Raw genomic sequence first — 61,840 nt, forward strand, 5'->3', positions numbered from 1 at the left:
TCAATTTCTAAACAAAGACGAAACCGATTTTTAAATCAAATTTAAAGTAGTCTAATAAATTTCTGCAACCATGTTTTACGATCATAGAAGTCCAGTGGTTTTAAAAATATGAAACATGCCACATTCCTCTTAACAGAAAAAATAATCGAGAAATATTGAAAAAAGTGATAAATCTTACCCCGTTTTACGGTACGTCATTTTTGTAGATCTGCATCTCCATCATTTTCTTCTGAATTGGAATGAAAACATCTCAAGTTAATGAACAAATACTTTTATCATTTTTCTTAAGCTTTTTGACTCTCCAAAAGAAAAAAGCTATAATCCAGCATCTTTCGAATCTATTCCTAGAATAGTGATCGTCTGCACCTGTACTGATGATATTGAAAAAAAAAACACAGAGGTGGAAATTGTTTCATGTACACTCCTGAGCGGCGTGCAACTATTTTTGCAATACCCGGGTCAAAGCTCAAAGATAAAGACTATCCTTTTCGAACAAATTTCCTCATCCAATGATAGTCTTGATCCCGATTCAAGACGAGAGAAGAAAAAAACTGGCAATGAAAAAGAGAAAATTGATTCCGATAGCCGGCAAAAAACAACCCCAGCCTCAGTAGAAAAGAAACATTCCAAAGTTGAGCCAGGACACGAATTTTCTTTTTGCCATATTTTTTTCTTCGAAACTGTTTCCATCTTTCTTGCCAACTTTTTTTTCCACTTTTTCATTTTCCGCCAGCTCAGCTGTTTGATGGAGCTGGTTGCTGCAGATTTTTTTTTCTTCCAAGAAGATAAAGTTCCACAGTTTCGTTTCTTCTTTTTCTGTTGTTGTTGATTAATATGAAGTACGTCGCGAAAGATTCCTGCGACATCTGCACCCACTCTCTATCTCGCTTTCTTTAACTTCGTTTGTCGTTAATCAAAGGGAGAGAATGAAAGAGGAAATATTAAGAGAGAAAAGAAATCCAATTAAACGCATCACTTTGCGTCGGTCGGGAAATGCGAAACGATTTTCATAAATTTAGAGCCCAACCGAGAAAGTGGAGACATTTGTGTAATATAGTATCGAAGTAAGAAAGCTCCTTTTTGTCGAGCATAAAATGTAGACGCATCAAATTCGTAGGTTGTGTGCGTGTGTGTGGTTAGTAAAATGACTTCATGATTGTTGGCCTTCCCGAAAACGGATGACTGAAATTGGAGAAAGCAAGACAAATAACCATCTTTGACCGCAGGCTATATTTCGCAAGTATATTATGGACCATTATAGGAGCCTTGGGACACAAGATCGGTGGAAAGGAAAATTTCCTTAATGAATAAATTGGTAGTTTTGACTGTGTCTGTATGTAGGCTAATGTAGCTCAAATTATTTGTCCTCGAAAATATCTTATTGGTTGAAAAGCTTCCTAAAATCGGCATTTTTCGGAAGACTGTTCAGGAGACTGTTTTCTTTGGTTTAATGCAGCTACCTGAAAATTTTATTGGTGATAGTATTTTTGAACTGTTCAAATAACTTATCCAATCCATGTTTTTTTCGAGAGAAATTTTTATTTATTGAACAAACGAGGAGCAGACTAATAATATTTGGGATTTCTTAACATTGACTATACAGGATTTTAACCTACTTTATCATTCGTTCTCTATGCCACAATTATTGTTGAGAAATCAGAACAAATACATCAACCTAAGACTCAAAAAAGTTTACTGACACAATGTTACAAACAAGAACTCAATATTTTTAATTATTTTTCGAAACCAATTTTTTTGTCAATGTTTCCTTCTTTTCTATTGGCGAACATATGTATGTAAAATATGCTACCGGATGAGGGCGTTTTACAGCATCCATTCCTCCCTTGCCATCATTGCTAGCAGAGACCAAAACTCCCACGACGACGGACGGTCTGTGTTGGTATACCTGAGTAATTTGATGAAAGGTAAACATCGGCGCCTCGATATGTGTGCGATGCCGAGGTCTCTAATCTAATGTGAGCTCCGTGGAGTGGAAATGGGAGTTTTTCGTAGGGCATCGAGGTTCTAGCCAGACCGTAGAGGATCCTTTTCCCATATGGTGGAATTCAGGATTTACACCTTCTACTTAGACTGCTAGAGAGTGAGATGATTGGGCTACAAGAAAACCGTGACCGTTCGGGCTTAGTACGTGGGCCCCACACGTAAAGAGCGTACCTAATTTCTACAATTTGCTTCGGAAAGCGAAAATCCCATCCTTAGATCTGCGATGGGGAAAAGGTAACATGTATTTTGAAATTTATTGGAAACCAACAGCTTCAAGCGACCGCATTGAGTGGCGGATTTGATAAGGATGGTTTACTTTGGCTGCTGAATGCTTAGGTATCAACAAAAAAAAAAAAGACTTCCGCTCCTGTCACTATCGCATTCTTCTACTTTTGCCTCGTAACATTTCTTCTCATCAGAATTATTTTTTAAAGAAATAAATCTGGCAATGCAAAAGTTGCATTTATCGATCAAGCCCTCCCAAGTAACAATTTTAGCTTTATTATGGTCAGCAAAATTTCGTTTGGACTATAGCATTAATCTTCATAAAAAGCTAAAGTGCATTCTATAACATCACCTGGACTCTAATAAATCCAAAATTAGGCTATTTGGCCCTACCCTAGAAACGTCATCATGTTGGTCATCAACATGACCATTGTTGGTCATCAATGTTGGTCACCAAAGCTTTTAAAAAGCTATTATTAAACATGTTAGAAATTTTTGTTTTTTTTTTCAATTCTGTGAGTTCTCGGAGTTCTATTTTTATTTTTTCCAGCAACCACAATGGTTGATGAATGATGATTGCATTATTGAGATATTTATGATCTGGTAAAATTAACAGCCAAAATACCAATGTTTTAACCATATTATGAGCCTCTTTTGTACTGCCAGTCAAGATTTTAGGTAAAATGTGTATGAAATAGTATCTTAAAATAAATGCACCTCGTCAAATCTGATGGTCAATCATGATGGAATTGATGGAAAAAAGGCCAATGCTTGCATTGTGAATCCATCAACATGGCGTCGTTTTGTGCCCTTCGATTTTGCAACCAAAATGGCGTGAGTCAATTCATAGTTTTATTATGGTTTAATGATGACCCCAAAAAAAGCTACGATTTGACGTTTTTCTCGCAAGCCAACCAATTACACGCTAAGGATGAGTTCCTCATTTCTGAGTTGTTAATCATTAGTACAGTAAATGAGGACAGATTTTTTGAATGAAAAGGGATTGGTTGTGAATGACCCGTGGAATAAACCATGAGTTGAAGTCAAATTTCGTTGTCTGACGCCATCTTGAAATCCAAGATGGCGGCTTCCGCTGAACTTTAAAACGGTGTAAATGACTTGAAATCGCATGAAACCCCAACAAAATGGGTACCGGGTGAAAGGGCTAAACGAGTAGAAGTCGAATTTCGCTATCAGATGCCATATTGAAATTCATAGCGATCAACGACTAGAAGTCGAATTTAACTATCTGAGCATCTGAACCATCTTAAATGCGAAGATTTCGGTTTCCGCTGAACTTTAAAATGCTGTAGATGACTTAAAATCTTTACAATATTGGTATTGGGTAAAGGGGTGGAACCAAGAGAAGACAAATTTCGCTACCAAACTTCATCTTGAAATACATTATGGCGACTTCCACTTAGCTGTTAAATTCTGTTAATCGCTAAAAATCGCATGAAACGCCCACAATATTTTTTTTTTTTTTTTGATTCAAGGGCGAAACCAGTAGTAGTTGAATTCCTCTTTTTTACTTTATCTTGAAATTCAAGATGGCGGCTTCCACTGAACTGTAAATGACTAAAAATCGCTCGAAAGCTTTACAATAATGGTATTGAGTGAAAGGGCTAAACAAGAAGAACCAGACCCTGTTTGTTTTTGTCAACATGCCCGAACTTTTTGTGTTGCCAAAATCGAACCATTTTTTTTATCAACCCTTTTTTCAACTTAAAACTACATTAAAACTACTAATTTTAGACAATTTAGATCATTTTAAATCACTTTTATTATTTTTCATTATGTTTCTAATGCATTTAAAACTTTTCTTGTTTTGTTTACAGTTTTTGATTTTTTTTGCCATATTTATGTCATTCTATTATTCATGCTATTATGTCCAAATTGTATTGGTCTTATTCTCGCGAAAACTATAAGGTTATGTTGTTTCTGTTAACCGTCTGATTTAGGCCCATGTGCCAAATTCGATGTTGCCAAGATCGAATGTTGCCAAAACGAACGGGGTCTGTATTGTGGTTTTTTTTTTAACAGAATCGAGAAAAATCCAGAAAAGTTCCTGTGGGAGACCCAAGAACAGCTGGAAATCTACTATTATCCGACCAAAATTCACATGGCAAATTGTTTAAGAAGTCATAATGGGTCCAATAGTAAGCTGAAATTCGTATAAAAGTGAAGATGATCAATTCCATTAAGTGAAAGGAATGTGATAGGTTATTACAAGCTCATTTCGAAAATATGAATAGAAGGGATTATAAAGTTAAATTGACTGGTTCGTCCAGCTGACTTACAGATAGGCCTAACTTCATTTCTACAAAGGAGAAAAGCTGCCCACCGGTAAAATAAACAAAAAAATGGTAGTCAAATCGTGCGCAAAATATATGGATTGCTTGTGGGGAGATGTTTTGTAAAATTTCGGAATAGACAGTAAAACGAATTGTTTAGCGGTCGCCTGGCAGGATTCCAACCAGGAATTTTTCGTTGACAAGCCCCGCCTGTATTTCTCGGAGATAAACAAGGAGAAAAAATTGAATAATTTAATGTCTAGTACTTGAGTAGACTAACGATCCGTGGAAACTGCAATTTACTCATCTTTCATAACGATTGAAACGATGATGGCTAAAAATACAAAAAATGCCTTCAAATACGACCGTTTTCTCGGAAAAGCATTTCAATAGGCCCCATAAAGTTTATACTCTGTTTAAGTTGGATCTGGAATCGCAAAAACGGTGGTGGCGTGATAAAAAGTCAAATATATTACTTTTGTGTCGAAAGAGGACAATCGGATAAATTTGTTATAACTCGACCAAATTCAAAATTTTGAGTGATTTTGAATTTTTGTAACATAATCAAAAATAGCCTTGATTTGATAAAAGTCTGGTTCATAGTATGCATTATAAAAGGCACACGTGTTGCCTAAAAATTAAAGTCGAAAAATTTCTTCAATATACGCTATTGCATTTTTTTCGAATACACTGCTTATTTTGGTGATAATTATCAGGAAATGATCATATTTTAGCTAAAGTTTTAACGAAGTAATTCTTTGAAATTATTGCAACTAAATAGCCACAAAGAAAGCTCAACTCATTAGCTTCCAAATCAGCTTAGCAAATCAAAACGTTGTTTGATAACAGAGATACGAGTAAAATAAAATTAAATGTTTTAGAACTGATTTGAAACTTTTGGCCGATACATCATACTGCGAGGTGATACCAAACTTTTGGACGATAACTTAAGTAGTTATTTTATATATTTAAAAAAACATTGCAATTTTTTGCATTAAATTCAACAACTTTGTTTTGATAAGTAAGGAATAAGGACTCGAGTGCAACTTGAATTTTCAAAATTGGTCCCCCACATCCTGAGATGATCTGGTTTGAATTTTCAGTACAGTTTTTGGAAAATGTTCTAACTTTAAGTCATATAAAGTTAACATATATGAAAATTTTGTCAAAAATATACGTAAATAGTTTTGCTTACGATCTTTCGAATGAGATCCAAAAAAATGCAATGTGTCATAAGATGGCTGAGATATGGCCATTCAAAATTTTAATGTTTTTGAGGGGTTGATCCCACAGAGAACAGAGTTCGGGCTGGAGCTCAAAACGGGTGTGAGAATACCAACCTAAGTTTCAAACCAAATTCGTAAGTGGACTAACATCCAGAAGAATTCGCTACCAGTACACCTATTTGTTGCTTTTCTAACACGCTTAGAATTTAATACTCACCGCTCATCTCAAAGGAGGCCACAACACAATTTATCAATCACACTTTAATCGCTATGCATATGCCCCTTATTGTTCAATCAATATTGGCGCTGAATTGAAAGAGTTGAATTCCTAGTTTTAAAGTATGGGCTGAGATTTTACTATCAGTAAACAGCTGTCTAGAACAGAACATGTGAACATAAATATTATAATTGTAAATTATGGGTCGATACTCTGGTTGATGTTACCTGAGATCAATACATGAGGACTTGTAACTTATGATGAAAAAACTCCACCTAAAAAGTATTCGGAATGGTCTGTATCACCACCTTCACTTCTGAGTTGGGAATTCATCCGGACCTGAAATTTCTTAAAAAATAACCACAAGTTCCTCGTACGATGGTAACTGGTTAGATTTTATGGACTTCCTCGTCGTTTCGCAATCTTGCACCAAACCTTGTTCATACAACTCAATAGGCATGGTCGTTGACGGTAAACGGTACCTGTTGTTTTTCTATCAATTTTCGCTCGTAAAAATCGTCTTCTAGCTGTCAGGAAAATGACACTAAGCTTTCGCTCCTGGACCGCAGCCTGCATTGCGACCCAGAGATTCTAGCCTCCTACGCTATAGTCTGGTGATCGCAGAGCGTGTACAGTTTATTGCAGCTTTCAACAATGGACTTGAGAATGTAATATCAATCAGTGACGACCGTGTTGGTATTCCATGGTTCTGATAGGTGTTAATGGCTCTAACGTGGCTCGATCTTTAAGAGATCTCCTCCTTTCAAGTTCGTATCGTGTCGAACTCCACGATCGACCAAACGCAGCAGCTGAAAAAATAGGTAACACTAATCTCAAATCTCAAACTATCTCAACCAACAAATGTCCATCTACAACTTCCGAATGATTGATCGCTCAACATTCAAACATTTGAAATACTGCTGCACCTGTCCTAATATCTTGAAACGATTCTGAAGCTCCGCACTGAACATCCAACTTTGACATTCCAGGTCGTCAATAGAGTGTTTGTTAGCGGCTCGTGCCATTCATATCGGAAAGCGGTTTCTCGAACTTCTCGGCAGGTTTAAACTCATCTTGATCCTTGCGCTCGCTCTTTTGTTTTTGATATTTACGATCAGGATTGAGATCTGTCATCGTCATGCGACGTGAAGCTGTGACTGGTAAGCCTTTTGGTTCGTCACACTCAATTAACTGTTCCTCGAATGGGTTCCACTTCGTTTGCCGGTCACTCATCCCACAGTCGATTTTCACAGTCAAGCATTCACCAATTACATTCAAACGACCGAAAACGAACAAGAAACGCATTTATTGTTATTGTTACGGATCAAATCCGATGCATGAATATTGATAACATCACTCAATTTTGAAAGTCTGTAAAATCTGGGCACTCTCAGCAAAAATCTGAGCAAAATCTGTGTATGACCAATATCTGGAAGAAGGGTCAAAAGTCTTGGTTTTACAGACAAATCTGGGTACCTGGCAACCCAGCTTCCTCCTTCGTCCGAAGCAGCATTGCCAGATTTCAAACCGCTCAAATCCGTAGGTTTGACAAAACGAAAAATGTATTGATTTTGGCAAAATGGAACTTGATGACCTTTTTTTTATTCGTCAGAATCCCCATAACTTTTTCGATAATTCGTAGTAAATCCGAAGGAAATACAGAAAATCAAAAATGCAGATTTTGAGCATCGATCCGTAGATCCGTAGAATTGCATAAAATACGTTGTATAACATAAAAATCCGTTGCCTCTTACAGCCTCCAGTCACCATGCTCTGTGTATATAGCAGAGTTAGCTGCTATTCATTGGGCCTTGGATAGTATTGCCACCAGACCTGTTGAACACTACTTTATTATAACTGATAGTCTTAGCTCTGTTGAAGCGATCCGCTCTATAAGACCAGGAAATCTCATGCCGTATTTCCTCAAAAAGATACGAGATATAATGACCACTTTATCAAGACGTTGCTTTTCCATCACCTTTGTTTGGGTCCCCTCACATTGCTCGATATTAGGCAATGAGAGGGCAGATTCCCTTGCAAAGGTGGGTGCGATGGAAGGCAACATTTACCAGCGTGAAATCGTCTTCAACGAATTCTACTTCTTGGCTCGGAAAAACTCTATTGTCAACTGGCAGCGCAGATGGGACGGGGATGAGTGGGGTCGGTGGCTCCACTCGATTATCCCAAGAGTAAGTCTTAAGCCCTGGTTTAATAGATTGGACCTGAGTCGAGAATTTATTCGTATATTTTCCCGTCTCATGTCCAATCATTGTTCCTTGAACGCGGTACTCTATCGGATAAATATTGCTGGCAGCAATTTGTGTGACTGTGGCCAAGGTTACCACGACATCGAACATATCGTCTGGTCATGTGAGGCCCACCTGGCCGCCAGAGCGAATTTAATAGACTCCCTTAGGGCCCGAGGAAAACCACCCTGCACCCCAGTAAGAGATGTACTAGCTGCGATAGACATTGATTACATGTTCGAAATATACCTTTTTCTAAAAGCAATTGATCTTCGTCTATAATTCTTTTCATTTTCATATTTCCCTATCTATTTTCTGTTCTCTTCTAAAAGTGAAAAAAAGTGATAAAGTGATGTAGACCTAAGAAAACAATTGTAAGCATACAAACGAGTTTGGCTCCTTAAAGCCTCAAGGTATGAGCCGTTTCAAATAAAGAAATTATAAAAAAAAAAATAAAAATCCGTTGATCTGGCAACGCTGATTCGAACGAGAGCTTCGCCAGTCACAAGCAGGAGAAATGTGGGCTATAGTCGTGCTTTTTTCGTCATGTGAATAGTGAGGTTCCGTCAATTGAGTACGGAGTCGTGATGTTGAGGAAAAATTGCTAGTATGCTTATTTACGATAGAGCTGGGTTAATTTTCAGCTCTAAAGCAGCTCGCTTACTTTGTGGATTGTTGGTGACTTTTACCCAGGGAAGATACTTTGAGTGACGAGAGCAGTTACTGACTTAACCTGCGTACGTTGTGCCTTCACGCTTTTCCACATTAATGACTGTGAATATGTTTGCATATATGTAGATACAACTTGTTGGCCTTTTTTAACCCTTTAATGCATGACTTTTTTTAAATGAGAATTGCAGTTATTGATTCAGTGAAATAATAACATTTTAATTCGAATAACATAACTCAACAGGTTTGAAGTCGTTCTTTTGAGCATTAGAATAGTTATGGCCCATCAAAGTTGAAAAATATTTTTTGAAATTGTTAATTCATTTCAATACGATTTTGCAAATTTCATCCAAACTTTGTCAATTGGGTATAGGAAGGAGTTTGTGATTGATTGAGGTTAAAAAATATGATAGAATTTGCAAATCTGAAGAAATATCAGCATTTTTCCAGAATCTACTTTTTTTCGAAAAAATAAATACATTTGGATTTTGCATTTTTTCTGCATACTTTGTTTGATATCTCACGAAAACATTGATATCTATATATATAAAAATTGATTTCTGTCTGTCTGTCTGTCTGTCTGTCTTTCTGTCTGTCTGTCTGTTCCCTATAGACTCGAAAACTACTGAAGCGAATTGCGTGAAAGTTGGCAGGGTGGGATATTGGAGGCCGGGGAAGGTTCCTATTATGGTCTGAGACCCCTCCCTTTCTCATGAAGGAGGGGAGGGGCCTCCCAAATAAAAAACAATTTTAGGCATAACTCGAAAACCAATCGAGCAAATGGTATCAAAATTGGCATGGGAGGATATTTGGGTACGACGAATGTTTCTAAGAATATTTGGTGCCCGTCCCTCCTTCCAGTGAGGAGATGGGAAGGAGGGAGGGGGCCTACCTTACAATTTTTTACATAACTTTAGAACTAATCAAGCTAATGGAACCAAATTTGGCGTGGGAGGGTTGGGGAATACGAGGAATGGTTCTACGATTATTTCAGACCCCTCCCTCCTTCCAGTGAAGATACACAAATGAAGGGGGGGGCTTTCATACGTTTTTAATTACATAACTTAAAAACTATTTGATCAAATGAAACCAAATTTGGCTTGGAAGTTTATTTGGGTACGATAAATAGTTCTATGAATATTTGCTACCCTTTCCTTCTTCCAGTGAGGAGATAGAAAGTGGGGGGGGGGGGGCTCCTTTACAATTTTCTGCATAATTGGATAGCTAATCAAGCAAATGGAACAAAATTTGGTGTGGGAAGGTATTAGATTACGAGAAATGTTTCTATGATATTTTGAGAAACCTCCATTCTTCAAGTTTCGAGATCTTAGGGGAGAAGGGTGCTTCCATACAATTCTTACATCACTCGGGAACTTACCCAGCAAATGAAACGAAATTTGGTTTGTAACAAATGGAACCAAATATGACATGGGAACAATCTAACAATCGAGCAAATGGATCAGAATTGGGCATGGGAATGTATTTGAATACACGTTTTTTTTTTATCTTGGTCCCCTCCTTCCAGGTAGGGAATGAAAGGCAGCAAGAGGGGCTCCAATACTAATATTATGGCACAACACGACAGTTAATAAAGCAAACGAAACCAAATTTGGCATGGGTGCGTATTCGAGTACAAGAAATGTTTTTTCGGTGGTTTAGCACCCCTCTCTTCATTCAGCGGAACGGTATTATGGGAAGAGGGTCACTCATACATTTTTTTTAAATTTTGATAACTTATCGAGAAAATGGAACCAAATTCGCATGGAAGCATATTTGTGTATTTACGGGTGATGTTGCTTCGATGGTTTGAGACCCCTTTCTCCTGCCAGAGGGGAGATATAAAGTGGGGAGAGGATCACCTATTTTTTTAATAGCTCGAGAGCTTATCGAGAATGACGCCATATATGATATAGAATCGTATTGGTATACAAGAAGTGTTTTTCTGATGCTATGAGACTCCATTCCTTCCATTAGGGTTAAAGGAATGATGGAGGGGTTACTCTCACAATTTGTATAATAATTCGAGAACGAATAGGTAAAATGAGTGTCCAATGGTGTTACTTTATTATAGAAAATTTGTCTAGGATAGTTTGAGACCCTCTCTACAAATAGAGGGACAGCGAAGGATTAAAACACGGATTAATAAAGTTAATAAAGATTTCAAAATAAAAAAGGTTGCAATTTTCTTCTGAAAAAAAAAACATTTTAATGATATTGAAATTGAATTTAGAATTTTGTGCAAATAAATGAAAAGTTCAATATCTAGGAACCACAAATTTCAATAATTTTTAGAAGGTGTAGCAAAGCACACCGGGTCAGCTAGTACCGTAATAAAAATACCATGAGCTAATTCCTTTAAATCTCTAGAACATTTTTTGGCCATACACCTTTAAAAAATATCCACGCGTTTCCAAGATATTTGGATTTAGATTAGTGTTGTATTAAAACAACACTATGCATTAAAGGGTTAATCAATTATCAAGACGATCAGCAATCAAACAAAGTTTACTATCTTGAAGAACTTAAGAATTTCTTATTAATTATAAGCATTTCAGTTACATTTTAATCTAAACTTTTAAAATTATATGGATAAAATATTTCAAATAACTGTGGTCTCAATTCAGATGAGAAAAGCAAGTAATCCTCTTGAATTTGCACATACCCCCCTTCAGTAGTAAATTTATCGATTTCGCACTCGCCTCCAGTTAGATGCGGAACAAGATTGTATCAGTAAGTAACTCGGTAAAATGGAACCGCATGAATTTCGTTCTCCGTACGCCAATCGTTCACAGTTTCCCCAAGGACTCCCCAGAGAGCTCCAGTTGACAGTTGATTGACGCTGAATAATTTTCATTGGCAACGACATCGACATTGGCTGCCGAGTCACCGACAGACGAAAACAGTAATTTAATCTCCGCATAATTAGTTTCACCGTTTGCGTTTGCCACCGCCACGAAACGAGCGTCGTCGATTTGTCACGGTAGAAGGTTATATTTGGAGGCAAATATTGATAAATGGATTAATATTCATCGGTACTTGGTGGTTCGGAAGACCGGAAAACGAATAAATTAATTGCTGAGGGAGCGAATATGCTACTTGGCTCGGGCGATAATGCCTCAAGAAATTGGGACCTGGAATGATCTTAACTAAATAAAGTCTGTATTTTTCACATTGATGATTACTGCCTAAGAACTATTTGGCAAAAAGAATATCCCTTTAAGGTCTGAAGTTGAATACTAACGTCGAAAGCCATACCCCTATTTGTACTGTTTACTTTTTTATGAAAAAGTCTTCCAAAAACAAGGAATTCAACTTTTAGCTGTTTAGCTCTTCATTGGATAGGTAAACATTGATACTGTTTAGGGGAAAACTAGTTAAGCGTGTGTTGGATAAAATGTTGATGCTTTCACTTGTGCTTATTTGTTATCTTAACTGGAGAGGAAAAGCCTGTATGAAATAGATTGTATCCGTCTCACATGCGCGTAAAAATCCGCATCATTTGCATCAACAGGTTACAATTTAAATCTTAATGGTTCATCAAGTACTTAAAATTATCGCACAATTCAATTAACACTATTTTCTTTTGAATCTAAAATAATAAAAGTGCACTGCGGAATTTACATTTTAGTGTGTTTCGATAGATGTGAAAATAAAATTTGATGAAACGCGGTTGAATGTTCGGATTGTTCTTATGAGAGATGCATTAACTTAAATATTATTTTAAAGGAAACAACAAATTGTACATTTATAAACTTTAACAATTTTAGGCCTTAAGATTTAAATCAGTTCTGAATTCTGCCTGATGAAAAGAAAAAAACGAGTCCCTTTACACCGAAATTCTACTGATTACCAATTGGAAGTAGCATTTATGACCCTGTATTCATGAAACAAAAAAACAACAAACCTCTACAAAAACAAACTTTTGAAAGCAGGAAAGAAACGTGTTTACCTTTTCCGACAACCTGACCCAAATCAATCAAACCTGAGCATTATACATCCGGCGCCGGTGCCGGAACGTGCATCACGGTGAAAGGTCGAAAACTCTTATCAAATTATTTGCTAATTTCCGCCCCGGGTTCATATTCAACTGACTTGGCTTGGCTTGGCGGAAATCTTTCTGAAACTATCCCAACGGAAACTTTCCTCCCGGATGGTCAGTTTTTATATACCTCAGGATTTACCTTTATGATGAGACATATCCTGTCCTCAGGACAGAATGAGACTTAGGCCGGGTTGAACCCGACAGTGATGAAGCGTTCCGAAATCTTTTTCACGCACTTTCACCCACCCGGACTACTGGTTTCGGTCGGATGGAAAATTTCGGACCTCTTCGCAGAAGCCCCGGGTCATAATTCGATTTTCCTGTTCACCCTCTTGAATCCTTCCTCTTGGATCAGCGCTTTTTTTTCGTCCAGTCATTTTGAGATGAGAGTGGTTCAAAACATTTAAGGAAAGCATGATATAGCTGCTATTTTTGATGTTTATACTGTGTTTATCGGAGAAACATTCAGGCATTGAGAAGGGGGAATTTTATTTAAAAAAATAATAAAACAGCGCAATTCAAGTATGAACGCACAATTTCCAACGCAAATCATGATCTACATATGTGAAAAAACGGGGAATCGAATGGTCCAGGGTTTTAAAGGCAAAAGTGGCTCCAGAGACAGTTCTCTGGAGCCATTGTGTATTCCTCAGATTTGATACTTTTTACACAGCTATTAAAGGTTTCCTGTGGAATCCGTGGTCGGTGAAATGTTTTTCAATGAATTTATCTAATTTTCCAGTTGCGTAGTTGTCTCGAAATTCTTCCGCTTTACACTTTCGAATTATCAATCGACATAGCAGTAGAACGAGGTTGGGAAGGTTTTTGACCATCACACAAGATGTGCTGTTTAGTACAGAAATGTCTAAGACTTTAAATATTGACTCTGAACTTAAATATGAAACGTTGAAATCATATCACTGATGCAAAATTGCAATTTATTTATGAATTGGAAATATGAACTTTACTAAAAATACTGGTTCAGATTTAATTTTAAAACGGATTTTCAGAACTTATTTACGAATTTGCATACACATTCAAATTTTTTATTCTAATTTTGTGTCCCTATCTTGCTTGATCCAGATGGGATGCTATCTTAATTCTCAGTAAAGTAATGTTAATATGTGCACAATTTGGCGACAATCTGTCAAGTGGTTTTCGAGCTAGCTTCTCAACAAGACGAATATAAAAATCGAATTTTGCTCACTAATGTCCCATTAGTCTCATTAACAGTATAACAAATTTCTCCCAAACCCCGAGCATTTTAAAAGACTTTTCTCATTTCCTGGAGCTTTCCTTTCAAAATAACTTTAAAAAAATCCTTCTGAATGTAGTTCAAACGGGTTTAGAAGGTTTTCCTCCTTTGGTGAAAAAATAACATTTTTGGCACCTCAACACTGTTTCACAATTCGCGTAGTTGCATGATACATAAAGTAGGTATTTAATCATTACAAAATATCAACTTCGTGGAACCTATGAAAGGTAACCAAGTATGAATTAAGCTTTCTGCTAGATGAAAATATGAATGCGGCTCAAAACGTTTGTTAGTAGAAAATGCGAAGGCGGATTGAAATTTCTGATGGTAGGAAATGTTGAAACAAATGAGGACTTTATTCAGGCTAGCTTTAAAATCGTTATCTTGGATTGAGACTTCTATTGGTTGAAAATGGGAAAGAGAATCGAATCCACAGAAGAAACAAAAATGATGTTGATTTGTCAGTACAAAATATTCAATTTTTCCATACAAACATAAAACTTCAAATTTACTAATGTAAACGTTACTTAAAAATTCTGCAAAAAGACATGGATGAGTTTCGAACCAATACGAAGCTATTTAGACCCCCGGGTTTGAGAAATTCAAAAATGACTCCAAATCAACTCAGTCTATTGTGTCAATCATTATGAAACACTGACTGATATGCAGCTTCCACAGATCCTCAGCTTTCTAAAGTACTAGCTTTCTTAATTTTACCTAGTTTATTTCCGGAACATCCAGACCAAACTTGCCAACGAAAAGTTTCTGGCTGGAAATCTACCCGTTCGTTTTTCTGTCCAATACGATTTTTTTCAAAATATCTCTCTGCTATCGGCTCAAATACGCACGATTTGACCACCGTATTTTGTTGGTTTAGCAAGTAGGCAGCTTTTTTACTTTGTAAAAATGAAGCTAGGCCAGTTTATTTTTAAGCTAGATGAACCAGTCAAAAAATGTATGTTTTTAGAACTTCCACTATTTATATTTTCAGATTGCGCATTATAAAACCTCTCACACTCCTTAACTTCATGGAATCAATCATCTTCACCTTTATTCAAATTTCAGCCCACTATTTGATCCTCTAGGATCCCTTAAGCTATTCACCACATGAATTTTGGTCGAATTGTTGATTTCCAGTTGTTTTTGGGTCTCCCACTGATACATTCCTAAATTTTTCTCGATCATGTCCAAAAATTTTTGGCTTTAAGCTTTTGTATTGGACGCTATTTCAAAAACCACTTGACAGATTGTCACCTAATAAGGACCTTGACACAACGTTCATAACCAAAGAGCGATTGATCGTCAATCGGATGCACAATCACGACCATATCTCAAAAATATTTTATATTTTTTTATATGGACGACCTTTTTCCTGGCTTTCAGCATGTAATTTAAAAATTAAAAATAATTATTGGTTGCCCAACAATATCACAAAAAAATAAAATAATTGTACGGACGACCCCTTTTAAAAGAGATTTCCTTATATCTCGAATAAATGTACTAATAATTATACTAATGAGTGTGTAAATACAATCAAAAAGCGGGTCTTTGGATGAACTTTTTCACTAAGCTTATAATTTGATTCATTTACATCTGACGCATACGCCCTTTTCGAAAACCGATACCGAAATCGAGTTATCAGAGAATTAGATAATCAGAAAAAATAAATTCAAAACAACTTTCTAAGCTCTTGTTGCCAGTTGAACCACTTTGACATGTTTAATTTCGTAGTTTTGCTTCCTTGGCCAGTAGTTTTTTCCGTCCTCTTTTTTATTTTGTGATGTGATAAGGAGAAAAAAAAGATTTAAAAACATTTGCAAATATCGTGCCAATGTGTGCCAAAATTATTAAAGTAGATCCAGTTTTTTGTGCCCATTTTGATTTTAAAAAGCTGCCTGGAGCTGTAAAACTTTTAAGGGGGGGGTAGGGTCTAACACTTTCAAAAAATCGATTTTTTTATTTTTTTATTTTCTTATTGTAAAACATTTCAAGAATGTTGTGTCAAATTTTCAAGTCAATTAAAGCAAAACTGTAGAAGTTATAGGCCTTTATCTCCTCCTATCTAATACTGCAAGAAAGCAAGAGCAGAAACTTCAAACGCGTTTTTCTCGAAAGCACATTTTTAAAGTCCGTGGACATCGTCATTTGAAAACTACTTATCCGATTCTTTTCAAATTTGGAACATAGTTTCTACATATAAAATACCAGACCCCAACGTTTTTCTTTTTTGATTTTTTTTACTTTGGGGAGATTTTATAGGTGAAAAATGGCGGATTTTTAAGTGAAAAATCGTAGTTTTAACTTCAAACAGCCACAAAAATTTCATAAAAATATTTTTAAGTTAAATAAAAACGTTGGGGTCCAGAAAAACATCTATTTAAAATATTTTGCTCTGATTTTTTGAATTCAGATGATTCTGTGCTGAGATACAGTGTCCACCGCAAATCCTGTTTTCTAAAAGGCATCCTCGAAAATGCTCCGTCACCGGCTCATTTTTCAATATTTTTCTACGAAAAAATTACTAAATGTTCTTTTAACAATGCTTTGTATAATGCAAAAAATTTGAATACATTTGTTTGAACGATAGCTTTAGAAAAAAATCGTGAAAATGGTGTTTTTTTTATACCCGTTAGACCCTACCCCCCCCCCCCCCCTTAATGCGTTTACCTCGAAAAACGGCTAGTTGGCCCATTTTCCGTTAACGAAATTCGACAAAAAACACATTTTTTTAAGCGGCAACTTAAAAATCTCAAAACAATCTTTTTAGTAAACGCCTGACCAAAGATTCGTTTGGATTCTGAACCATAAAAAGGAATGATTCATTATGTCTTAGCACGATTCAAAATGAACAGTACAAACACAATTTAGGCACAAATCCAATAATTGTTTCACTTTTATCACAGATGAACAGATGTTCAAGTACAAATAATAAAAATATCCAGAAATCTGTGTAAAATTTCAAATGCTTTCATTTAAACAAGCCGTAAAATTGACGAGAAACAGTACCTTCTTTTGCACTGTTGAAAGGTTACGAGTTAACTTTTGAAGTACCGCATTCTCGAAAGGGCGAAATTGTATATGTTCTCAAAAATAAATAAACCAACTCCTTAGATGAATGGACGGCTCCAATTTGTTCCTAGATTTGAAAAACAATAACATGCTACTTGTGAATTGGTAAACTTGGAAAATTTAACTGGTTCCATTTTTTTTTGCAAAAAAAAGCTTACTAACAACTTTGGACAAGTCAGTTATGGTAATGAGTGTAAAATTTACAGTCATACGCAGCGATTCTAGGCGTCTCTAAGCGGGCATTTTCACGTATATTTGTTTTTACAGTACAAAATTTAGTAATTCATGCTAGTTTGATGCAGTGATCAAAACAGCTTTAAACTAAAAATTATCAATAAACAATATAAAAAATGTCTTACGAAACTACTACATCGATTTGTTCGAATAGTTATTGAATCTGAATGAAGAATTTTCGATGAGCTTTCTGAGGACATCGCAAGTGCAGAAAACAAGAGAACAAATTTGAAAGCATGGCAGCTGGAATGAACCTCTTAAAATCCTTGTCTTGAACTTTTCAAAGTAGAGGATAATATCTCTAAACCGAACGTTTCTCTTATTCCTTCCATCACCTAAGAAAATGTAATAAAAAGTGTTTACTAGGCTGAGAATCGGACATAGTCGTTAAACTCATAAATTTTTTTTTCCAGCCCCTCTTCTGATCCCCCTCTTGCAAAACTTGTAAAACTCGTTTGACTATTCATAATATTTTCCTCGAATATTCCATGCTACTCAGTAAAATTCCAAATTTTTATTTTGGAAAATTCTATAGAGGACATGAAGCTTAGTTCTTTTAGAAATGAGACACTTTCTTTTGCTAATAGCTCATTTACTATTAATCGGACATTCAAAATTTTGACAGCATTTTGCTGCCAGTGAAAAGTACTTTCCGTCCTATTTTTTCAAAATTTGAAATTTACGTGTTATTGAAATATATACGATGTAAGAAGAAAAAAGCAAGAAAAAATTTGCACAGTTTCCTTCAAAATCCGTCATTATCAAATTGATAGTTGACAAAACCGTTGATTATTCAAAGAATCACTGTGTATGAGTGGTAGAAAAGTATGCAAACACTGTTAAAAATCTCCGCAAAGTTCAAATCATGGAGTGAAGTATATGATTGGCAACCACGGTTAAGGGTCATCAGGGAAGTCAAGGCTCATACCAGCATTTTTAACTTCGAATAAGCGAAAACCTGAGTGTAGATCGCCGAAATGTCCAAAAAAATTCTCTGATAAGCTGAAAGTGTTGCCTAGTGATGAGTCATTCAAACCTTACCTCAAACACCTTTTTTTGCTAGTTCCAGAGCTCGTAAGCTGGCTCGTACCGGGGCTAAGGGACAGATGATTTCTGCTGAACGACAAAACTTATTAAATAAAGCTTAGTTCTTTTAGAAATGGGACACTTTCATTTGCTAATAGCTCGTTAACTAGTTATTGGATATTGAAAATTTTGACAGCATTTTGTTGCCTGTAAAAAGTACTATTCGACCTATTTTTTTCAAAATTTAAAATTTACGCGTTTTTGAGATATGTACGATGCAAGAGAAAAAGAAAAAAATAATTTTGCACAGTTTCCTTGAAAATACGTCATTATCAAATTGATAGCTGACAAAACCGTTAATTATGCAAAGAATTACTGAGTTTTTGTGGTAGATAAGTATGCAAACACTGTCAATAATGTCCACAAAGTTGAAATCAAGCATTGGAGAGAAGCACATGATCGGCAACAACGGTTAAGGATCATCAAGGAAGTCAAGTCTCATACCAGCATTTTTAATTTTCAATAAACGAAAAACTAAGGGTAGATCGCTGAAATGTCCAAAACAATTTTCTCCGATAAGCTGAAAGTGTTGCCTAGTCAACCTCAAACAACCATTTTTTGATAGTTTCAAAGCTCTTAAGCTGTAAAACCGGTACCGAAAAAAAACGTTCAAAAATGTGGTCAAAAATAATCAAACTTGTTCATTTCGAAACAACTATATCCACTAAAATGCTTCCAGTTTCCAGTTTCCAGAGAAGTATTGGACCAAAAAGTATCAGAAATTGAAGAAAGAGGGTGAAGCCACCTAAAATATAGACTCTACGAAGCATAAGTTGGAGAAACTGATCAATACCATGACTGAAAAAAGTGTGCGCCGGCCAATGGGAGATACCAAGAATAAAGTAGAAATTTCTTTAACAAAAAACGGTAAATATTTTTTTTCAAATTTTTTCATGAAAGATCATAACATTACCTTCTTTTTCTTCATACAAAGTATTTCGTTAAAACGGATAGTTTTTTAGATACAGGCATTCGTAACTGTCCCATTTCTAAAAGAACTAAGCTTTACCCTATTTCAATCAAATTCAAGCGTTTGAATCATATACCATGTCTGCTCGTGGCAAAGTCTCGAGCATATTTATTTATTTATTTACGTAGTATACTCTCTCGAGCATATTAGAGTATGTATTTGCTGGTTGATTGAAATAAAAAAAAAACAATAATTTGCTAAAATTCTGCCTTTGTCGAAAAATAAACAATTTTCGAAACGAAAACTTCGATTTTCGCTGTTTTTAAAAGCCTAAAAAGAGTAAACTTGTATGTACCCTCCGCAACCTACGATCTCTACTAACCGAATATATTTTAAGTTCAATCTCATGATAGTTTAACTTCGTTATTGTCAGATTTTGCCAGCAGAAAGTGCATTAAAAACGCTTTAAAGTGGCTCAGAAATAATCAAGTTTTTTCAATTTCGAAACAGCTGTAACCACCAAATTGGCCTCAGTTTCTTTTAAAAGAGAAGTATTGGACCAAAAAGTAGCAGAAATTGAAGGAGAAGGATGTAGCCACCTAAAGGACAGATAAGACTATCAGATAAGACAGATAAGATAAGTTTGAAAACTTATCAATATCATGACTGAAAAAGTGTGCGCCGGCCTATGGGAGGTACCAAGAATAAAGTAGACATTTTTTTACAAATAACGATGAATATTTTATTTCAAATTTTTTCATGAATTATCATAAGATTACCTTCATTTCCTTCATAGAAAGTATTTAGATGAATTGAATGGTTTTTGAGATACACGCATTTGTAACTGTCCCATTTCTAAAAGAACTAAGCTTTATCAGCGAATTAGGATCGTAAAGAAAAATTATTTATCAATTTTGAAAAATATAAATTTATTAATACTTTTATGGAATTTAGTTTTGTAAAAATTGTGAAACTCTGAGGTTCAAGCGTCAATAAACTCTTCAAAAAAAATGATTGAAAACTCGTCAAATAGTAATACTCTTGTGTCCTTGGTGGCACAATCAAAAACCCGATTTTATACACTTAACAGTGTATTGGAGGCTTTCTTACAGAGTGTAAATTATCTTTGGAAACATATGACACAATAATGGATTCTTTATTTCTGAATTACATGATTAATCTATAAAATAGATTATGATTAAAGAAAATCGAAAGCAAAAATAACTAAACTAAATATAAAAAAAAGATGCCCAGTACGTTTATGAAGGATAAGCGACCTGATATTCAAGGAGTTCATTTACTATCAAAATATTTCAAACTGTTTAAGTTTGAGAGCCACATTTCTCGACGCTCACTAGTGGTCAAGGGATTAGCCTCCTGATGAACTTTTTGTCAAATTTTCGATCGCTTCTGTAATTAATTTAGCGATTGCTGGCTACTGCTGCTGAGCAAATGGCTACCTTTTTTGAAGCCAACGTAAGCATGATATGATCTATGGAATAGAACAATTTTAAACAATTTTGTTTTTTTTTTGGTTTTGAGATATGACCTACAGCAGGATAAAAAATCCAATTTGTTGATACTAAATTCATCAAAATCGTAAAACCTAGAATAGGTGTTAATGTGGTAAGAACGTTTCAATAGAACATACAAATTCAAGGACATCATCGTAGCTCATCGAGCTGAGTCGATTGGTATATATAAAGTGGGGTCTTGAACCCTTAAGGGGGGGGTAGGGTCTAACGCTTTCAAAAAATAGATTTTTTTATTTTTTTATTTTCTTATTGTGAAACATTTCAAGAATGTTGTGTCAAATTTTCAAGTCAATTGAAGCAAAACTGTAGAAGTTATAGGCATTTTTCTCCTGCTATCTAATACAGCAAGAAAGCAAGAGCAGAAACTTCAAACGCGTTTTTCTCGAAAGCACATTTTTAAAGTCCGTGGACATCGTCATTTGAAAACTACTTATCCGATTCTTTTCAAATTTCGAACATATTTTCTACATATAAAATACCAGACCCCAACGTTTTTCTTTTTTGATTTTTTTTTACTTTGGGGAGATTTTACAGGTGAAAAATGGCGAATTTTTAAGTGAAAAATCGTAGTTTTTACTTCAAACAGCCACAAAAATTTCATAAAAATATTTTTATGTTAAATAAAAACGTTGGGGTCCAGAAAAACATCTAGGTATTAAAAATATTTTGCTCTGGTTTTTTGACTTCAGATGAATTTGTGCTGAGATACAGTGTCCACCGCAAATCCTGTTTTCTAAAAGGCATCCTCGAAAGTGCTCCGTCACCGGCTCATTTTTCAATATTTTTCTACGAAAAAATAACTAAATGTTCTTTTAACAATGGTTTGTATAATGCAAAAATTTTGAATACATTTGTTTGAACGATAGCTCTAGAAAAAATCGAGAAAATGGTGTTTTTTTTTTTATACCCGTTAGACCCTACCCCCTCCTCCTTAATTAATGATATCCCCAACTGACCGTTCGCTATGCCTTTCTGTAAGAAAGCCAAAAACATCAAATTGATTCAAAACGATCGTTGGAACTTCACACACGTTTTCTTCATCTGTGCTTTTAATTTTCTATAACCTTCTTTTACAGTGAATCAATTTAAAATTAGATTCCAGTCATTCGTATGGCGGATTCATGAAGACTGCTCATTAACTTCAGCACAGTGTGATTTGCGATGATTTTGACTACTTTTATCCAGTCTTTTCCAAAGTTTTCGATAGAATCTAAAGGCTTCACGTGTTTTTTTTTTCAAATACGATTTGGACCAAAAGGTAAGGGCTCAAAAAGTTAACGTAGTTTACTACGACTTTTAGGTAAATTTCGCCTGATTTTAGGTGAAATTGGGGTGATTGGGGTCAACTTAACGCTAAGCGGTGTACATTATTCGATTCGACAATGAATTTTACACCTGTGTCATTAATTTTTGTGCATTTTCTGATGCATTGTTACTTGGTATGATGATTTTGTCCAGCATATCGCTCCATTCTCGGAGAAATAGGGGTAAATGCGGCTATTCTCGTAAACTGAGCATTAAGCAGTGTACACCATTCGATTCAGCAATATATTTTGCACTAAATCACTTGGTTTTTGGGAAAGTTGATGATATTTAGTTGATTCTATTCATTCTAATGCAAAAAAGCAACACGACTAGCTTGAGGATGAATAAATCTATCTAAAATGATCATTCATGATGAGAAATTGTTGGAAAACACTTTGTTTGACTGCATTTCTTTAAAAAAAAAATCCTTAAGTTAAGGGAAAAAGAAGCCAAATGTGTTTTTCACATAAAGAATGATTGTATTTTCAAGCGAGACGTTCTTGCCTGAATTGGGTTCCTTTTTTGGCTCGAAAACCGTATCCTTTGAGTAGAGAACTGATGCCAAACCCGGCAAAATTAGTACTGGCTGTTCATGCTTGCGGATCAGAGGCAGCAGGCACGGTTCATGCGCTCTCGGACGTAAACAAGACGTAAATTCATTGCCGTCTCGAACCGCTCGGAGTGTGCCAATCTATTGCCTTTTTCATCGAATTTTTTGGTTAAAAATGGATGTCTCCGTCAACACTTGGGCCATCCCGAACAGTGTACTACTGGTCTCTCGGAAGAGTTTTGTAATCAAACTTGCAATATCATCGTCGATGATAACACACACCAATTTTCCACACAGCAGTTGATCATATAACTTACGAGCTGTTGGTTTGACGCAGCTTGATTTTGACTCCGTTTCGGTTTCTTCTGCTTTTTTATGTCTTTTTGGCCACATCCCGAACTAAGGCAGTCTTCTTACTGGGGTAAGCACGCATGTCTTTCCGGTCCAAAAATTTGTCCACCGGAGTCGGTTTTCGTCCAGATTTGTTCGTTTACGAGGTTGCTTTCCTCTTCATACTTCCGAATCACTTTAGGATCGCTCCAGTGCTTACTTCTTCCTTTTTCGCCAACTGACTAAGCGAAATGTTGGGGATAGTACACCATTTTTGCACGATATTTTTGCGCTTTTCCTGGAAAATGTTTTTCATGTCACGAAAATTATGAAAACTGGAGCTCACTTTTTTTTTTTTTTTGTTTTTGATAGGAGTTTAACCCATTTAGGTCATTCTTCCTCGATGAAAATGGTGTTTAACCCATTAGGGTCATTGGGGTGGTTTTTAGTTCAGACTTTATGCAAAAGTTTGGCTTTCCGAAGGAAAGCCAGAACCTTGGTCTCTTCTTCCGGGCAGTTACTTAAAATTTCCCTTAGGCTTGTTGCAAGACGGCAGGTCTGTCTGATAAGATGGTATTGAGGACATGTAACCAAGATGTGTTTGATGGTGATTTCTGTGTCGCAGCATGGGCAGATTGGAGGGTGGCTTTTAGTTAAAAGATGTTCGTGTGTGAGGCGAGTGTGGCCGATACGGAGGCGGGTAAGAGCCCTTCTTTCATTTTGGGTCGGTCTGTCTGTCCATTTGACCGTGGAGTTTTTTATTTCACGCAACTTTGCATGGAGATTGGAGTTCCATTCGATGTCCCAGGATTCTTGTAGAGATCTTCTTATGAAGTTGAGGGCATCTTGTTGAGGAATGGCTATCGGCGGGGGATCCGAAAGCGTGGCTGCAGCTGCAAGTCGATCGGCGGCTTCGTTACCGGGGATTCCGGCATGCCCCGGTACCCAGCAAAGGGTGATTTGCTTTTGGAGAGCTATTTTGGTGATGGTTGGTAGCCAAGGGTGTTTAATGTTGCCGTGTGACAAGGCGGAGAGCACACTGGCCGAATCGCTGAAGATGACAGTTTTTGGATCGTATGTTTCAGCTGCTTTTAGTATTGCGAACGCCTCGGAGCTGAAGACCGAACATTGCGATGGGATAGGTAGGCTTAGATTGTTGTTACCATTGTATACGCCGCTCCCGACTCGGCCGTTGTTGGTTTTGGAACCATCTGTGTATGCGTGAGGGAGGTGGCCAAATTTATGTTCCACCAGCTGTCTAAAGTGGGCTTGAATGATTGTTGGGGGATCATTTTTTTTAATAACTCGCATCAGGCTTAAATTTACTGTGGGAGTTTTATCGTTCCAGAAACTAATACGAGGTTCTGGTCTGGGGCAGATCGGTGGGATTTCGTTGCCCGTCAGGTTGGAGAGGAGGGTGTTCGTTCTAGCAACCATTTGGTATTCGCTGGAGCCCCCATTTGAGAGCCAACGCACGGCTTTTGATGATAGAAGTTTAGCGATTGTGTATTGGAATGGGGTTTGGCCGCTCTCAGCCATCAGTGAACTGATTGGGCTGGTGCAGAAAGCGGAGCCAATGATTCGTATGCAGCTATTGTACAGAGGTTCCAATTTGTTGATGATTTCTGAACTAGCTCGGCTGAGTAGGCCCAGCCCGTGTAGGATTGAAGGAAGAAACCAACCGTGGAGGAAGCGAAAGAGGGAGTCTCTGTGGGCCTGGCTGGTTTTGTTGGCTAGGATTTGAAGGATGGATAACTTAGCTTTGGCATTCTTTCGAATCTGGTTCAGATGAAGATTGAAGTTTAGTCGGTCATCCATCCAAATACCAAGTAGGCGGGTGGAGCGGGTCAGTGGTATTATTTGGTTGTTGATGGTGAGGTCGGGCAATTTCTTGAGTTTTCTTCGATTTGGACCGATATGTAGGAGGCAGGATTTACTGGGTGAGAACTGGAAGCCCACAGTGGGTGCCCAGTTTGCTATTTCGGTCAAGGCTTCTTGGAGTCTTTTCCTGGTAGTCTTGGGAAAGGCTGATGTTGATATGAGCAGAATGTCGTCTGCGTAGACCAGTGCTTGTATGTTTGGCGGGATTTTTTGGAAGATGGAGTTGATTGCGATGAGGAATAGGGTGGGGGCTATCACTGATCCTTGAGGGACCCCTCCGTGGACTGTTATTTTTTCGGAGCGTGTGCCGTTTACGAGGACTTGAATGCTGCGGTCTGATAGAAAGTCGGTTATGTAGTGCATTATCCTTCCTACTATTCCCCATTCGTTCAGTTGATTTATGATAGCGACTCTGTCGACACGGTCGAATGCTTTAGACAGGTCGAGCGAGGCACACTCTGTATGGTAGTTCCTTTGGGAGGGTGAATCAAGAAGCATTTCTAATTCTTGAAAATAGTCGTCGGTGGATCGACCACTACGAAAGGCATATTGGCGATGATCTAGCAGAGACTGTCCTTCGAGAATGGCGTGGAGTCGTCGGTTTACCATTCGTTCCATTATCTTGCCAGTGCAGGCCAGCAAAGTAATGGGTCTGTAGCTATCCAGGAGGTGAGGATCTTGTTTAGGCTTTACTATAGGGATGACTAGACCCAGTTTCCAGCAGTTGGGGAAAGTGCCATTTATCCAGATTTTATTGAAGATATGGAGAAGCGTTGTTTTGCCGGTGAGTGATAGGTTTTTTAAAAAGGGGTAACCAATATCGTCGGGGCCGGCTGAGAGGCCCTTGACTTTCCTCAAAGCTGCCTCAAGTTCGTCGAAAGAGAAGTTGGTGTTATAGATCCTTTCGTTCAGGGATGGGTTTGTTGGCAAAGGTAGCATAGTGGTGTTTGAGGGAGATGATATGGATGCAAAGTGGGAGCAGAAGGAGTTGGCTAGGGTGGAAGGGTCGTTTATGTATTTCTGGTTCAGGAGAAGATGGAAGGGATTGCTTCGGTGTTCGCCGTTGAGTATTTTTATTTTGTTCCAGAGAACATTGGTTGGGGTGTTTGGATGAACCTCTTCTGTGAATTTCTGCCAGCTGTTGGCTTTGGCGGTGCGAACTACGGCTCTGGCTAGTGAACGGGCTGTCTTGAATTCTGAGAGTGCCTGTTGTTTTCTAGGATCATCATTTGGAATTCTTTTCAGGTATCGTAGTGCTTTTCGCCTTTTTTTAATGGCGGAACGGACTTCTGGACCCCACCAAGGGACTGCAGTCTTGCCGGGGACGCCGCTGGTCCTCGGGATGTTTTTAGTTCCTGCTTCCAAAAGTATTTTTGTGAAGGAGGGGATGCATAACGTTGTTTCAAGGGCTAGGGATTTATCGACTTCAATTTGGTATCCTATCCAGTCTGCCTCGTCGTACTTCCAGCGAGGTCTGGTCGCGGATTTAGGTGTAGGGTGTTCGAGCTTAATCAAGATAGGGAAATGGTCACTGCCGAAGGTGTCGTCAAAAATTTGCCAACCAAACTTTGGTCCGAGCTCCCATGAGACCAGTGTGATGTCGATAGCGGACATATTGCCGGAGGCAGGGTCTATTCTGGTTGGTTGCAAGTTGTTTAAAATAGTCAAGTTTCGGCTTAAGGCTAGGTCTTCCAAAAAGGAGCCTTTATTGGTGGTGTGGGAACTGCCCCAGCAAGTGGAGTGGGCGTTTAGGTCACCCATGATGATGAAAGGGGGTGGAAGCTCGGATAAGAGATGCTCTATTTCACTTGTGAACTGATGGTAGGGCAGTTGTGGAGGAATGTAGAGAGATACGACGGTTATGTCTATCGGTGTGTGGACTCTGACACAGACTGCGTTTAAAGTGGTGTTGATGTTGAGGAGTTTGTATGGGGTGTTGATTTTTACGGCTAGACCGGCGCCTTGGCGTGATGATGGGTCGGATATCGTATGTAGATTGTATCCTTTTATGATGTTTTGAGGGATTTTGGAGTTCGTAAGTATGTCTTGGATGGCAAAAATAGTCGGTGAAGCATTTGAAAGGAGGATTTGAATATCAGGAAGTCTTTTTGTGAGGCCTCTAGTGTTCCACTGGATGGCAAAATTTTGAGATTTTTTTTGAGCGGGTCGGTTAGTCACGGTGGTATTGTAAGATTGGTTCTGCATTCTATTTAGTGTGCTTGACGATGTATCCATATTTGTTTGGGATAGGTTTAATTTAACGGTTATGGTTTTGTGACTTACCGAACTGCTTGGAGGGGTCTGGTGTTGTAGTTTTACCTGGCTGGGTGGTTTGCGAAGTGGATGGGAGAGCTTGATTTTTCTGACCGCGCGATCGTTTTTTCTTGGGTCGTTCCTTAGTTTGGCTTTTTATGGGGTCACCTCCGGTGGGGGAGTCTTCGGAGGATGTCTTCCAAAAGCGCTTGGGTGTGGAGATTGTGCTAACTGTGGAGCTGTTACTGGTCATGTCGGTGTCGCTGTCAGATTCCTCGTGTGATCCTGGATCCGGTTGATTTTGGTTTTTCACTTGGCTTGTGAGTTTTCCAATTTGGGTGGTGAGAAAGGCTACCAATTGTTTGAGTTCTGATATTTCCTTGTTCTTGTCGTTGATTGCGGAATTTAGGCTGGCTTGGTTGAGTCGCTGTTGGACTGATGTTGTTTGGTTTTGGCGGAGACGATATTCTTTAACAGCTTCGTTGTGTGAAATGCCCTTGTCGGTCCTGATTTTAATTATCTCCTGCTCGGCCTGGAAGGCAGGGCAAGATCGGCTGTTGCTGGGGTGGGAGCCTTGGCAATTTACGCAGTGGTGTGTTTTTTGGCAGTCTTTGTGGCTTTGCTTTTCTCCGCAGTTAAGGCAGGTGACATCATTCTTGCAGTGCTTTTTGGTGTGTCCAAGTATGCCACACTGCAAGCAAGTCATTGGTCGAGAGTAGTACGGACGGGTTTGAGCTTGAATGAAGCCGAATCGGATGTGGGTGGGAACTAGGGTTCCTTGGATGGTTAGGACAAAGGTGTTGGTGGGTTGAATTTTTCCGTCAATCTTTCTGGTAAATCGGTACACGTTGGTTACCCCTTGATTGGCAAGGTCTTTGGTTAATGCCTCGTCAGTAGCGCCAGCAACTTCCCGGCAAGTTACCACGCATTTGCAGCTGTTGAGTGTTGGGTGGAGCTCTACGGTGACGGGAGTTGAATCAATCAACTGTTTGACGGATAACAGTTTGTCAATTTGCTTTTGGGATCGTACTTTGAGCAGATAAGCTTGTCCTTGGTCGCACGGGTGTCCTCCTACGATTTGCCCGGCGGCGAGCTCGACGGTTTTTGAAATTATGAATGGGTAAGTCGGCAGTTTGCTGTTTGGGGCGGGTTTGAGCAGCAGGAACTTAATCGGTCCGTGTGCTCCGTTCGGATCCATCCATTCAGGGATTTGTCTTTGATTGGAGCTTGATGGGATTGGGGACTTTCTCCATGGCGGGGTATTTTCCCCCATGGCGGCGGCTGTGCACTTATTTTATGCACTCGGAGATTTCGAAGCTGGAGATATTTTTCCTAGCTTGACGGTGAAAAAGATTCACTACAAAAGGATGTCTGTGATACAGAAGATGGGCACTTAAAAACGCTTGTGCGGGAAACACGTCCGAACACGACACAGGATCGAGATAGACAGCTACTGGAGCTCACGCAGGATACACAAAGTTTTAAGTTTAACTGTAAACAAAAACACACCGGAAATCAGCTATGTGAGATATGTGGTCCGCAATAAGCAAGGTTGTATTCAAATTATGCTTAGACATAATGAAACACCCAATACTTAAGTTAAATAACAAACAAAAATAATACGGATCTTTTTGATTGTTCAAATTTCTGAATCTTTCTAATGAAATTGTACCGTACAAAACTCCTCAATAAGCAATCATCACCAATGTTTGTTCGTTTCTATTTTCTTCCCTACAGGAAACCGAATGGGATTGACTTTTCTTTCTTTGAGTTTGCGTCCATTTAACGTGCCGAAGTAAAAACCGAAAACTGGAATCCAATCTAGTCATCAGTAAACACCACCATCAACAGGCATGGCCCGAATCGCCGACGACAGTGACTTTGACGCGCTGAAGCGACTGGTGGACGACCATCGGGGCTGGACCCTGGAGCTGGCCAAATCCGATACCCAGGTCTACACTCGGCAGGTCGACGGCTGTAACTTCAAAATGGTCAAAATCCACACCGAGTTCCTGGACGTGACGGCCGATACGCTGTTCGATGTGCTGCACGATCCCGACTATCGGAAGGTTTGGGACTCGCACATGCTGGCCAGCGAGGAAATTGGCATCCTCAATGTGAACAACGATGTCGGATATTATGCCAGTGAGTACCTATGCTTACTTTCTGTTTTCGTGTGTTTGATTTTAGTTGTACTATTTGGGGTAAGGTCAACTGCAGAGCTTATACCTTTTTTTGTCATACCGATAATTCCACCTCTAAGGGAGTTGATTATTGGGGTAGGGTCTGATTTGTGGGTGCATAATAAGCTAAAGAGTGGAATGACAAAGCTTGATACTCTTTCGCTGTATAAGTTGCCCAGCCTACTTTTTCCAATTAATTGGTCATATGGAGAAAATCTCTGACAAAGATTCGTATATGCTTTCAATTTTTCATATAAAGAAAATTTTCATCCCTCCTAGAATAATCAATAAATTGAATTATTCGTTGTGTTGATATCCTCATTCGAGTCCGAGATTGAATCTCTTAACTGTTGCTCCCGGCCAATACTGAAACCCAAGACAAAGGATTTGAATATTCAACAGCCCCTTTCAATGGGAACCCAATCAACTGATATGAAGCGTCGTTCGATTCCAAGTGGGTGATTGTTTTATAGTCGCCCATAAAAAAGGAATCATCGGGGAACAATCGGAAGACGGTTGTGAATGGAATCGATAGCACGTCCTAGGTACCTGGTATGTATTCATTAAGGCGCGTGTTTCCATAGCATCGCACGGTATGTTCCTACCATGCGACGATTTAATTCACGCTTCAACAAATTGTCCATCGACACGTGATGAAGGCAGCCGCCATGTCTGCTGCTTCCGGTGGAGAAACATGCTGAAGCATCCATGGAGAAAGTCACCGATCCATGTGGAGCATAACGCCTTTATTTCTTTTTGCTTACCACCCACTTCACCCCAGCAATCCAGCTGCTTGCTTACACAAGCTCAAGCCGGTCTAATTTCCGTGTCGCGTTTCAGCGCACAGGTGAGGAAATCTGATTACCGAACGAAGATAAACACACTCGTAAAAGGTAACGTTTCTGACTTATTGACACCAGCCAACGCATTCATCGGAAGCTTGGCTCTGCCATGTCCGGATGTCCTAATGTCGGCGTTTGTTTGTTTGTTTGTGTAGGTGCGAATTTATGGTGCGCGCAAGTGAGATTTTCCCTGCCGGCTATCCGGTATGCCAACAACAACGGGAAAATAATAAGGGGTAACTCATTCGCGAAAACAAAGCATCGTATCGGAAATACACATATGTACCTGTGTATCTTGATTGAATGGGACATGGAGTTGATCAGGGATATGCAATCGTCGTGCATCTATCGAGCACGTTAAAGGTTGGGTTTATTTTCCTTCTATTTGATTGCCAACTCAACAGGTTGCTGCTATTGATTGAAACTCGAACTTTTATTGGCTCATTATACTTCACGAGCAATCGGTTCAGGAGCAGAAACTCTAATCCTTGGTTTTCCACCTGAAAGTCGAATCTGTTTTCTTTTTCTGCTGCCAGCAAGATAAGATTTCAGTGGAATGTAACCGCATGTTGAATAATATGGAGATGAAATTGAGGTGAGAGCTGAGATTTTTTATTGGTTTTATATCGAGTTCTGGAAGTCACAGGGGTAAAATAAATTCTTATGGTTCCATGCATAAGAGGCAAACTTAAGGTCCGTTTTTTATATTTGTGTCCCTCAGAACCAAAGAGGTATGAATGAAAAAATTGTCGATTTTGAGTTAATAACGCAAAACAATTGATCATATTTCAAGCTATATTCGTTGATTTTTTCAGATTTTTTGAATTTTATTTACATACCCGATCAGAAGAGAAAAACAAAATTATATCAAGATTAGATGTTTGGATATTTAATTTTTTCCTATCAAAATGAGATATAATTCAGTACTCGTAGGATGTTAAAGTATCTCAAATCATAACAAAAGTTCATGAAAGCATAACTAAATTATATCACCCCTTGATAGCATTTTATTAAGATTATATCTCAATCAGATAGAATTTAGACCATAAAAGAAGAAAAAAGATTGTCTTTCATGCAAGCTTGTGTGCACTGTATGTCATAGCCAGGAGATTCGAACCTCGACCTGCAGCCCAAGTAACACAGATCAAACTAGCTAGCATTTGGATGTTTTATTATGGGTTTATTATGGCTTTTATGTGCGGCTCGTTTTATGGCGGTTTAATTATGGTCATGCAAAATGCTTATATTCTTGAATCGACCATCTGTTTTCAGATAGTTTTGGAAACGCTCATAAATCATTCATTAAACATACTGTTTTAGTTATTTAGAAAGAGTTAGGAAACTATAATAAAACACAAACTTAGAAGTTTGCTCCAAGCTTTCTTTTGCATGTTCTATAATAGCACTCAGTGCCTGATTGTCAAACCGCCATAAAACTTAGTGACAGTTCTCGATCAAGATGTCAAAACAGGACAGGCCGCTCAGATTAGATAGCACATAATTGAATTAGAATTCCCATTTTTACACATTTTTGATAAGTTCTGTGTGTGGATTTTGAGTTGAAATAAAAAAAAATATAAAAATCTATGAAAACTTTGAATTAGCGGAAGTGGAATGAATAACTCTACAATATGAGTACATATTGAGGTAAAGGATTCAAATAGGAGGAAAAAACTTGTTGCTTAACGCCATCGGCGGCTTCCGCTTTTATTTTCAAAACTGTAAATTACTGAAAATATCATGAAACCTTCTTAATATTGTTATTAGGTGAAAGTAATAAACTAGTAGAAGTTGAATTTCGTTGTCCGTCGCCATCTTCAATTCCAATATGGCGGCTACCACTCAACTTGAAAATGCAGTAAATGACTGAAAATTGCCTCAAACCCTTACAATATGGGTATTAGTTGAAAGAGATGAACCAGTAAAAGTCGAATTTCGTTATTTGACGCCATCCAAATTCAAGATGGCGGTTTAAGCACATGTGCCTAAATCGAACAAATAACAGACCCTTATAGTTTTCGCTGGAATAGGACCAATACAATTTAGACATAACAGCATGATAGACATAGTATAATGACATAACTAGCAAATATGGCAAAAAAAAACAAAACTATCAACAAAACACGAAAAATGCTAAATGCATCGAAAACATGATAAAAAAATGTAGTACTAAGTAAAAACAAAGTTGGGAAATAAAATCGTTAGATTTTGACAACAATCTTTCACCCAACGCCCATATTATGGGAGTTCCTTGCGGTTTTCAGTGATTATCAGCATTTAAAAGTTCAGTGAAAGCCGCCATCTTGGATTTCGAGATGCACCTGACAGCGAAATTTGGCTTCTTCTAGGTTAGCCCTTTGGCCAATACCCATATTGTGGGGGTTTCATGCGATTTTTAGTTATTTACAGTATTTTAGGGTTCAGCGAAAGTCGCCATCTTGGATTTCAAGATGGAGTCTGATAGATAAATTCCTTTTAAACTGATTAAGCCATTTTACCCAATGACCATATTGTGGGAGGTTCATGCAATTTTCAGTGATTAGCAGTATTTTGAAGTTCAGTGGAAGCCGCCATCTTGGATTTCGAGATGACGTCCGATAGCGAAATTTGACTTCATCTAGCTTAGCCCTTTCACCAAATACCAAAATTGTGGGCCTTTCATGCGGTTTTCAGTGATTAGAAGCATTTCAAAGTTTAGCAGAAGCCGCCATCTTGGATATCAAGATGGCGCCTGAAAGCGAAATTCGACTTCTACTCGTTAACCCCTTCCACCCAATACCCATATTGTTGGTGTTTCATGTGATTTTAAGTCATTTACAACATTTTAAAGTTCAGCAGAAGCCGCCATCTTGAAATCCAAGACAACAACAACGAAATTCGACTTCAACTCATGATTTATTCCACGGGTCATTCACAAACAATCCCTTTTTATTCAAAAAGTCTGTTCTCATTCACTGTACTAATGATTAACAACTCAGAAATGAGGAACTCATCATAAGCGTGTAATTGGTTGGCTTGCGAGAGAAACGTCAAATCGTAGCTTTTTTTGAAGGGTCATCATTAAATCATAATAAAACTAATTAGCCATTTTTGACCATAAACAGGCTACTAAGCATTGAATTGACTAACGCCATGTTGGTTGCAAAATCGAAGGGCACAAAATGACGCCATTTTCAATTCCATCATGATTGACCACTAGACTGCCCCAAATTTGTATGGGAAATTCAAAACCTGTGAAATGTTATGCGCTGCAGGCTATAATTGATCCTAGGCCTAGTACTAGATCTCATGCCAAATTTGGGCCAGATCGGATCACGGGAAGGGGTCGCTCAACGAGCCTGAAGTTTGTATGGGATTTTGAGACATTTTGTTCGGGAGAAACATGAAAAACTAGTTTTTCATCAATAACTTTGGTTCCCGTCGGCCGATTTCTTTCAAAAACGGGTTTTCTTAAAGCCTAAATTATGAAAAACGTTTCATCCGAAGACTGCATATCGATAAGAGTTAAGACAAAAAAGTTATTAGGCTTCCAAAATGGGCTAACTTTTTTAAGGATGGTATTCATCACTGTAAATGAGTCGGGGCGGTCGAACTTATTGACGCCTCATTAGCAGTAATGAATACCACCGTAAAAAAAAGTTAGCCCATTTTAGAAGTCCAATAACTTTTTTGTCTTAACTCTTATCGATATGCAGTCTTCGAATGAAATGTTTTTCATAATTTTGGCTTTTAGAAAACCCCTTTTTGAAAGAAATCGGCCGACGGGAACCAAAGTTATTGATGAAAAACTGGTTTTTCATGTTTCTCCCGAACAAAATGTCTCAAAATCCCATACAAACTTCAGGCTCGTTGAGCGACCCCTTCCCGTGATCCGATCTGGCCCAAATTTGGCATGAGATCTTGTACTAGGCCTAGGATCAATTTTAGCCTGCAGCGCATAACTTTTTCAAAAGTCGGGTCATTTGGGGCACTCTATTGACCACCAGATTTGAAGAGGCGCATTTATTTTAAGATACTATTTCATACACATTTTACCTAAAATCTTGACTGGCAGTACAAAAGAGGCTCATATATGGTTAAAACATTGGTTTTTCGGCTATTAATTGTACCAGATCACATCTCAATAATGCAATCATCATTCATCAACCATTATGGTTGCTGGAAAAAATAAAATAAAAAACTCCGAGAACTCAAAGAATCGAAAAAAACAAAAATTGCAACATGTTTATTAATAGCTTTTTAAAAGTTTAGGCGACCAACATTGATGACCAACAATGATATGTCATGAAGACGTTTCTAGGGTAGGCCAAATAGCCTGATTTTGGTTTTATTAGAGTTCAGGTGATGTTAAAGAATGCGTTTTAGCTTTTTATGAAGATTAATGTTATAGTCCAAACGAAATTTTGCTGACCATAATAAAGCTAAAATTGTTACTTGGGAGGTTAAGAGGCGCGCACACTACTACAGAACCATGCCTGATGCATTGGAATAAGACCTTCAAACTTCCAATAAAAGTTTTCGAAGCATTTGCTTGCCAGGCAGAAAAAACAACTAATTGTATCAAAACAGATATAATCTTTTTTTTTTTCGAAACGACAAAAACGAAAATTTTGATTTCAAAGCTATATCTGAATAAGTTAATAATATCTCGTTGAGATACGTTTGTGTAACAATTTTGATATGCTCTTCTGATCGAGTACATTAACGTTCGAAAGAAACATAAAAATTTTCGAATAATGAATGGAAAATGGCCAAACACAACAACTGAAAAGCGTGATTTCTCGAAATTAGCTTTAATGCACTTATTTCCCTTTGGCTCCAAGGGCCTCATTTTATAGTATTGATTCTACAACTATGTACGGGTATGAAAAATGCTCGAGTGACCATTCCTGGGAATCCCGATCGAGAATTTCCGGGAATCAAAAAAATTCAGGAATTCCTGAATCCCGGGATACAATTGTAAATTCCAGAAATTTCCGAACTCAAAAAATAGTGCTGAACCTGCTACTGATGATGTACATAGATAAATAGACACATATGCTGTACATAAGCTTCTAAAACTAATTCGAATCCTTCAATACATAATTTTTGGCCCTATAGCGTATTTTAAACCGTATATTGCACATCCGTGTACATCCGAATACCAAAATTCATGCATATGTGCTCATTCTTCTTTCCAGATATTTACATGAATTTTATTGGAAAAATTGGTCAGATTCAACAAGGATTTCAGAGTCAGCACCTTGATATTTGGATAAAATTTCGATTTTTTTCTAAACATGGTTTATTTGTTAATATAAAACAAATGGTGTTCGTCCGGAAACTTAGTATCAAAAGTGAAAAACGACAAATGATTTTAAATTGGAAAAAAAACAATGGAATGATCCGTTTTACAATACTCATCGTACTCCGTTTCGTTCAAAATCATCGGCAAAAAATACAGTATTTGTAACAAAAGGCAGTTACCTGAAAATTTACAAGATTTAATGGATGACCCAAAGTATTTTCAACCAACTTCTATCGTTAATGAAAAATATTTCTTAATGTTGTCAATTTTCTGCAGCAAGAAGGAGTCAGTTTTATAGGGTGATTTACTCATGCACTTTTTTTTAATTCTTGATTTTCTAAATACACTAATTAACTTACTGCACGTTTTTTCGAATAAAGAGCTTGCAACTAAATCATTATTGGTTTAACCGGTAACAGCATTAATTATAAAAAAAGTTAAAATTAGTTAGGTGGAAATAACTTTTTCCCTTCAAGAAGTTTATGTTAAAAAAAACGAAATCAAAATCAACAGTTTTAATATTTGTTTTGGGGTCTCTCAATGGGACTTTTCAAGATTTTTCACGATCCTACCCAAAAATTTGGATCAATGAATTTGTTCATTGGAAGCTATCTCAAGAACTACTTGACAAATCGCCACAAAATTTTGCACATGTAAACATTGCATTACTAAGTAGTATCACCGAAAATTTCATCCATTTTTACCCATCCGTTCAAAAATCATTCATAGATGAAAATGTTGCATTTTTTTCGAATACAGTCCTCATATGACACAATCTGATTAATTTAAAAGTAATTTTCATCAAATTTTCTACACGAACGTATTTTAACCTCATTATGTTGGTTGAAAGGTTTTGTTATATTTGGATGTATTTTCCATAGTATTTATAAATCCCTTTGCTGGAAAAAAGGAGTGAGGGATCCCGTACAAATTCACTGTAAAATGTTACAGATCTTGATAGCTTTTCAAACGAATATGATAAAAAATTTGGCACAAAGTGAAGTTTTTAATATCATGAGATTGTTTGAGTATTATCTTATTGTTTTTATAAAGGAGGGCTCCTTAACAAAATGAACACAAATATGGTAAATTAGAACAATTATTGAAATAGTTTAAATAAATATTAATAAAAATAATGAGTTTTGTCCCCATAAGATGATTTATTGATTTGGCAAACAAGTTTTGCTGAAATTAATTATTATGTTGGACAATTGTTTCAAATGAATCATGTGATTTTTAGTAATCTGGTTGCACTGCTACTCGCAGATTCACATTAACATTATTAACGACTTAATGTATCATTTCTAAGGCGATTTTATGTTTGCTGACGAGGTGGTCTCTCATACAACTTTTAACATAACTCGAGAGATGATCAAACAAATGAAACCAAATTTGGCATGGAAGGGTATTTGAGTACGAGAAATGCTTCTATAACAATTTGGATTACTAATTTGAAAGAAATTTGGCATTGGAGGGTTAAATGTTGGAAACGAAAAATGTTTCTCCATTAGGTATAGTATTAAAATAGTTCCATAACAATCACTTACCGTGAAGTCTGAAAATGGCCTCTTTGAAAATATGTATCTGAAAATAAATAGAGAATATATGGCATGAGAAACTTTAATAAAACAGATAGTTACAACTTTTGAATTCAGTCAAATATATTCGTTTGGTTGGCATTATATAATTTAACTAATTTTGTAAACATAATCCTAAAATCAGCTGAAGTTTTTTTTGTATTTGATTGCTCCTTTCTTTTTTATTAAGTTTTTCACTACAAAAATTAAGTTTGAGCTACCCAAATACTTTCTCAAGATAAAAAAAATGCGTTTAAAACTTCTTTAGCTGCATAATGAGACTTCCAGTCTCATTTTAACAAATACAGTGAGCGAAATAAGAATAGCATCACTATGTGTTTTGCTTGTTATAAAATGAATGATTGAAAATTACGATAATTTTCTTCCACAGTTTGTTCTAAATCGCTTAACGGATAAATCAAGCATAAGTTTACTTTTTTTGGACGTAGCAATTGGCGTTAAGGACCAAAAATGTGAAAAAAGGGTGCGAAATAAGAATAGCGCCACCTGAGTTTTTCAACAAAAACAAGATTATTTTTAAAAATTTACTGTGTAAAAGTCTACGAAGTTCTACGAATTATTTGAATAGATAACTGCATTTTTAGGAATTTTTACAGAATTCCAAAGGTTTTCAAAGGTATTAAAAGGGGGTTTTAAGAGAGCTTTAAGGAATTTGATATCTGAGCTATCAAACTTTATCAAACTGCTTGATTTCTTCATTAACATTCATAAGTATGATGCAAAATGAATAAACTTAGATTTGAGGCTGAGTTTGAATCCAAAAAGCAGGTTGGAATTCGAAAATACTATTTTTTTAATATTCAAACACTATTTCTCTAGTTTTGAGTCATAGATGGCAGCACTATCTTGCCATTTAACCGAATTCATGCCCATTTACGAATATCCGGGATTCATTAGGGAGTGCTGGATGATTTTGGTCAAGAAATAAATACATCTACCGTGTGAACGCTTTGGAAATTCTAAGATCATTGAATCCAAAATAAAATTAGAATTGCATCAAGGTCACTAAAAGTGATTGTTTGGACCGATTATCAGAATAAAGTTATACTTTGCGATGGAGCTTGATGGAGCTTGATGGACCAGACAGCTAGCAGTATTATTGGTATGATTTGCAATTGAATCGGAAGTTGAGATGAGCAGGAATATTCGTAGTTGTACATTTTTGTTCTGGTGATTCTTTTGCAAATCCGGAAAAGCTTTCTGCAGCGTGAACTTCAACAAAACTGTGATGGGAAAATACCTCAAAATGATGAATATGGGCCTAAATAAACCTAGACAAACAATATTGAAACTAAATTTGGCTTTAACTGCAAGATAGTGCTGCCATCTACGACTTGAAACTGGAAAAAGTGTGTTTTACTGAACAAAATCAAAGTTTTTGATTTCCAACCTATTTTTTTCTGATTCAAAATTAATCCCGAATGTTTGTTTCATCATTTCACGTCATTTCAATGAAGAAAGTCAGTAGTTTGGTAAAAAATTACAGCTCAAATATCAAATTCCTTAACGCTAGAGGAGCATCTCTTAAAACCCCCTTTTAATACCTTTGAAAAACTTTGCAATTCTGGAAAACTCCTAAAAAAGCAGTTATCTATTCAAATAATTCGTAGAAACATTATTATTCACTTTTACACAGTAAATTTTTAAAAATAATCTTGTTTTTGTTGAAAAACTCAAGTGGTGCTATTCTAATTTCGCTCACTGTAGGACCACTAAAAATCATTGGTCATTAAAAAAACCGATTGACTTAGAAAATTAAAAAGCTCAAAAATTTGGAACTTTTTTTAAATTGTTCAGAAGTATTCACGAAATTTCATTTCTTAGATGCAAAAGCTACGCAAACCTCATTTAGTCATTGCATCAATCAAAACTTGTCACAGCCCACAAATTAGAAATATTTCTTGCTTACATCTGTCACCGGAAACAGTTCCACGCACCGGAAGAGCAAATCCAGAATAATCTCTTTAGCACAATCGGTTCGCCCGGTCGGTTCTGATTCGAGATTTGCCGACGAATCCCTTGACGCTTATTACGGCAGGTGAAGTGTAAGATTTTAGATAAATTATGAATCTCGTTTCTTCAGGCCGCCATCATCTGGTGCTTGATGGAGCCACTTGTGCCGAAAGAGGTTTCATCCTGTAAGGTACTCACACCTTCTTCATTTGCATTAAAATTTCACTCGCACTGACGGCTTTCTTGAAACGATACCTACCCTTCTATCCCTTGCTCTTCGATTGCGGGTGAATCTTTCGTCGACATTTGAAGCGTTTGTGCCGGGGCGAAATAAAAAAGCAAAATGTGTAAAGTGTTTCGCTGTTGCATATTTAATGGCGAAAAAATTCAGCGACGATCATTACCGTGTCGCGTCTCATCGCGTTCCAAGTTATGGCGCATCGCGGCACCCTCGTTGAATGATGCTGATTATGCTGACAATTGAAGCTTAAAATGCTATGCAAAGTTTAATTGAATTAAAGCAACGAACGCGTTCGTTTCGTTGAGTGACGGTTATCGCAAACTAGCATGGAAATTTTGAAAAAAATGATTAGAAATTACGACTTGTCTACATGACTTTATAGTTACTTAATCTTTAGCATTGCAGTCAATATTTAAAAAAAACCATTTACTCAAATTTCAATCTTAATAATAATTCGACTGAATATAAATACCAATTTTTGATTTCCGGTTGTTTTGTTTTTGTGTCAAAAAATTGATTTTGAAGAGAAAGATAAAAGTTGAAAAGCATATGAAGAGTCGAACAATAAAACTTCAGACATGGTTTGCTCGAACGTGATTCTTAAATTATAAAGTAGATTTTGCGATCAGTTCAAATACAGGATTTTCAGAAAGCTATTTTATAAAGTGTTTTTTTTTCCTTTTTTAAGAGTAAGACCATAACCAAGAAGTTCGGTTTTACGAAAAAAGCTGTTCTTAACCTTTGGTTTTAATCAAGTCAAATCAATTAGTTAAAATACTAGCAGAAAATCGATATCAGAAGTATGTTACACAAAGACCTTTTTTTCATAATTCAAAACTCTATATTCTTCATTGATTTCATCTAGAATCTACATTGGTACCGTAAAACGGGGTAACATTGATAACCGGGGTAGCTTTGATCAATATAAAATTTTTTAAAAGACATACACCGTCTTAGCCGATTTAGGCTTTACAGACTGAATAAATGACGAGGACAACTTAAGATTAACATTTAACATCCAGTACCGAGATGGGAATCGAACCCATGCCATCAGTGGACCTAGCGATTACCGTCTTACCACGCTAACCACTCGACCACCGAGACGTACCACATATTTTTCCACATAATCATCAATAACTAAGTAGAAAGTTAAAATATCTCAAAACTTTTTGCTACGTTTAAAAACATTCATATTGAGATCAAGGTTGCCGAAATCACAGAAAAATCTGTAATTTCACAGAATTTTGAGCAAATTTTTATCACGGAATCTGTGTCACAGAACACAGAATTTTGAAAAATTCACAGATTTCACAGAATTTTTTAATTTTGAATCGATTTCCAAAATTATGATTTTCTAGCCAATACAATATTTAGATTTTTTTTATCTTGAATGAAAATAGTATGATGGGATATGTTATTTTAATTCATTTTGCCAAGCTTAAATGTAAAAAAGACCCAATTTATCATGAATTTTCTATGAAAATAAAGGAAAAAGCATCATAGAAAACCATCCCAAATTTTTGGGTAAAATCACTGAAATTCAGAATTCTCAAAAACACAGAATTTTTATTGGCAACCTTGGAAAAAACTGGGTTTGTTTTTGAAAATTTCATATATAAGTAAAAATGTAATTTCAAAACTTTGAAATATCAGTTTTTTCGAAGGCTCGCAAACAAACATACTTCCTGATGAAATCAAAGCGCTTATAAGCAGCAGTTTGATTTATGTGAGAGTTCATTTTTTTTCCTTAGTGAATGTATAGTTTTGGTTCAGTTTTTGTTGTATTTTGAGGAAAATTTGAGATATTTTAAAAATAGGGACATTTTCCAAGAGTAAGCCAGTCTAGGACAAAGGCTAGAAACCCTATCAAATGGTAAAGATTGAAGAAAAAAAATAGAGGGGAATAGTGCGAGGGCCTAGGGAATTGAATGAAGGCAAAACTTCATTTGTTTTTGTAGTTGCAGTTTTATAAGTCATGTGATCAAATTTAGCCCCTGAATGTATGCATCATTGTCCATCTTTCGATTTTAATTGTTGTTCGGCCTTAACACATTAACCTAGATGTTGTTTTTTTTTGGACCACGAAGAAATCTTAACCAAGAAAAACCAAAATTCTGCATCGCATATCTCAGAATTCACTGGATTAATAGTTACAAATCTTTGAGCCACCGAAAGTATTGTATTCAGTTTTGTAGAGTTTCATGATTAATTTTATATCATTTGAGTTTGTCACAAACAGCCTTGTATCCTTTATGATCGAGAAAACTCGTTAAAACCGTCAAAGTAGAGTCTGATCAATGTTACCCATAGCCTCAAATTCTAAACAAAGACAAAATCGACTTTTTAAATCAAATTTAAAGTGGTCTAATAAATTTCTGTATTCATGTTTTACGTTCATAGTAGTCCAGTACTGGTTTTAAAAATATGAAACACGCCGCATTCCCCTAAACAGAAAAAAATATCGAAAAATATTGAAAAAAGTGATCAATCTTACCCAACTTGGGTAGGCTACAAGTTTTCAAATTTATTTTCGGTAAATCATACGATAAAACATGAGTTTGAAACTTTGGACTAATTCTGGAGGACAAAGTTAACCTTTTCAGATTGAAGATAATTTTCTTGATAAATTGAAATCAGATTTTATAGACGAATTTTCTTTAAGGTTTTTGGTATGGAAAGTTTTCTGCAGTTGTGGAAATGAAATTCATGGCGTCAAAGTCATGACGTGATAATACAGATGAAGAAATTGTGTATACGACACGACCAAAGGTCAACATTGAATAATGTCAACTTGTCCTTCCCATTGTATTTCTTGCAACAAGTTAAAACTGGACAAGTTCTTGATCTGTTTCAGAGTATTGCAGTATTAATTCAATGCGATACGTGTCTCGTACACAGCGGCTTTTACTTACAAAACATATCTGGGATCTTGATATATGATTCATCCTTTTTCGGAATTTTATTTTAATACTGATCCGGAATAACGACTTCATCCCGATTATTCTGATTCTGATCCTAATCCTGACATCAATCGCAATCCTCATCCTGATTCTGATCTAGATCCTAATCCTAATCCTGATCCTGATCCTGATCCTTATACTTATCCTAATCCTTATCCTAATCTTTATCCTAATCCTGATCCTAATTCTGATTCAAATCCTGATCCTTATCCGAATCCTAATTCTCATTCTGATCCTTACTCTGATTTATATCTTGATGCTAAATCTGAACCTCATTCTGATAATAATCTCGATTGTTAATCCTGCTTCTTATTCTGATCCTAATCCTGATCCTAATCCTGATCCTAATCCTGATCCTAATCCTGATCCTAATCCTGATCCTTATCCTGATCCTAATCCTGATCCTCATCTAGGCTGATCCAAATCCTGATCCTCACCCTGATTCTAATCGCTATCCAGATCCCCATCTTCGTCCTAATGCTGATCCTCATCTTTGCATACTAATGCATGATCCTAATATTTATTTATATCCTGGTTCTCATCCTGATCCTGATCCTGATCCCAATTCTGATCCTAATCCTGATTCTTATCATGTTCCTAAACCTGGTCTGAATCCTGTTTTTAAACCTGATCTTGATTCAAGTCTTAATTCTGATTCGTCCTACAGGTTCCGGATTAGGATCTAAGTCTGAATCAGAATCTAAATCTTGATCAGGAACAGGAACAGCAATTTCAGAATCAAGATAACTTTTCGGATCAGGATCTGATTTGGATTAAGATTCGAATCTTGATCAAAATCAGGATCGGGGTACGGATTGGCGTAACTGTATACTGCTCTATGTAGCTCTAGGTGGATTTAAACCTTCAAAGTTCGTTTAACCAGAAGAGATGCCACAAGCATTTTTAAAGGCCCATCTTGATAACCTGATAAGTGTCGTTTTCCCTGATTTTTTTTTTAACTAAGCCTGATTTTCCTGAACTTCACTTGGCGCCTTTTAGTAAATGATTTTGTAAGATATTGGCGCCCTGAATTCGAATCTTTTGTCAGATGTAGTCTTTCTAATCTAGTTTTGCTGATAGGCGTCTATAAGTTTCAAAATTTTATCATATTCAACAGCTTTGCTGAAAGTCCACAAATTTTTAAATGAATTTTTACCTACTTTCAAAAGTTATTTCGAAAACTAGCTGGTAGGAAAAACTACATAATTGCAAATTTAGATCCAATAAAGTCAAAATTTGTTCAAAAGTTTTTTGCACCTCAGAAAAAAAAAATTGAGTTTGGTTACATTGTGTTGTCGCACTCTTATCTGAGTTAATTTGGGGTTTGGTGACTGATTTTTACCTATGATTTTTTGACCTACGATGCACGAATACAAAAAAAACACATTATGTTTGTAACTTTATACTAATTCATTTTTAAGTACTTTCACATTAAAAGTTTTCGTATTGAATTGTTACTTTAGAAAATTGATCCAAAGTCATAAAAGGTGAGCTAAACTCGCTTTCATCGATGGTGAAAATCTTTAAATTTGTTCAAGAGTCTGGTAGATGAAACTTGTTGATTTGAGCTTATTTTAGGTGACATTTTAACACCTGTTCACCTTTTATTTTAGCAAAACTCCACGGATTACCATTATGGTTCTCATAAATATCTGTATACTTAAACAATTCTACAAATAAAATTTTTTTGAATCTCATCGTGATTTGAACAAGTTCGATGGAAAACCGTTAGATGATTCGACCTAAGAGAAAAAAGTCATTATCTACGCTTGAAAGGAAGGTATTTCCGGAGAAAATGTTAGCTTAATTAATTGCTGTCATTCTCATATAGAAATGCCCTCATCTTTACTCTCTCACGATCAATTGCAAAGGCAGAAATCAACAGAAATTCTAAGGCGAATTTCGGATAAGATTTTTTTTGTAATGTTTTATCAAAATGAATATACTAGAGGATTAATGGCTGGAAAATATGATTGTCTTACATATCTTTAGAAACAAAAACTTTTGAAATCTACCACGTTTGTTTTGCTTGACTTTGCGAAAACTAAATACTATGAAGAGTTTTTTGCAAAAGGCTTTGGGTATTATCTCAAATATTATAGTTTGAATAAAACAAGTACGAAAGCGTAAATTTTCAAACAACTGCTGAATCGCCCATTTTTAAAACGTAATATTTTGTTAGTTAAAAGTGTGATAGTTGGTCAATCTTTGATAGAAAATATGAATGAAAAGCATGAAAAAATATAGCATTTACAGATTGAAGTGACAATGAGCGTAAAGCTTATTTAAACGAATTATAAACGGTACTGTGTGTCAGTACCATAAAATTTTACCATGCTCCCTTAACAAAGGCTCTCAACTGGCTTGATTAATCCCGATTTTTATTTTCAAACTTTCTGAATTTGACAAAAAATTTGGCAAACCTGGTCACAAGAATAATCATCGAAGCCCGCACAGATAAATTCCTTCAAATAGATGTCTTTGTTAACAAAAACTATTTGAAAGCTTTTAATGAATAATTTAGTGGAATTGTGATGCTTGATTCGGCTGGAACAAATATCAATTTATTTATTTTTTGTCAACCCCTCCCTCCCCCCTTCGAAATTTCCAAAAAACACGAAGGGGGATATAAATATAGTTTGAAGTATTTTATGTAAATTTCGAAAAAAAATCCAAATATCCGGATAATTACTAGACCAAAAAACAAATATTTAAAGATGATAACTCCCATCACCTTTTATATTCTTGATGTTATTGAATTTTTTGATAAAAAATTACCTGATTTATATATTTTTTGCAATGATATTGTTTGCAATTTTGTTGTTTACAAGCTTTCGTGCAATTGATTCCAATTTGTTTCTTTTTCGCATTATTTCTTATTATCCCCCCCCCCCCCCCCCCCCCTCGCGATGTTCCAACTACAAGTGACGAAAGTTGGATTTGAAATTTGTTCCGGTTTTTTTTAATTACTTCTGAATTAATATGCTTAGTTACTGAATTCTTTACACAGTTCAGACAATACAGTTTATTTGCTTCCTAACAAAACTAGTTCACAGCCAGGCCCGTGCGAAGGACCCGTCTGGGGGAGGGGGTCTGCATAACAATTCAAATTAAGCTTAAAATAATAACAATACCAAAAAGAAACAATAAAAAAGGAAATTGATTTCTTACACAATTTCTTTACTAATGAATAACTCATAAACTCAAAAAGTTATACAATTTTACTGATAAAATAAATAAAAATTATAAAAACAAATCTAAAGAAAATTTTGAATCAATGCTATATCCGGTAAATCATTGATAAATTTTTCAAAATGATGTTCCTTATTCTGAACTAGAAATTTGCTTCAAAATAAATTTTTAACACTCTAGTTTTCAGATTTGAAATGAAAATTTCTAAAACACAGGTTTAAAAAAAACCTGAATTCTAAAATAAACGTCAGATAAAATTAAAAATTAATCATGATTGAAAATTGTTAGGGAAATAATAATAATTGTTATTAATTATTAATCTTTATTTACATTTCTTTCTTCAATTTAAATTGAAGGATTGATTGAAAAAAATCCTCTGTAGTATTTTGAATTTGAATAAAAATATTTAATCACGACTTGAAATGTGAATTTTTGATTTGACAAAAACCATTTTAAACTTTAAAGGATTTTTCCAAAAGTTGATGATTGAATTTAATTTAATGAAAAAAAAAGGAATTTATTTCAAGAGTGCCAGTGATCAAAGTCAGAGATAAAACATTTTTCTGGTTATCGAAATAACAGGCCAAAAAAGATCTTTTTTGGTGTTCTAATATTAACTTTATAAATCATGTTCAATTAAACTGACAAAGAATCAATCAGAAAAAATAAAAATAAGGAACTCCAAGTTTTGTTGTAAATATTGAAAGCACAAAGCAAATACAAATTTAGTTAGCATTGCGCATTCAATTTTCAAAGATTTGTTAAAAAATCATGATCATGTAAAAAAAATGGTTTTATATTACAAAAATATAAATTTTCTATCGAAGATTTTAAAGATTAAGATTTCAAGCTTCGAAGATTTTGTCACTTTCAATTGAAACATGGGTTCCTGGAAAGAACACAATAAGAAACTATGATTTTTCTTATTAAAAACTTAGATTTAAAGGATTATGTTTTCAGAACACAAAAATTCAGGATTAAAAAATAAAGACAAAGTTTTAAAAATAACGTCTAAAACTTTCTGTTAATTCTGATGACCGTTGTGAGTGGTAAATGCCTGTTACATGGCTACCGACTTGTTGATGTAAAAAAAAGAATTCGATGTATAAATTTTGAAGTTAAAATGGTTGGTTTCAAACTTGTTGATTTGATTGAAATTCCTAAACACAGTCTGAAATACAGGATCTGCCTGGTTTTTTCATTACGAAAAATATCCGACATACCAATAGTGTTTTCCTAAGTATACTTAAGAAATTGAAATAACTTCTTGCAAGGGTTTTTTAAACGATATTCGAAAATCTAAAATCATATAATAAATTTGTACTGCTTTGTTTTTTTTCACGTCTTGTTTCTTTCTTTCTTTAAAGAGAAATGCCACTGGTCAGTCCAAAAAAATGGACCTTCATAAAACATTCCCATGAGCGCTACTCACGCATTGGTCAATATCCATCCTCATTTTTCACGTCGCATCCGGAAGAATTGTTCGTCTGCCAGCAGAAGCCATCAATGCATGGGAAAAGGAAACGAAAAATCCTTCACAAATGTCTGCCCGACAATGAACGGTCTTCATAAATTCATTAGTCGAGGGAGACTGAGAAAAGGGCGAACGAAGGATATTCACGCGAGGTGCCGATGATGGATTCCAATTTCCGCCCTTTGCTACTGCTGTTGGGGATGAAGGGCGAAAGCGGTAAAAGTTAGAGACAGTGCTGCTGAGTTGGTCCATCTTCAACAGGGTGGCTTTTTAGGATTTCACTTCTGTTGCTGCAACTTTTGTTGCTGTCCGGGTGCTCGATTATATCGAAGCGTGTTGAGCAGCAAAGAGCAAAAAGTAATAACTTAATCAACACCCCCAACCGGCTAGCGGTGGGAAAAAAAATCGGCAAGTTGGTTCAGGAAGTGCGAAAAATTTAATAAAGTTAAACTGTCCCATCCAGAAACTATCTAATTCACAGGATATTCAAGCTACCAATTGAATTTGATAAAATTGAATGTTTTTAACTTAGAACTGGCGTTATATTTTGACAACAATCTGAAAATTTTGAGTAATAAGTCGCTGAAATCAGGTATACAAAACACACAAGAATCGCGTTAAAATATATGGCAAATTTAGCCATAAATATGGTGGTTTCTGACCGTTGAAATAAATGCATGGTTAATTCAACATAATCTTCAAGCTGATTCTACCAAGGCAGTGATTTTATTCTAAGCATGAAACATGATATACCAGATAAAAAGATTGAATTAAACTTACCAAAATAGCATATAGCTACAAAAGTGGAGGCGATATATCTACAATGACAAGATTCCAACGATTCGATTTTCCGACAAAAAGCAAAATAAACGAAAAAAAAATTCCTCGACCGAGAGTTGAACTTCAGTCCTCCGAGTTCGCAGTCCGGTATCTTACCACTATGCAAACTCATCAGTTGATAAGGTCCACGCTATAGCTCTATAGGTGAGATTTTCTGTTTACGAACCGGTCAAAGAAAGAGATCGGAGAGAGTGTCAATTGAAGGACCGCCCATTTATCGTAAGAATGTTTACTCAAACCGTAAATGTTAAATTAGCATATTCCCAACGTTTTGGAAACATATTTACGAATTGACTAAACTGCTATCCGACTCAACTATTTTTGGGCAAAGCTTGTCGTAAATGAGTGATAGAAAATCACTCAATACCAACGTGTTTACGATAGTTATTGAAAATGTCTTGATATTCGATTTGGATTATCATTTCTATTACGATTTCATATTAGCTGGGAATACCATTTAAAAGCTCTGGATTTCCGTTAAGCTAGGGAAGATATTTAATTTGAACTCATCAACCTATTCATTGCTTAAAATTTTCTACTTTTTTATCATGAATAGAATTCTAACAAATATTAAAATTGTGTGAACGTTCTTCTAATCTTAAATTGAACCACAAACGCTGCAGATGGACCACCGTAAGCAAGTTGTTTTTCCCAAAATTCCTTCAACCAAGCGCGTTTGGGCGATCCATTTTGGAGATAGAAGGAGGAAAACAGCGAACGATACGAAACGCCAGAAAAAAACGGACCACAGGTTTCCCACTAAAGCCGCCATCGACGCCGCCGCCCGGTGCGGTTGAGTGGAGTAAAATAGATGAATAATGAAGCAGCGAAATGAATTTCGGAAGCTTATGAAAATGAGGAAATTCAAACTGAAGCTAAAGAGATCGCGGAAGACTTTGGGAAAGTTTCTTCCCGTTAAAAGCATTGGAAAGGAAAAAAATTGAAAGTTTAGGGATTTTTGGCGGTGCTAAATAATGATGGGGATAAAGTCGCTATAGGTTGAAAATGTTGTTTTTGTTTTTCAATCAGAAGGTTGGATGCGGTTGATTTAATGGTAAATTTTGGAAATGAAGAAACCCATTTTTTATACTTTTTTTTCCACTTCTAAATTTCTAAACTAAGGTAGCAATTATTATTTTTAACAACATTATACTCAAACTCTAAACAAAATGGTTGTATTATAAATAGGATGCTTTTCAACGATTTCTGATATTCTTTGTATTTTTGATCGTCCGTGAGATAAAGCGTTTTTTACGGTTTGTACGACCAATACAGAAACAATTTTTTTTTTTGTTGAAGGCTTAAACCTTCCAAAATTAAAATAAATACCATCGATTAAGAGAACTATGATGTCGAAAAAAATCAGCTTGAAATGAAATATAAGGCCCTCAGAGCCAAAGGGGTGCAAAAATTGTCGATTTTGAGTTTATAATGACAAACGATTCTTAATATTTCAAACTACATTTGGTGAATTTATCAGACTTTTAGAATTTCATTAGCACACTTTGACATTCGAAAGAAAAATGCTAATTTTCTGCATAACAACTTTAACACGTTCATCGCCAAAAGTGGGTAACGCAAAATACGTCTTAATTTGAAAAATCATTACACAATTTTGGATATTTTTTATCCAAGGTTATCTCGGATTAAAGCCATATTCCCTTCTATTCTCTAGCCGAAATTTGGAGCTGAAATCATATTTCCTGTTGATGTTTTGGCATTTCAATATTAAACATTTTTTCACAAACGTGTTAAAGCGTGTTTTCTCGAGATTAACTTTTATGCACTTTATCCCTTTAGCTCCAAGGGCCTCATATTATTTATGAATTTTATATGAAGAAATTAAAAACAAAATATAGATAAATACCTAAATTTAGGCCAAAATCAGTGTACTATTTCTACGAACAGATAAAATAAAACAATGTAGAATTTGATGTGGGCAAAGTACATATGAGCTTTTAGCATTCTGCTTTGGGTTGCTTTTGAGGATTTTTTTAATTTTTTTTTTCATTTGTATTAGCTCCAACTTTTATCTGTCAACTGGCGTAAATAATGCAGTATACTGCAGTATACTATAATAGTACAGTACCAAATGCTTTTTTTCGGGCGTGTTTGCGAAAGATTTTTCGAACAAAATCATTGTCAAATCCATTCACAATCCCGGCTTCGTATACTTTCTGCTTTTCATCTTCAAACTCGGGCTTCTCCATCGGAATATGATAAAAACGGTGTGCCATAAAGTGGAAGGCGACTTGTTTTTGGGTCCCAAAATTATTCGAGTCGACGTATCTATCAGTTGAGGTTGGTTTACGGTAAATTCTAAACTCCAAGGTGTTAATCAGCAAATTAAGAAAAGGAAGTTTTCCCTCAACTTCTTTTTCGATCGTAAACATGATCGAGTTGTGCTGGTAATTGAGAAGCTCAAATGTCTGTGGGAGAATCTCTGTGAGAGTTATTCTTTTTTCTCCAGATCAGTTCTAAAATCACCCATGAATACTTCAGCCAGAAGCTACCCAAACTGAGGTCAAAGATAGGGTTTATGAAATGAGTGAATATTAGGCATGTTCAATGAGCGCAGGTATCTTAATGTGATTGACGCCAAAATGGAAGTCAAACGATATGTGCCACAAAAACATTTTTTCGAGGTAGATATAAGTTTTTATAGACACATCGTTTTTTGCAAGTGGTGAAAAATATGAAATTTATACAAGAAACGCATATTAAATTTGAAGGAAAAAAGATTTCTCTTTCTTTATTATTGAACAGATCGAATGTTCAACGTTCAAAATAAGAATCAACAGCACGCTAAATAATCTGCACTTAGTGGTTCCTTGAAAAATTACATAATTTTTACCCAATTGATTTTCACGTAGATGCTACAAAATCAATAAGTAAACGCATCCCTATAAGAATTCGTGTTTCATGGGCCTCACCTACAATTTACTTGATTTTTAAGTGATTTCAACGCACTTTTTTTTACAAGATGGAAATTTAACTTCGAACCATAACAGCCGGGTGTTTGCTGCCGTGAGTGGGTTCGTCTCACTAAAAATACCTTGGGCTTCGTGTGCCAGATGTGCCCCTTGATTTCACCCTATCATACTACATCAAGGGGTAGGCTGTGCTTATGCACTTATACATCTCACCCTTTTTCTCTTTCTCAATTTTGGTCTTTCTACTTTATCATCTTTCTCCTTTTCCTCTATCGCCAACTTCAGACTGGTACGGAAGACCCCGAGACGTGTGCCGGTTAGGTAACGCTTTCATAGTAACTCACGCCCGTCACAGCATCCACTACCCCAGGGACCTTGAAACGTGTGCCGGTTAGGTAACGCTTTCAAAGTAACTCGCCCCCGTCACAGCAACCACTCCCGCAGGATTTCTTACCACCAAGGCATGGTCGATTGAGGAACTACCAAGCTAGAATCCCGTCATGACCACCCCGAATGGTATCTCCGCTTCCTTTTGCTGCAGGAAAGATCGTAGCTGAGTACGTGAGACCTCTTAAGTCCCACCACACGTATGAGTCCATATTAGGGTTATACCGCGCCCTAAGATCGCGTTGATTTAGGATTGAAATGTCATACGAGGCCCAAGACCTTCTATTAGTTGAAATAAAATTTTACCTTGTCCGTTATGGCGTATATGGTGTCCTGTGACAATTCTCTTTTCTAAAAACATCACGCTTGAGATAAATGCATGAAACGGATTTAGTTCATCCACTTAGACTCAACGTGAAATTCATGTGTAAGTTATATGAAAGTAAAGTAGCTTTTACCAGGGCATCTTTGAGACCTCAGCCCTAACCTCAAAGCACGAGCAATAAAAATTTACTTTTTAATTGGCACACTTGAAACGACGCCTTTTAGTTTCTCTTTAGCCATATTTCCTCTCTTCAAAAACAGCATCGAGAAACTCAAGTTATGATTTGTTATGATGCTTAGTAGTGCCAAGTGGATAGATTTTTCAGTGTTAGCATTGAATTTTGAAAAAAAGTTCATTTTTTTAAGATTTGATTTCCTATGCTTTTTATAAGATTCTACAGAATATGTCACATGATTGTTCTAAATGAAATCACAACGTAAAAAGTGGTGCAAATCATTCTGCAATCAATTTTATTTGCATTGAATTCATTTCTTATGTTTTTGCGAAAAGCAAACGAAATCGAATGGTGATGCAGTTTTACTTTTTCTTTCACTGAAAAGCAGGTTTCTTTTCGGAATGAATGTTCAACATAATAAGGGACTGAATAAAAAAATGTAATTATTGGTGATTAATAAGAATTTAACGCCGGTTTTTTAAATGAAAAAATTCAAGTGCATACCTACTGATCACCCTGATAACCACCTGGCATCACTGAGGAGGCCAAAAGCGATTCAAACGCCCGTATACCGGCAAGAGGCACACAAAGGAGACAGTGACCAGTTTGCTTCTAACTCAAAAATCTCCCAAGCAAATTATGGCGACTGTACACCCACAAATCCGACTCTACTCCAATAATGAACTTCCTTGAAAGTGGAATTATCGGAATAAGATTCTATACCGGACCAGCCTTATCATGCATTAACAACTAATAACTGGCGCTGTCCTTTCAGCGCATCCGCATTACATATGTCTAAAAGAAAACAAATAAAACATATCCCATATCATTTTTGTTCCTAAAAAATAATAATTTTATGGTTATTTTGCCAATTCATATATTCTTTAAGTGAATTTTTTGCTGAACAGCTTTACCGAAGACCGAAACTTTGTATCTTATTAGCCCAAAAAGTTATAAGCTGCTGAAAAAAAGAATGTCTTCTGGCATTGAAAAACTATCAATTCAACTGACATCACTGCTGACGCCTAGCAAATTATTGCTTGAAACGGAGACATGCTATACATCGCTGAACACCAAGCAGTGATATCAGAGGAGTTCATAATTTTTCAATGTCAGTTGACATAGCACTGTTCATCAGCTAACTTGTTTGCGTTATAAGATACGAATTTACGGTCTTCGACAAAGCTGTTCAGCGGAAAAATTCTTTCCTCCGAAAAAGATTATAAATTGATACAAAAACCATAAGAATACTCGTTCTACAGAGGAAACACAAATGGTGTTGATTTTTCAGAACAAAATATTCATTTTTTCCATACAAACATCAAAGTTCATATTACTCATGTAAACGTTACTTGAAAATTCTGCAAAAAAACCATGGATCAATTTTGGCGTTTAAGACCACAGGGTTTAAGAAATTTAAAAATGACCCCAAATCGACTCAGTCTACTACAGTACAATGCCATCTAGGGACTTTTTCCAGCGTGAAACTTTCTCTCCTCGATGGACCATGTCCACGGACGTAGATTTAAACAATTTTGGTTGCGTTAGGTTGCAAATTATTTCGATTGTCCAAATATTCATTTGTGAATTATATTCACATTATGGTGTGGAGAGTAGTTCAGGCGAAACAGTAAAGGGAGTTGGATTAAAAGTTTTTGAAATTAGATAGGCTATTTGGTCAAAAAGGCACAATGGTTCGAAATAAAAAAAAAAGTTGTGAAAAATTACAATAAAGCTTTTTTGTCAAAGATATAAGATGGAAAGTTAAAATACCAAAACAAGACATTGAATTTTTTTTTCAAAGTTTGCTATTTTTTTTCTATAATTTCCAAAACGGGGTTTGTTTTTCATACTGGAAAATTGAATATTTTTCAATTATTTATGATTATTTTTGTTTAATTTAGTATTGACTCCAAAATTCCTCTAGATTAGTTGTATAAACACTAAAACTGATGTTCGCTCTGTATAAAAACTTTAAAATGGCCAAACAAATGAAACAAACAACGTTCCACTCAAAGACATCGTATTCAAAATATAGCAATAACTAGCAAGCTGTTTTCCAGATATGTTTTGATGAGATTTTCATCTATCCAACGGCATATAATTTACCACGGGAATCGGCAGCGCAAGCCATATTTTTGCTTCCGAAAAATAAATAGAGTAAATCGAAAATATTTTATCATCAAATTTGGGGTTCTAAATTAAGCTAAACTTTATTTGGCTTTTTTTAGTTGTTTTGGGTTGAGAATAAAAAATCCTATTAAATTCTTGTGTTTAAGTTGTCGTTCATGTTTGTTCCATGGAAAAGGTCCTAGAAAAAATCTAATTAAATAATAAGATTCCTTGAATACTGGAGATTTGGTTCCAACATAAAAAAATTGGTTTTCACTGACTTGAAAAATGGACTTTTTTCAAGCTTTTGGGGGATTTTAACCACTGTGCGTCGGCGGGCTCTCGAACATTTTGACGCCTTATTAACATTGATGAATATTACCACAGAAGATCAGATGCACCAGCTCGAACAAGAGAATTCCAGAAACCTGTGTAAATTTCAATGACTGTTATTTTAACATGCCGTTTCATTAATTTTAGAATATTTCGGAAGGGGTGGCATTTTTGTAATACCTAAAAGTTTTAAAACACTTACTGAGGTGAGAAGTATGAAACATGATCATTGATTGCATTAAATTCCAACGACATATAGTGGTTCTAATTAAATGTTTGTTACAAAACAGGTTTCGATTTTCGGGGTAACTTTGATCACTAAGGTTTTTACGTACCTCAACATTTTCAAAATTATTGTTATGGTGCCATTTCGCACAGAAGGCATAAACATTGATAACAGTAATTTTTGTTAGGTTTAAACTGATTTTTAAATGTTTTTTTTTTTAACAAATATGTATACTCAAAAGATGGACAATTTTGCTGCATACATCTAGGGGTAAAAATTATGAACATTTCTCAATTTTTTGGCATAAAAAACGAATGAAATGTTGCCTTTATGCAATTCCCTTCCTCACACTGTTCCCATGTCCTGTTTTTCTTCAAATTTAACCATTTGATAGGATTTAAGCCATTTTTATTATACGGACTTTCTCATGGAAAATCGCCGTTTTTTTTTTCAATATCCAAAAATTATCAAGAAATGACCTTAAAAATAACACTTTATTAAGCCTAAACAAAAAAAAAGTTGAACTTTCATATAAAACATTTGCTCCTAAATGCTTAAATTTGATCAGGAGATATGATTGTTTGTGAGCCTTCGTGAGATGTGAGATTTTTTAAGATTTTAAAATTACTTTTTAAGTAGTATCAAAAATGATCTAATAACAACCAAATTTAGCTTATTTGTAATTCAATTTATAGGCTTTCAAACGTAGTTAAAAGTTTTCATATATTTATTTTGAACTTAGTAAATGATGATTATCTGCAAAAATTTCATGTTGATCAAAGTTACCCCGGAGATCAAAGTTCCCCCAGTTTACGGTACTTCATTCTCGAAAGGGCGCAATCGTTTATGTGCTCAAAAATAAATAAACCAACATCTTAGTATAATGGACGGTTTAAATTTGTAACTAGGTACAAAATACAAAAACATGTTACTTATGAACTAGTAAACTTGGTAAATTTATCTGGTTCCTTTCACTTTAACCCTTTTTACTAAAAAAGCAAAATAACAACTTTGGACAGGTCAGATTAACCAATTATTTCATCCAGTTGAGTTCACAATTAACAGTTCCAGGCAGAAACACTGATTCTAGACGTATCTAAGCGAAAATTTTCGCGTACCATATTAATTTCTATAGTAAAAAAAAATTAGGAATTCATGGTAGTTTGAAACAAATAGCATAAAAAAATCATTGGGGATGTGATAAGAAACTTCAACATCGATTTGCTTGAAACTCGTCAAATAGAAATACATACGACTTTTTAATAGCTCACTAGATTTTTGTTGTTTTATTTTATTTCCATTTTGACAGTTCTCTTTGGTGTTCTTGGAGACATCTGGTGGCTCAACCGAAAATCATAGATTCAAAACGGTTTTTGGGACTTAACACACGTTTCAAGGCTCAGCTTGTACAATTGTTCATCTGTGATATTACTCTTCAAAATGTTAGTCCATTTTATAAGAAAAATAACTTTTTCTGAACCCCGATCGAAATGCGGTCTTCGGATGAAATTTTGGCCATAATTTAAGCTTTCAGATAAACCGTATTCAAAAGAAAGATCACAGTGATTGATGGAAAACTGATTTTTCATGTTTCTTCCGAACAAAATGTCTCAAAATCCCATAGAGCGACCCCTTCCCGTAGTCAGTTCGGGCCAAAATTTGGCATGGAACCTTGTACTAGGTCTAGTATTAATTTAAGCCTGCAGCGCATAACTTTTTCAAAAGTCGGGTCATTCGGGTCACTCTAATGTACACATTGAAGAATCAAGTACTTCCGTGGCACGTGACCTCGGACTCAGATTCTCGCATTCTCTATGGGTCATACTGTAAACAGAAGTTGAAAATTGTGTTACTGAAGACGGTGGTTATAAAAGAATTTAACATCCTCACATAAGTCAATTTATCTCAGCTGAGCTCATTTAATGTGATTATGGCATACTCGAGCAGATTTCGTCGAGCAATTATGATGATACAAAACTACCATCGTTTAAGGGGAGGGTTTGAGCGCAGCGTTGACAATTTAAAAAAGGTTCACTGTCAGGCATCTAAACGGTGATACCAATAACGTTTTAAACATACTTCAATTGTATTATGAAGCTTAGCAATGGTGGTTTCCAGAAACCAATCGAAAAAAGTCACCAATCAAACTCCAAACGACAGAGCAAAAATAATGATGATACAATTTTTTGCCATCAGTATCACGTGAAACAACATCAAGCTGCTGCTAGGGAAAGAGCAATTCCGAGCAAGCAAGTACGAACAAACGCCAAAAGATTTATGGAACCAGCATCAACCCACGCATCATCGTTACTGTCGAAAATCCTATACATCTTCGTTGTTCCGCGAGCGCTTATCGTTGTTTGTCATGTTTAATACCAGACCAGCTAGCTAGTAGCGAAATTGTGCAAAGCGTCATCGGATCAAAGCATCTCCTCGCTAAAACGAACGTTTAAGATGGATTTTGGTTGTTACGATTGAAAGTATACTACGGTCTCTCAAAATTGTCCCCCACCCACCCTCGCTTGGATCAGTGAAAACGCAAAAAAAAAGAAAAATGATTCCATTAAAACGAATGAAAAATCCTACTGCCATCGTACTGAAAAACAGTATTGAAACTGGGCAAATAAACAGCAGCAAAAGAAAAGGTACGGGAAATTTACTACGATTCGACTGACGAGCTTCTCGGGAAGAGAGTGCAAAAAAAACGATAAACAGACTATAATTGTAAGTGGGTGACGACAGCGAAACGACGGCTGCCAATAAAAAAAATATTAATTATTGTAATCCTAGCGAGGCAACATGCCAAGTTGTGTCCTGGCTATGTGACTCTTGATAATAGCGTCAACAAGTGTCAATCATTTAAATAGATTGATTTTTTTCAATCATGTTTTGGTTCGCAAGAACACAGTTTCGATACAATAGGGTGCGTCAAATTGACTTTTTTTTTAAATTTCAATATTTTATAGCAAAAGTTTACTTTTAGATCAAAACTAGAGTTACTCTAGTTACTCTAGTATGCGGGTATTCTAACCAAAATGCGGATTTCAAATTTTCGGGTTTTCTTGAATCTATATCGCCTTTCTTACAAAAAGGTATAGTTGTTGATCGATTTGGGAGATCATTGATTATGATTCTTAGACATACTTTCATAGGTACCTATCGAATCGACGTTCTTGCAAAGCTGGGCTGCACAATAAAAATGATTTTTATTTTAAAAAAAATGGATTTTTTTCTCTATTCCATCTATAAAAGAAAGAGAAAAAACAAATAATTTGAAATTTTTTGTTCATAGTAAATATCATAAAATGATTACTCCAAAACACGAGTCCATTAGGCTTGCTGGCAATATCCAGCCATCACTAATCAAGATTATCAAAAATATGACGTCATATTTTCCATGACGTCATAGAAACGATCGCCAATGGGTTCGCTTGGTGTACAATTTCCCGTAAGTAAACGAGAGGGGAGCTTTCGACAAATGACAATCATGACAATTATTGACAAAATTGGCAAAACCAACAAAGTTGTCAAAGTTGCAATTTTGATGAGCACTTTTATTTTCATTCGGTTTGCATTCCAGTTCAATTTTTAGCGGAACCGGAATCGAAAATTTGGGGCTGAAGCCCCGTTTCATAATAAAATAAATTGGATTGCAGCAAGGCATAAAACCTCGAAGTTAAATGAGTCAATCATAGGGACTTGATTCTCACATCGTATGCTACGATAGCGATTGTAAGCCCCAACTTTCGCCCAACGCTATAATTGTAAGCATATATTACTCTGGGAAGGGGAAAACGACACAGAGACGCGGACGATGCACACCATCTCATACATGATGAATCTAGTATGGTGGACTCACTTTGGAAAAAAGTAGACGAGGGTTGGATGCGGTGGTGGGGGCGAAACGCAGCCGAAATCTGCCAGCTGCCTGTTGGCTGGCTGGGATGCCAGGTGCTCTGATTATGTGTAAAACACTAGTTTTGCTAATCATCAAGATATTGCTAAGACAAAGATTTCGCCTTGATTTTTGCAAATATAATTCAGAGAATCGAAACAAAATCTTCCGACTGGATTCCTAATAAGCAAAGCTGGAAGACGTTAGACCAATAGACGACGGTGCCCATGCAGCTTTGTCGGTAGCGGCGAGTAACATTAATTATGCATTGCTTATGACAGGCTTATTCAATACTATTTGATTCCAAGAGCCTCAAGTCATCGAATCGGATGATAACATGGAGAGGCATGACATTCCATCGTCGGAGAAGCGGCTGGCCTTCCTGCAGGAACATTCGATCTTCATCAAGAAGAAACAGCTACTTCAGGAGGACCCCCGTCTGTTGCCATCGCTGCTCCAGAAGATCCAATCGAGTAATCCGGATCTGATGGGTATCATTTGAGAGAACCAGATGGAGTTGTTGGCCCTTTTGAACGAGAAAACCGATGAGTTAATCCTTTCCTTCCTACGAGGATTTTCACGTTTTAAAAATAGAAATATTGATTTACAACTAAAGTTCTAGAACAAAAGATGCATAATTTAAGGCAACTTTAATGATCCATTCGATAAATTAGGGTTTTGAGGTGGATCATATATGCTCCATTGGGAAGATGGTGCAACGGGAGGCAGTGGGCGAATTGGGATCTGGGTTGTTAGCGGATGATTTAAGCGCCACTCCGAGGAGACCAGCCGCCTTTTGATAGCTTGCCCGGCTTTTGAGACCCAACATAGGGTGGGTGTATATTGTATTGGCCCGGATCAGACTCAACCTACCGACCTCAACCGTCGCACACAGGGGTAAAACATGAAACAGGCGATCAAAACTGTTTTCTGACGAAACTATGCATTTTAGACCTATAGTGTCTTCGAGACAAATAACCTACATTACAAGGGCTATTCAATAGGATTTTTGAAACATTGATTAATCCACCTAGCAGTGAGTTAGAAAAACTAACTTTTTTAATATCCATTTTAGAGCTATACGGTCTGAGAAAAGTTTTTAGCTTGTATCAATTCTAGCAACTTTCCCAAAGAAGTCATTACTGTATCAATAATCGTTTCAAAGTTATGTCAATTTTTAAAAAAATATCATCAATTTTCAGTTTTTTCAACATAACTTTTTTGCAAGTGATTTTTCATATAAAATATGTTCTAGAGAGTTTTGGAGATAGTATTGTTGCACACTTTTGCTGGAAACACTGTATAAAAATTTTGAAGTTTGAACGAGATATCTTGAAAATACTTAACAAAAATAGTCATTTTTAACTGGTTATATCTCCTGAGTTCGGACGAGTTCGGTTACATATTTTACAGTTTTGCAATCAAAAAAGTATCACCTTTCAAAAAATACACAACTCAAAGTGGCCAATTGTGGTCTTCATAGTGTAAATGTCAATAGAAGTGAGCCGAAAGTAAAGTTTTTATACTGATTTGAGCCCATCTACCATCTCAAGTCCAAGTGGTTCAAGTAGGCTTACTGTTGAGAATCCAGCCTGATAGTAAAAGTTATACTCATATTAGTATAAAAACTTCATTTTCGGCTCACTTCTATTGACATTTACACTATGAAGACCTCATTTGGCCACTTTGAGTTGTATATTTTTTGAAAGGTGACACTTTTTTGATTGCAAAACTGTAAAATATGTAACCGAACTCGTCCGAACTCAGGAGATATAACCAGTTAAAAATGACTATTTTTGTTAAGTATTTTCAAGATATCTCGTTCAAACTTCAAAATTTTTATACAGTGTTTCCAGCAAAAGTGTGCAACAATACTATCTCCAAAACTCTCTAGAACATATTTTATATGAAAAATCACTCGCAAAAAAGTTATGTTGAAAAAACTGAAAATTGATGATATTTTTTTAAAAATTGACATAACTTTGAAACGATTATTGATACAGTAATGACTTCTTTGGGAAAGTTGCTAGAATTGATACAAGCTAAAAACTTTTCTCAGACCGTATAGCTCTAAAATGGATATTAAAAAAGTTAGTTTTTCTAACTCACTGCTAGGTGGATTAATCAATGTTTCAAAAATCCTATTGAATAGCCCTTGTAATGTAGGTTATTTGTCTCGAAGACACTATAGGTCTAAAACGCATAGTTTCGTCAGAAAATAGTTTTGATCGTTTTTTTCATGTTCTACCCCTGTGTGCGTCGATCATCCATCAATATCCCCGACTAATTGGTCGAAAAATCTACAAAAATTCAGACTGGTTGTTCGGTTGGCCAAAAAATATCAACTGACTGGAAAAACTATATTTCCAGAATTGTCTTCAGCGGACCCACTTTCCCCGAACAAATTCCCCAGGATTGCTTCGGAAACTGGAAAGGGGTTGGATGGAAAAAGAAACAAACTAGAGTCAACCCAACTCAAAAAAAAAACTCTACTCTACCGAACAACCGAAAAAAACGTGAACCTTAACCTTTCATTAAAAACATCGTTTATTTGGTCTCAAAAAACGTTTGTTGCAACAACTAATTTATTTACATTTTCTGATGGTGGTGGTTGGTGTTTGTAGGATTAGTAAGGAGTGTATTTTACATTTAGGTGGGTGGTTTTGGCTTCTACATTCCCGTTTACATACACGCTTCTTCTGAGAGATTTCTCCTACTCTACATTAGCGCCTCTAGCGCTGCCTAGGCATACTAAACCTTCCAATGTTTCCCCGGATGGGGGTGTTTGTCGGTAACGTTAAGAGTGCTTTTTTCTAAGTTTCCTTTACTTTGACCAGGAAACGGTGCGGTGCGTTTTCTTTCACCACCGGAGGTTATTCCAACCTCATCGGTGGACCATGGATTTTATATATAAAAAAGTATATCGTGAGGGGAATTGAACCCGGGCCCTCTAGGTCCTCAGCTGGGGACGTAGCCAAGTGAGCTATTTGCTCAAATGGGAATCAAGATCGGATTCCAATCATGCGCATGATATAATATGGTTTCGGAGTACTCACGTTGCTGGGCAATCAAACCTCAATCAGCATTTCGGTTGATCCCCAGACCGTCGTTTCTGCTGCTGTCGATGCTGCTTGGTCGTCGCCGGGTGTTGTCGGAAAATCGGCGTCGCTCCCGTGGTGTGTGGCTTCGCCGGTAGCGATATGCGTCGACCCGCAGTGGATTTCCTTGGACCAGGTGGTGATGATGCTGGTGTAGGCTCGCGTGGGCTTCGTACCTGATCCGTTTCAAAAGTTAGTTACAGGGAAAAACGCACTAAAAAACTGCTTTAAATTACCGTTTTGCTCTTTGAGCTAACACACAACGGTATTGCTCGCACTTTCGGACACTCTTAAATGCACTCTATTTTGGGAAGGTTTAAATAAAGACATTTTATAAAAAATTTAAAATCCACGTTTTTTTTATAAAGTACCTCGAGGTACAAATGCGGACCCGAAATAAAAAAATAACTAGCAGTCCAGCCTACTCCACAGCCCAAGGAAAAGTGATCGAGTAC

General features: G+C 36.3%; 2 protein-coding genes across 2 annotated transcripts; one reads left to right on the forward strand and one right to left on the reverse strand.

Moving 5' to 3' along the window:
• Positions 1 to 23,643: 23,643 nt before the first annotated feature.
• Positions 23,644 to 51,244, forward strand: LOC129749389 (START domain-containing protein 10-like). Its single transcript, XM_055744352.1, has 2 exons — positions 23,644 to 29,476; positions 51,120 to 51,244. Exons 1-2 carry the CDS (start codon positions 29,185 to 29,187, stop codon positions 51,227 to 51,229), a joined length of 402 nt encoding a protein of 133 aa, XP_055600327.1. The 5' UTR covers positions 23,644 to 29,184; the 3' UTR covers positions 51,230 to 51,244.
• LOC129742265 (uncharacterized) lies at positions 23,648 to 28,604 on the reverse strand. Its single transcript, XM_055734140.1, has 2 exons — positions 27,362 to 28,604; positions 23,648 to 27,081 (listed from the first exon to the last, which is right to left on the reverse strand). Exons 1-2 carry the CDS (start codon positions 28,602 to 28,604, stop codon positions 23,648 to 23,650), a joined length of 4,677 nt encoding a protein of 1,558 aa, XP_055590115.1.
• Positions 51,245 to 61,840: the final 10,596 nt, after the last annotated feature.

Source organism: Uranotaenia lowii, chromosome 2 (assembly GCF_029784155.1).
Source record: "Uranotaenia lowii strain MFRU-FL chromosome 2, ASM2978415v1, whole genome shotgun sequence".
Taxonomy (NCBI): domain Eukaryota; kingdom Metazoa; phylum Arthropoda; class Insecta; order Diptera; family Culicidae; genus Uranotaenia; species Uranotaenia lowii.

What these genes read in the sequence shown, in the direction of transcription:
- LOC129742265 (XM_055734140.1), bottom strand. Translation starts at nt 28,604, where the DNA reads ATGGGGGAAAATACCCCGCCATGGAGAAAGTCCCCAATCCCATCAAGC. An exon ending in AGACCCCTCCAAGCAGTTCG is followed by an intron (nt 27,082 to 27,361) that starts GTAAGTCACAAA and finishes ACATCATAAAAG; the next exon opens with GATACAATCTACATACGATA.
- LOC129749389 (XM_055744352.1), top strand. Translation starts at nt 29,185, where the DNA reads ATGGCCCGAATCGCCGACGACAGTGACTTTGACGCGCTGAAGCGACTG. An exon ending in CGATGTCGGATATTATGCCA is followed by an intron (nt 29,477 to 51,119) that starts GTGAGTACCTAT and finishes CGCCAACTTCAG; the next exon opens with ACTGGTACGGAAGACCCCGA.